Genomic DNA, 69244 nt, shown 5'->3' with positions numbered 1-69244 from the left:
TAATAATAAATAGCAATACTGGTAATAATAATGATAATTATAATGGTGACAATAATGATGATAATGCTGATGATAATGGTAATGATAATAATAGCAATAATAATATGATTATAATTCTGTTACATTCAACTAAAAGGTTCCACATGAGTAATAATAATAATAATAATAATAATAATAATAATGTAATTCTAATGCATTTAAATAAAAGGATCCACGTGAATAAAATCTTAGGCAATCCTCCCTGGTCTCCCTCCTTCGCAGTGGATAAGAGGGAATGACAGCCTGAGACCAAATGGGAACATCAGGTGGAATTTATGGGGTCTCTCACTTCTTCCTGTTTTAACCCAACACCACAGGGGTTGGAAGGAGCTTCTTTACAACTTCATATTTTCTCTGCTTTTCTACTTAGAGATAATTGCTCTACATAGCAATGTAACTTCCATGCCATGGGTTGTTATATTCTTGCTCGTTTTTTTCCCCTCCCATAATATATGATGCAGTTTCTGTTTGTGGACTGTTTTAATAGCAAGGTGGCTGAGACAAAGTTTACTCAATAAACTTGCTTTTCCCCTTGAGCAGCTTTAGCTTAGATAAACGGGCTTTAAAGTCCCGGTCTAGCGTGGGACTCGGACTGTTTACCATTCATCATTGTTAGTTAATTGCTGTTTGCTTAAATATTTAGTTTGGATTAAGCTCTTTTATGCCCTTTTCTTAAAAAATAATAAATAAAGGTGTGTTTAGCCATGGTGGTAAAAGGCTTTTTAGAAGGCTTTTTAAAGACACTGCAGGGGGGAAGCTCCATAAACTTCTTTTCTATATTTTACCTTTAAATTTTCTTATTCGTGGTCTGCTGTGTTGTTATACTTGCAATTAGCCAGGCTGAAGCTGCAAGGACATTTCACTGTTTTCTGTAGTGGCTGCAGACTTGCCTTCATTCTGTTTCATTCCTTATTCCAAAAAGAAAAAAGTCCATAGAATCACAGAACATCCCAAACCGGAAGTGACCAGAGGACCATTAAGTCCCACTCCTGGCTCAATCCCCAAGTTTTCAGCATGATTTAAAGCCACCAAATCCTGCCGGAGGGATTGTGTTCCCTGTAAGAGGACAGAGGGAAAGGCAGTTTGGGAAAGGCACAGAGGAGGGTTTCACAGCCCCGAAGAGGTGTTGATGAGGAGGATGAGGAGCTGAGTGTCAGGTTCAGCCCCAAAGCAGCTCTCAGCTTTCAGGTACCAACTCCTGCTCCCTGCAGAGGTGAATGAGTGGAGGATCTGGTGAGGATCTGGAAGAGGCCTGGCAGAGAGCAGAAGAGCAGTGCCCACTGCAAAGGGCCTTTTTTGGTACAAACTCCCGTGTTCCCCAGCAGCAGCAGTGACCCAGGCGTTACATAAACAAGGGTTTAATTTTGGAACTTTAATATTTAACGGGTTACGTTTCCTTCGCTTGTTCTCACGCAGCGCCCGGCTGACAAAATGCTTCTTCCTCACATCACTGGTCATTAACAACGTGTCCTGTGCTGGATTTGTGGTCCATTTAAATGAGTATTTGGTTTTGGGGTAATTCTCTGTCTTCCCATGGCTCTGTCAGGCTGAGGTTTATAAGGAACCCTGGGTGGCTCCTCTGAGCTCTGCTCTGCCCTGACAGGGAGGATGAGGAACACCAAAGGCTGTTGCCTTTTTTCTGCATCCTGCACAGTGAAGGTACCACAGGTGTCTCCTGGGAGGGGACAGAAGCTCTACCTGTCCCCCACTGCCAAAGCAGAGGTGGTTTCTCACCTGTGGCCCAGCCCTTCAGCCTCGGCTGGTCTGTGCTAAAGCCAGCAGAGAAGTCAGAGGAGCAGAGAGCAAACTGCACTGGAAGTGCTAGGAAGGAAGGAAGGCGTTTCCATGGAGATGGGAAGCAGGGTGGTTTTATTTCAGGTTATTAGGAGGCAGTAGGTCCTTCCCAAACGAACCTGTGTGGTCCTGATAACCACGACTTCTGCCTTCCCTTGTTTCTGAGCTCTGAGGCATCTGCCTGTGGTTTCCTTCCTTCCATGACCGTTCCTTCCTTCCATGACTGTTCTCTCCAGTCATGGAATGTCTGCAGCTCCAGCTTGGAACTATCCCTTGACCACCCTGAGCATCCCCTCCCGATGCCAGTGTGGGATGGATTTCCCTGCCTTGTGTCTGTGAAATGGATTTAGAGTCCCAGAATGGTTTGGGTTGGAAAGGACCTAAAAATTTATTTCATTCCACCCCCTTCCATGGGCAGGAACATTTTCCCCTACCCCAGGTTGCTCCAAGCCCTGTCCAACCTGGCCTAGGACACTTCCATGGATTTACAGAAGGAAGTTCTCTGTCCTGTAGGAATTACTTTGGTATGTAATATTTGCCTTTAAACTACAAAGTAGCATTTCCCTTATGTCCCCAGTATTTGCTTACCTGGGTCCCCAGGGCAGTGCTGCTGCCACAGCATTCCCACCCAGCTGCCATCTCCATAAAGCACTGGGAGGGGGAATAATGCAGACTTTACACCCTTTAAATATGATTTATTGGTGCATTTCTCAGTGCTGGCCACCCTGGGCTGTGCAGTGAGTAGGAGCAGTGTTTGGTACCACCTGAAACTTGTCCTGCTGTGTTTACCTGGCCTCCCACAGGTGCTCTGTGACCATGGCCCGTCACGCTGCCTACCCAGCACACTTTGTCATGTAACTGCACTGATGCAAAAACAGGAATTAGCCCTGCCCTGCCAGGGCTGCACAAATCCATCCTGCCTTTCCCCTGGGCAGCACCCAGGGAGGAGAACCCAGGCATGGCAGGAGGCTGCAATGCTTCCCAAATCCTCACTGGGTACAGGGATACTGCCAAGGCCACCTGGCACATGGAGGGTCTCAGGGACAGAGCAGGGTGTCACTACCAGGGGGTGACAGGTCCCAGTTATCTGGGAGATAACTCAGGTTGCCATGGTTACAGGTGGAAAACTGGGCTATGGGTTAGCTCAGGCCAGTGGCACACGGAGCACAGCATCCCGTGGGATTTGGGGACACCTGAGCAGCCACCAGAACCCCCCAAGCCCCCAAATTACAGCCAACAACTTTCCAAAACTTCCCAGGCAGGAATGGCTGTGGGCAGCAGCCTCAGGGATGGTATCAGGTTGGGGCAGAGCAGCTCCTGTGGGGCTCTGGCATGAGTCAGTCCCAGCCCTGGCACCTTTTGTCACTTCTGGGTAATTTTTGGGCACCCCAGATTTTAGATCTGCAGCCAGGCCCAGTGGAAGGTGACCCTACCCACAGAATGAGATGAGCTTTAAGGTCTCTTCCAACCCAAACCATTCCGTGATAATTTATTCTTATTTTCTCATGGGGTTTTTTTTGGAAGGATTAGTATTATATGCTGGCTTAGAGGCTTAACCCCAGTCCTTGCCATTCCTGAAGTGTGGCCCTTCCTGCAGGATGAACAAGAATCCTCAGCTCTCCTTTCCCCTTTAAAGGAGTAGAACAGGCTGGGAAGGAGCTGGTTTATGTGAGGTTTTTTTAAAGAGGAAAATAATTGGCAGGAACATGAGCAAAGCTGAAAGTATTTTCATCTGTTTTGGTTTGTAATGTTTAATGTTTTGTTTTCTACTTTACGAATTGTATAAAGGAATCACTCAAAACAAAGGTCTCCCATTCTGGTAAGGGGGAAAAAAAAATCTACAGTGGGACTAATGTGACTAATGAGAATTAGCCAAACAAGTAAAAATCCAAAATATCTTGAAAAATGACAATATCTATTTTTTCTTAGGCAAAAAAATTTAAAAGTTCATTCTCTAATTGAGATTTGTTTGCAAAATAATTCCAGGCTGGGGACAGTAATCAACTTGTGCATAAAAATACTGTTTTATGATTAATTCATATTTTATTAATGGCAGCTTGGATTTTAGAAGTTACTGGTGGTTCTCAAAAGATTTTTTGCAACAGAAGTACAAAATACCCATCCTAAATTTGTGGACCTTTGTTTTATGAAAGGCTGTGGAGACAAGTGATCAAGAAAAGACATAAAAAAAAAAAACAACCAAAAAATCTTGGCAGTTTGAGGCCAAAACAGCTGTGAAAGGATCCTCTTCTTGCCCCCTCTTTTTCCCGAGCATTTTAAAAGCTAATAGCTTAGAACTCCTTATTTTTAGAAGCCTCTAGAAGGCTGAGACCCAGAGGCCACCGTGGCTCAGCGCTGTACAAGCAAATTATTTAGGCCAGTTTATCCCCGGCCAAAATAATTTACAATCCCAGTTTCCAGGCTGAGACAAGAGGCAGAGAGAAAGCTCTGCCAGCACCAATCCCAGCAGGAACAGCAGAACGCCCCGGTCAGCGCCGGCGCCGGCACAGCCAGCCAAGCTGATGAATATGATAATCCCAAATATGATAATTTTCGGTAATAAAAAGCACTTCAGGAATTTTTTTTTTAATTTTTTTTTTTTCCCCCAGATAAGAATAAAGCATCGGTGGCAGCGAGGCTCTCGTTGCAGGCGTTCCCCTGGCAGCCAGGGCTGCGTCTGGCAGCTCCCGGGCGCCCGTGGGTGCTGAGCTGGGTGGGAGTGGGGACTGCAGATTTGGATGAATCACGGCACAATTCCTGAGCTCTGCTCTGCTGGGAAAAGCAAAGCAGCCACTCCAGGTGTCACTGAAAATTGGGGACAAAATAAAAGCTCTCTAACACTGTATTTGAAGGGGTAGAGGCGTCAGCCCTAGACACGATCCTGCCTCTCAGCACTGTGTCCTGGCATGCATAAGGGTTTTTATTTTTAAATAAAACATTCCACCGGGCTCAGCTGAACATTTAAATGAACTCCATGCTATTCCCCCTGTACCTGTGGGAGTTGTTGCTCAGGTAAATCCAAAATATTGAAGTTTGATTTCAGCCACAGAAACTAAAAGAAAGCCCAGAGCATTCAGTCCTGCTTTCTGATTAAACAAAACGAAGTTGTTACAGCTGAAACAACACATTTTCTGACTAAACATTTAAATCCAGTAATTAATATACATCCTTTATGGTGGGAAAATACTTGTTTGCCAGTTTCCTAGACCGGATGGGACAAACACACTTCCCAGAGTTTGGAAAACAGAGGCTTAAATCTGTTTATTTCACACTAAACATTTTGTAGGAGCAGTCAGCTCCGGGCGTGAACGTTGTCCAGGAGGAAATCAAAGCAGCAGGGATTTCTGGCACAGCCATGGTGAGGGAGGTGCTGGGGGTTCAATCTTTAACCAGGCACCTCAGCCCTGCTCTGCAGAGGTTTGGCTGACGGGCAGAGCAGATTTGCAGCGGGAGCAGAGCTAAGCCGTGCTGGGCAGCTGGAGCTGGGAGCCAAGGCCGGCAGGGGACACTGCTGGGGACAGCCACCCCTCCGAGCGTCCCTGGGTTATGCAAGAGAGGGCACTGAGTGCCCCCAGCCCTGCTGTGCCCCCCCGGGCACCGACCCCTCTCCATTCACTGCCTCCTGTGCCCACGTGGAACGGGAAACCTGGGAAAAGCAGAAGTGTGGCTGTAATTGGGATTAATCTATTTTTAGCACGCTGTCTGCTGCCCTGTCCACGCTCCAGCTGAGATGTTTAATTCTGTCCAGCTCGACTCTTTCTGCAGTGGCACCCTGGACTGGTTTTTCTTTTATTACAAACCCTGAATTTGTTAATTTTTTTGTTTGTTTTAGTTTGGGGGTTTTTGTTTTGTTTTTATAAAAAACCTTTTTCCCCCCACTTACAATAACTGGAAAATCCAGCACTAAAGTAATACAAAGGTTGCTGTATTAAAAAAAAAAAGAAAAAAAAAAGTTATACAACATTTACTATCATTATTATTCATTTTACTATGGAGTTTGGAAACCTCGTCATAGATCAGGAATGTGTTGTACCCTGCGCTGCACAAACAGCACAGAAGGAAAATTGCCTCTTCCAAGCTATATTGGATAAAACCACGCAGTGATACCAGAAGGACTTTTGTTAAACAGCAGCAGGACAAGACGTTAAAGCCATCTCAGAGCACCTCAGCACTGACTGACCCCGCATTTAAATACCTGCCGACCTTATCTTTAACCTTTTATGAGGTGTTTGCGAAGGGAACTTCGAGATTAGCACTTAGGGAACCACCCTAGAACACAGCTGGACCAACATCAAGAGACTCCTCCGGCTCTGCTGCCCAGCCCGGGAATGTTTGCCTTTTCCAACATCCCTGCCCCGTGCCAGAGTGGCCCTGGGGACTCCTGCCCAGGGCAATGGTACCTTTAGGGTACCTTATGGGGCAGCGTGTGGGGCTGTTTGGAGTTTTCCTCCCGTGGGTGGTCCACAACCAGGGGATTGGGAAGATGCTCTGCAGGCAAACCCACGCTCCCCAGCCAAAGGTCGCTGTGCCCCAAAACCCCATCCCAGGGATGGTTTCACTCAGGGCAGGGCGTGTTTGATCCCCGCACAGCCCACCTGTGCCCCCGCCGGCCGGGGTGACTCACGGAGCTGCGGCTATTTCCGTGCTCCCCCTGCAATCCCTGCTCCTCCGGCTGCGCTGTCAGGCACCTCAGCACCCCCGCCGCCGCTATTCTTAGCAGCTAATAGCTGAAATAATTCCTTTTGTCTCCACGCTGGTGGCTCCTCGGATCAGGAGCTGAGCGAAAGCTGTCCCCACAGCCTCTTCCCGTGCTGGGACAGAGGCTGGGGTCTCTCCCGGGGGTCCCGAGAGGAGGGCAGTGTCCCTGTGCCAGCCGGGAATGCTGGGCATCCCAACTACCCCGACCCTGCAGTCAGCACAGGGCGCTGAGCTCTGCTTTGGAGCAGCTGTCAGATGTTCATGTGGTGCCACCTCTTTGAAAAGGATCCTGGCTCTTCCAGCTGGGAGGTTGTTAGGCTTCACTGGATTAAACCCCGGGTTTTCAGAGGTTTTCACCTGCAGGCTCCCATTTCTGTGCCTGCTCTCGGCGTGGGCTGGGTTTGCAGCAAGAATGCAAACGCTCCATGCAAATGCGGCTCCCCAGTGCCAACACAGCCGTGCCAACACATCCCCGACAGCGCCTGGGAACGAACCCACACCTCTGGCACTGCAGGCTTTTGATCTCAGCGCCAGCTGTTCCACACAATTCCCTTGGAACACCTCCCAAAGAGGACTGTGAACCCCCCACCCCATTCTTTGTGGACTGTCAGCTGTGCACACCCAAACAGACGCACTGAATCAGATTTAAAACTGTTTGAGAAGGGGTTTATGCTCTTTATCTGCCTGCTGCTCTTCCTCCTGCTGCTTGGGACATCAGGGAGAGCAGGACAGTGTTCCAAGTGAGGCTGTGGCTGCCCCTGGATCCCTGGAAGTGTCCAAGGCCAGGCTGGACAGTGCTTGGAGCAGCCTGGGACAGTGGATGCTGTCCTTGCCCATGGCAGGGGGTTGGAATGAGGTGACCTTTAATGTCCCTTCTAACCCAAACCACTCTGGGATTCTAAGATTCTGCTGGGCTGGTAAAGAAAGGACTCACTGGCCATTTCTCTGGAATTCACCAAAGAAGCTTGTCTGGAAAACAATAAACCTTTTGGGAAAAAACTTAACCTAAATGTTTGTTGTGACTCTGTACCTCACTGAGGCTGTGTTTTGTAAAGATGAGTTATCACTGACAAATTCAAAAAGAGCTGCCCCACACCAGCACTTGACAAAACGAACTACTCTGCATTTGAAAGCAGCTTTTAGGACTCGGGGCTGGTAAAGTGATGAAACTTTTCCATTGCCCTGTCCACCTTTGCCCGATTCTCTGCTCCTCCCGTTTGTGCCCAGCCACTCCCGAGGGGATGTGCCAAGACTCCCCTTCTGTGGCTCCCGAGGTCGAGGGGTTACAGATTTACAGCTGCCCAGGCTTGCTCCGTCCCGGGCAGGAATTCATTTGGCATCAACGAGGCCTTTAGATTATTTATCTCAGCCTTTCAGTGAAACAGGAACATGCCCTGATTTTAACAATCGTGCTTCCTGCACTGGAGGAAGGTGTGGCCGATGGCATTTAAACCGAAAGCCGAGCCAAGGCTTCCCCAGCAGGAAGTGCAGGCAGGACCACGAGGGTTTCCTTCGGCATTCAAAGCACCACGGGCCTTCCTCAGGTTATTTTATCACCCCAGCAGCAACAATGATGTGCACGAGGGTGAGATCTGGGCAATGTCAGACTCTGTATGTTATTGCTATTGAGGCCATCGTAGCATAACAGCAGAAAATCTCATGGGAGACGCCAGAGAACTGAGGATGAACCTTCAGGTACAGCCTGGCACAGCAGCAGTGCAAGCCCAAACTTCCTCTGAAAGCTGAGGAATCGCTCCCTGATCCTTTCATGGGGCTGAGGGAACTGTCAGTGACAGCCTGGAGGGTCAATCCCCCCCCTCCCTCCCTCCCTCCTCAAAAAATTGTGTTTTTCCCCAAACATCCAGCCCGAACCATCCCAGCTGTAAGTTGTGAAATCTTGTTACGATGTCCAGCACAATAAAAACTCCTTATTTTATTAATCAGCACTGTAAGCATACAGGGCCCAGCTGTGATCAACAATGGGGTCACCCCTGTTTTGGAAGGGATTCCTACCCTACTCCATTCCCACAGTGACACTGATCTCCCCTGCCTCCCTCTGACCACAGCCACGGATTATTCCCATTTCCCAAGCCTGCTTTCTAGCCCAGGACTTTGCACCCTCATAGGCAGTTCTTACAAAACCAAAGCTCTGCCTCCCCTGAAAGCAGCCAGAAAGAGTAATTTGAAATAAATCAAAGTTGTTTTTACCTTCTTAATGCACCACAGGCCCGACAAAAGCGGTGTGAGCTGAAAGCATCAGCGCACTGCCCCATTTCTGAGGCTCCCAGTGTTTTATCTCTTTCTGGTGTTTCATCTCGCTCTGTCATGTTGGGAGCTCCGTGGATCTCGAGGTGGCCTCTGCCTGCCTGCACAGCGTGCCGCAAACCACCAGGGAAAAGTGGGAATGCGGAAAATCCGCCCTGGCCCTGCGTGTTGGGGCTCCTGAGAGGACTGGGGGTAACCGAGAGCAGCACAGGCAGCTCCACATGGCAGCAAACATCGACCTGCTCGGGCGGGGATGACTCATTTCAGGAGCCTGAGCTCTCCCCAGTCATTAAGGAAGGAGTTAATCCCTGCAGCTTTGGCCACAAAGTGGATGTGCAAGGCTTGAAGTCCCATGGGCTCGATTGCATAAGAAACCATGTATTGTGGCATTTAGTTGATCATGCACTACTTCTTCTGGTCACATGGAGGCTTGATTTCCCCTTGCATCAGCTACTACAGACTTTTTACATTTCTCATGCTGGTATGTTCTGTTCATTGGGGTCATCCCCTTCACCCCACAGCAAAGCCTGTGCTGCTCACCTAGTCCCTGATCCATGGGATCTCATTCTATTTTTTGTAGGATCCTATCAGAGGAACCGGGCCACTTGTAATTTTTCTCATTTGTGTCTGTGCGTAACAGGTGTCATTTTCAGTGTAGTACAGACAAATCCCAAAATAGCTCCGGCTCTTCAGACGCTGCGAGGAGAAAAAATTGTGGTTACTTCAGCTTTGGTTGTAGTGAAAAACCCAACGCTCGCAGCCGGCTCTGAAGTCGGAATTAAAATGGCAGACGGAGGTGTGGAGCAGAGATGTCTCTGCATTCCGTGTTTCCTGACGGACTGCTCCTCGCTGCTCTGTGTGTGCACATGAACTCCTTCACACAGTGCTGCCTCCCCATCAGCTTCCCTGATTCTCAGGAGCTGCACCTACCACGGATCCTCCTCCACACTTCCCGGTGCCGGCAGAGCTCTGCTTCCCCTGCCGGAAGCCAGGGCTGGCCGGAGGCACTGGAGTTCATCGAGGGATTTGGGGGGCAGAGGAGAGGAGAGAGTGCAGCTGCAAAAGGTTCCTTGCCTGGTGATGATGCCTGCTGGGCTGAAATGCAGAGCTGCTTGTGGACTGTCTTTGTCAGGGATTATTGGATTCTGGTGACTCCAGGAATGCAGTTATTAGTTCCCCTGCCTACACCGAGCGTTTTGAATCTGTGTGTGTGATAACACTTATTAATGCTGCTCAGATTAAGAAGGTCCTATGGCTTTGCAGCACTTTCAGCACCTTATCTCACACCACGCATCTGCCCAGCAGCTGAACCATGCTCAGATCAATGTCCTGTGGCCAGCAGAGCAGGGCCTCGTGGGGCCAGCAGTAGCCTCAAGCTCAGAAGCCCTGCTTTTATTCACAGCAGCAGCTCCTCTTAAGCTGCCTAGTGCTTCAGGGGATCTGCCTGCTGAGGATTTGCAGGACGTGGGCCTAAAATATTTTATTTCAGGAAGTCAAGCAGTGGCTCCTGTCACCGAAACAGTTAATCAGAAAGCACCAACTCTCTACTGCAACGTGTGTGTGCGTGCGTGTGTTTTTGTTTTTTAGAGCCAGCAAGATTTGCCTGGGTTTTTTTAAAGCAGAAAACACCAAAAAAGTTGGCTGTGGTTTCAGCTGCTATCGCTCGAGATTTGTACTGCTGACTACCAACCCTAAAAGAGTTAACCTGGCAAGTATGACTCAGAAGCAGAGAAGGAGATGCGAGGCTGAGAGCAGGGGAGGAAGCGCAGAAACAGAGGTGAGGAACAGAATAATTGCCAAAAAAAGGTGCAGAGTCCAGGAGCGACGTTCCCTCCGGTCTGCCTGGCCCTGGCACCGCTGGCACGGGCTCCCTGGAAAGCTGCAGTTCCGCTCTTATAACACAAGGAGCAGGCTGGAGAATTTAGAGCTGCGTCACAGAGCTCAGCGAGAGAGTGAGAGAGCAAGCTCCGTCGATAGGTCTACCAGCAACAGCCCTGCTGCAGCAAGAGGGGAGAGAGGCAGCAAGAGAGGCAGAGAGGGCTCCGGGAGGAGAAGTGGCACCAACACCACGGACTGGGCTCCTGCCACCATCCACTGCCATTTGCACCTCGTCCTCGGGCTCGCTCGGTGTGGGAGGCTTCGCCCATTGACGATGCTGGAGACCCGGCGCGCTTAATCCCGCGGGGAGGGAGAGTGGGCAGACGCCGAAAGGGTTAACGGGAAGGAAATTTCTGGAACCTTCTCTTCTGCGGCGCTCCAGAGCGAGCGGAGGGCTGAGGACTGCGCAGATGGTGCACGGGCACGGCTCTTCGGTCCGGTTCGTCTCCCTCACGTACGTACCCCTTGATCAGGATGGGGCTGGAGCTGCAGCCACGTATTCGGATTGTTTGCAGGGCGTCCCTTTCCCCCGGCGTCCCTAAGTTCGGATCCCAAAGTGCCTTTATTATTATTTTGGCTGGGCAGGATTGCTCTGTTCTGCGTCAGAGCTGTTTTCTCAATGGAGCGACGGCACAGGTTGTACTAATGTCACTCTTGCCGGCATTGCTGTACTGCAGAGGAGGGTAGTAGTCGTGGGGGAGAGATGACAACTTTGCAAAGACTGCTGCTTTCCCGGTTTGCTTGGGCTTTCTGTCCCCCCCTGTGTCCCTGAAGGCTGGCATGTCGGCGAGGGGTCGGTGCAGGGGTTAACAGGCGCCCCGCGACTCGGAGCTCGGAGGTTTGTCACTGCGTAGTTCGCAAAGTGGCAAACGGTGACGCAGTGATCATTGCAGGGCACGTCGTCCAGTTTTTAAAAGCACTGGGGACAGGTAGACGGGTGCCTTCCAGACGCTTCCACACCAGCCGAAAGGGGTTAAAGATGAGTCGAGCCGGGAAGCGAGCATTTAGGGATTAAATGTCATCATTTTGGCGTTGGAAAGTTGTTTACCTTGCTCTCTCGGTGTCTCCATGCTGGCAGGCGGCCAGCTCACATGTGATAGTCTTCCCTGGACTGCTGCATCATTAACGAGAGCCAGCGGCGGCTCCCATTGGCCGGGGAGGGCGCAGCGCCGGGGCCGAGCTGCCATTGGGCGCGCCGGGGATGGCAGGTGGAGCGCCTGAGCCCATTGGCCACCGACGGGTGTCAGAGGCAGGAGCGATCCCGGCGCTGCGAGCAGGGCTACGGCTCCTGCCCTGCTGCCTGCTCCCTTTTCCCTATTCCCTGCCTGTTCCCTGCCCTGCTGCCTGTTCCCCTTTCCCTACTGCCTGTCTGCTCCATGCCTGCCTGCCTGCTCCCTATTCCCTGCCTGCTCCCTATTCCCTGCCTGCTCCCTATTCCCTGCAGGATGGCAGGTGAAGCGCCCGAGCCCACTGGCCGTGAGTGTCCGAGGCAGTGAGCGCTGCTCCGATGCTGTGAGCACCAGGAGCTGCCCCTGCCCTCTGCCCACTGCTCCCTGTTCTCTGCCTGCGGGTGTCCAATGTGAGTGTTAACCCAGCGCTGCAAGCACCACCAGCTGCCCCTGCCCTCTGCCCATTTCTCCCTGCCCGTTTCCTGCCTGCTCTTCCCTGTCTGCTTCCTGCCCAGTCCCTGCCTGCTCCCAGCTCCCTGCCCACCATTCCCTGCCTGCCACTCCCTGCCCTGCCGCTTGCTGCCCACCGCTCGCTCCGTGCCCACCTCGGATCCCGGGATGCCAGGCGTCCCTCGGGCAGCAGGCAGGACAGGAGCTGGTCACTGCTCAGTGCTGGGTGCAGCCCTTCGTCCATGGGTGCTCTGGTGAGGTCTCATTTTGCCATCCAGTTGCAATGATGACGTGTCAGAGCTGCAGCCCACGGTGCAGAGGGAAGCACTGGGGTTCAGGGCTTTTCTCCTTGCTTCGTTCTCCCTTGTGAGGTGCTGGAGTGTTGGCAGCACTGTGAACTGCTTGGGGCAGGGATTGCACCTGGAAATTATGTCGTGGGAATAGTTAAAGAAGTGAAAATTACTCTTGCCCAAAGTCAGCTTTTGTTTGCACAAGTCTGAGTTTGCCACAGGCTTGGTAAGATCACGGAGAAATGGCGACTGCCCTAAGTGATGTGTCTGTAAAGGTTTGCAAAGGAATCTCAGCACTAGAAAGCAAGGATGGAAGGACTGGGAAGGACTGGTAGGGATTAATGGGAGACTGAGGGCAGAGAGCTCCAGAGAAAGGATAAGGAAATGAAGGGGAGAACACTTTTCCCTCTTAACCATTTACTATACTATTTTTTCACCTCTCTTCTTAAAGCGACCAGCAATGAAGATGGCAGCTCTGCCTGGAAGTGCTGAGGACACAACCAGCTTTGAGCTTGGTCCTTCTGGCTGAGGAAGTCTCCCGATTATTCAGTGGAGTGGTAACTTTGCTTTCTCATATGACAGGGACCATTATTCCATAGCCTTTCACCATTCCAAGGCTTACCCAAGTTTCAGGATGTGATGGCAGAGGTGTTTCATCTCCGTTAGTCACAGGTTGACATCTCCAGCATCAGGGTTGGCTGTTTAGCAACAACCATCGGGTTCAGCACCAGCTCAGGCACTGCATGGCCACCATCCCCATCGCCTGGGCTGCAGCCTGGCCTCTGCAGGGTGGTCTGGAGACAGGGAGAGAGGGAAGGGCTGGATTTACACCCTGCACGGAATTTGGGTGGTTTTCTCGCGCAGGCCGCAGGCGCTGCGGATTTTTCGCGACTCCGTCCTTTGCGCAGAGCCGCCATTTGCAGCGGCAGTGCGGTGTAGGAACAGGGAGGGAAGAGCCCAACAGACTGCACGTGCCACTCCCCACTTTCTTCCCCTCTTTCCCATCTCCATCCTTCCTCCTTCCCCTCCTTTTCTGCCAGACTCCGGAGGGAATTTCAGCCTCTTACTGCAGTCGTCACAATCCCTCCTGACTCACTGAGCCTTCGCTGGCTGTAGCTGGCTCCCTCGGAGCATCCTTGCCTCCTGCAGCGCCAGATCCGCAGAGCAGGGGAACAACAGGAACAGCAGCCACCACGGTGGTCCCTGCAGCCAGACAGACAGGCATAAATACACACACACACATGAGAACAGTCCCAGGCAGATGTCGAGGGGTTCTATAGGGCCAGGAGCTGGACTAAGGCTTGGTTGTGTGCATGATGGGTGGGTTGAGTCTGTTTTCCCGAGTGTTGGTTGCATGGACAACCCTTTGCGGTTTTCCCCGTCATGGTTGTGGGGTGGAGAACCCCTTAGTTTGTAAAGGCAGTGTTGTTTCATGGCTGTAAAGGAGGTGCCACTGGCAGCTGGTCTGTGTGCTGAGTGTGTTCAGTGTAACGATGTATTTGGTTTAATTCCTTTCGCCACCGTCTTTTGGCCACAGCGATGGTTTAACTGCGACTAAATGCAGGGAGGGTAAGGGGACGGATAAAAGAGGAGTTATTTCAATGTTAAACTACAGCTGTAAATCTCATTACTCAGGAATTGAGGTTACTGTCAGCAGGTAAATCTGTGGGACTGGCAGGAAACAAGGCTAAGAAGGGGACATGGCATATTTCTGTAGGACAGCAGTGACTGTGTGCACAGGGATGGCACTGTCACCGGGAGCTGTACCTGGCTAACTGCTCCGTAATCATTTTCTGCATAGTGCCGCAAAAGGACTGGGGAAAGCTGTGATTTCTTCCTCCCTCTGACACTTTTGTGTGTGACACTGTGTGAGCTGATTCATTTTCCTGTATCTGGGTTTCCCTGCTCTGGGAAGTGGGGTTTGCTCTGCCTCGGCCTTGGTGCAGCACTGTGACGCAGCGTTCACCACCGCACCGACAAAACACACGCAATTTTCTCGGGCGTTCTGACCGCTCTGGGACCACAGGATTTGGGGAAGGAAGGGTAGGATTTCACATGCCCACGATAGAAATCTAAAAGCATTACCTCTTCTTCTCTGCTAGCAAAGGAAGGCTCTGTGAGGGACGAGACAGCCATGATCTCCTCCTGCACTTGTTTTGCCGATGGTCATGTTACATCTGTGACGCAGACGAATTTTGCTGTTGGTTCTTGTCGGTGCTTTAGGGAGTGGAGCTGATGAGGGCACAAGCTTGAATATGGTTAGAAACATTCATTTCATATTGATGTTAAAGTCTGAACCACACCTGAAGGGTCAGGGGTATGGGATCCACCTATCTGACCCCCCAAATGGTGGAGGAATTCGGCTGAGCCACAGCACCCCTGGCCATTTTGCTGCTCGCAGAGCAGGCTCGGAGCCTGCAGCACTGCTGCTGCTGCTGTTCATTTCCATGTTATACAAATACAGCGTTGGGCTCTGTGTCAGGAGCTTTCTGATGCTGTGAGAAGCTTAAAGTCTACAAGCAAATGTTTTTCTTTTATTTGGGAACATTCATTAAAATGTCTAAGTGCCAAGTGTTCTACCCTCTCTCCTCTGACAAATCTCTCCCAGACCTATCCAGAAAATTCAGTGCTGCTGCGTAGGATTTTTAAAACTTTATCATGGTTTTTCTCACAGTTCAATATGGGTGTGGCTGGGGGGAGAGTAAGATTTAATTTGGTTAAGTATCTATAATGCTGATGTTAATGGACAAGGATGTAGGCAAGAGATAGGAGTTATCCATATTCTCTTCATCTCTGTATATAGACAGTCCCAAGCCCAGGCTGTGAGGAACGAGAAGGGAGTGCTCTAGCCCATTCCCACTCACCCAAACATTTCGGTGCAAAGGCAGCAGTAGGAAAAGCCAAGCTGGAATGTCACAAAATGGTTCCACCAGCACTCAGAGATGCCAGTGCCGTTTATCCTGGCACGGCTCCGAGAGCGGCACCGCGAGCTGCCTGCTGCAAGGTCATTCCCCTGACTCATGGTCAGCAACCAGTTGGTTCAGGAACTCCCAATCCACTTCTCTTGCAATTGTGCCCATGTCTGAACCTGGAGGGGAGGCCTGAAAATTAATGTTACTGCAGCAGTGGGGACACTGAACCCAAAACTGTAGCTCCGAAAAAATCCTGTGTCTCTAATAGATTTTAAAATCTGTATCTATAATTTGTTTCTTTGCTAGTTCCAAAAACTTTGCACTAGGTTCCCTCATCCCCTTCTCCCCCAAGGCTCTTGAAACTTTGCACTGGTTCTCTCATCCCCTTTTCCCCCAAGACTTCCTCTGCACTGCCGGAAATCAGGAACAGTGTGTATTTAAGGACTTACACTCTGTTCCAGGAAAAAAACCTTCATGTATATTTGCATTTCTGTAGTTATCAGGTGGACTCTGCAGGCTCCCCAGAGTCTGTCAAGCCAGTGGTGTCTCTCAGCTGCTTTCAGTTTCAGATCCCTCAGCTCGAGAGCTGTCTTGTCCCCCCTCAGGTTTCCCCCTTTTTGCCTGGTGTTCCTGTTTGTCCATGTCACTCCTATTTTCAGTTGAATCAGGACACCATCAGCCATGAATATGCTTGGGGCTGGCTCTGGTTTTCTCAGCCTCACAGGCAGCAGTGCAGTGGTTAATGCCTCTGAGCAAAATAACTTATTTAGTCCCCAAAGTTCAACTTGGGGGCACATTCTGTGAACAGAGAGGGACAGGGGGAGCAGTGCAGGCCACAAGCAGGGCCACAAGCTGCCAGACACCTCCCCAAACCCCCAGCCCTGACCCTGCCCACCATAAGCTTTCAGCCTCATTATTCCCTGGTTTCCAAAGGGACAGAACCTGGCTGCTAATCCCGATGCCAGTGACGACTCCTCGCCTACAGGGAGGCAGATGTGATGGCTTGTCTGCTAAAAACTGAGCCAACACACTGTGATTCAGCCCTCCAGCTTTCCAAGGAAGAGCTATTTCTGAGCGAAGCACATCTCTTCAGCTCCCCCCACAAACACAGAGCTCAGGAGCCCAACAGCAGCCACTGGGTTTGCAGTTGGATATCAAATGCTTTTCAAACATTGACAATGGCTCTTGCATGCACAGTGGCATTTCAGGGATGGAATGATGGAAATCCCAGGAAAAGGTATAAACCAGAAGCTCACACATTTGAGGTGTTTGGTCAGTGCTTTTCTCCTGTTCTGCCAGGTCCTTCTGCTGCAGATAGTGCTAACCTAAAGGCTTGTTTTCAAAGGTCTGGTTTAAAGGCAGGTTATACTTCAGTGAACATCTGGCAGGGTTTGTTTCCTTATGCTCCTCACTGGCACAGGACATTCTTTTGTCTCTTGAATGACACAAAAGAAAAATATGACTTCCCTTGACATTACCTAGAGGAGCTGGAGCAGTGATGTTGGGGGAACACCATGTTCCTGAACTGACTATACAAATCACAACAATCATCTCCCTGTGAGTGCTTTCAAGCCCTGCAATCAGCACTTTACATTCTAAAGTGATGCTTAGGTACAGAAGTCAGGAATAGAAAATGGCCCTTCTGGTTTCAGCTGCTTAGGTGGATCATTTGTTTGAGTGGAGTTACTTTGGCAATGTGCTGCTCACTCAGGCTGTGTAGGACTAAATTTGATGAGTTTTCATTCCTGCTGCTCTTCCCTGATCTCAGCCATGTGAGTGCAATGCTTTTCTTGCCCTGTGAGTTTAGTTTCACCTCGCTATTCCCTGCAAAATCTGAAATCCTCCATAGGATCCAGTGGTTCTGGAGTTCCTGTGCCCCCCAAACAGGCTGGGGGTTTGCCTGGGAACTCATGAGAGCAAAGCTGGAGGGAAACTGGATGAGCCCAGGCAAGTCAAAGCAATTTCCAATGAGCAGAGGGGGTTAACACAATGAGGAACTGCAGCACTAGGATCTAAACACACCTCTAATGGTCACCATGCTGAAACAGACACTGCTGAGTGCTCTGACAGATTGCTCTTAACAGGAATGCAAATTAGGGACTCCAATCAAGAAGGCCCAACTGTCCCATGGTTCAGGGTTAGAAGGGACACAAAAGGCTCCCCAGGCTTTTAGCCCCATCCTGTCCTAGCCCTGTGCTGAGCCTGTCTTGGGGTTTTGGGGGGTTTCAGACACAGAGTGTCTGGCTTTTAACTCCATTTATACTGCAGCTGCAGGGCTGCAACAGTAGCATTAAAGGAATAGGCTACGTTCAATTCAGGATTGTAATGTGGAGTTTTCACTGTGGTCCTAATAAAGAGAAAAAATAATTCCCTTATGCTTTAAACTCAGGAGGGAAGTACCACTTTTTGCTGCCCCTAACAGCAGAAGCATCTCCAGAGCCATTTTCTAGTCACAAACACCAACTTTCCTGAGCAGTGCAGCACCTACTGTGCCTTTCCCCAGCCCAGGGCAGTGCTGCTGACACACCAAGCGCTCCAGACTGAGGGCTGGCTCCAAATGCAAGTCAGAGCACATTTGTCCACGGCTGACCCACGCAGCACCAGACCTGCACAACAATGAGATGCAGTTTCAGGCTCCCCCACGCCAAGGAGGCTTTTTTGAAACCTTAGAAGTTCACTCATTTCCATTCCCCTTACAGGTCACCACTTGTACTGTCACACCCCTTGTCCTGCACCTGGCCTTGGGCTGATTCATTCCTTCACTGGGAGGATGATGCATCGAGCTCAGATTCTCAGCATGTAAAACAGGGATTATTTTCTCATGGGGAGACCAGAGCCTGGTGAACCACGAGTTTCACCCCGTGATGTGAAAATGGAGGAAAGAATTTATGATGCACACTGAGATCTGTTTTTGCTTTCTGTAAAAGCCCCAGAACTGCCTTTCTATAGAAGGTGTAGGTTGAGAAAAATCAGGTCTGTGACATCCAGGCTTGCCTTGTTCCTGCAGACTAAAGGTCTCAGGGTAGAGAGGAAGTTCCCTTTCACAGGGAAGGCAGGGATTCCCTTTTTGTCTTTGTTTCCCATGGAATGTATAAAGCTGTGTGAAGTCCATGAAAGGCTTTGAGATGTTCCTCTAAAAGAAGCTACAGAATAGCACTACCACTAACATCTGAAAAGGAGGGAAACCACAGAATGATATTGTACTTTTCCTACTATTATTTACTGAGAAGTCCAGACCACTGTGACGAATCCAGGGACAGGTGACAGTATTTATTGGTCTCCACACAGCAAATGTTTGAGACAAGCTCTGGCTCATTTTCATTCCTGTGAGGTTTGAGGCTCTGGCACACAGAAGCTGTGGCTCTCCCTGGATCCCTGAAATGTCCCAGGCCAGGCTGGACAGGGCTTGGAGCAGCCTGGGATAGTGGAAGGTGTCCCTGCCATGGCAGGGGTGGCAGTGGATGAGCTTTAATGTCCCTTCCAACCCAAACCCTCCTGTGATCCTGTTTTTCTGCACATGTGCCCATTCCCACCATCCTGAACTGCTCCTTTTCTCCTGCCCAGACACGCTGTGAGCCTTGGAAAGCAGAGCACACACAGATGTACCCTTCCCAAAACGTGCACCTGCGCCTTGGCAAGAAGGGCTGACACCTTCTGGGAGCTTGTAAAGGCAACAGGACAAACTCCAGGTAGCCTGGAGGAGGGGCAGCAGCATCTTAATTATGCTGAAGTGAAACCTGGTTTCTATCAAAACTATAAATAATAAATGAGCCATTGGTCTTTAACTGCTGCATGATATTTCTGGAAAGGCTGGTCTCCTTTGGAGAGGGGAAGATGTGAAGAGGTGTTCAGTCCTTCTCAGTCTCACTCTTTGACAGAAGTTCCCCTTTTCAGCAGCACAAAATTAAGTGACATTTCCTCCAGCTATTTTTCAAAGGGTTTCTTTTTAATGCTTACTCCTGAGGCAAGAAAAAACCAAAGCAAAGCTCACTCTGAGCCTGTTTCTCAGGGATTGCTGATGTGATTGTGTGATCTGTACTGCACCTGCCTCTCCTCAGCAGCAACTCCTAGTCCAGCTTTTCAGGAGTAAATCTCACCTGATAATAGAGAGTACCTCATAAATAACTGTGCCAGCACGACAGGCACTGGGGAGGGAACCTGCTTTCCACTTGTCTTTCACCCTGTTGCCCCAGATAATGGATTTAGAAATGACAGTAAATATCCAGACACAGTAATCTAGTCCAGTTATTTCCCCTTCCTCCACCCCTCTTCCTTGGAAGGACATGCTCTTCTCTCTGAGCTTTTCCTCTGCTGCTTGGGAGTGTGCATTAGGATGGAGCAGATTTTTGGATGTGGTTACAACACCAATACGCAGAGTTGCCAAAAACCAGGGCATCAATAAGTGAAACTGCCGACTCCAGTTGTGCTTTATTCCATTTCACATCGGCCTCTGCACCAGCACAGGTCAGACACTCATCCAAGGGTTGATAGCTCCTGAATTATGCATGTGTGGAGTGGTTCAGAGGCTTCACAACACCCCCTCTATTCCCTCTGCTCTGAGCCATGGCCACTGCAGGTTAAGTGCACTGCTCAGCCCTGCTGCAGTTCCAGGAACCATCAGCCACTCATTTTCACACTCTCCTTCCTTGACAACTTCCACTGAACCATTTACAGCTCAATTTAGGAATGCTCTCTTTTTGTTCTGACCCACACTCCAAGTACTTTCAATCCCATTTATTTTCATTCTGCCTGCAGAATTTAACAGTTGTCTCCCAAAAATCTGCAAGTCCATCCTTATTCAAAGCACAGGGACTGCTGACAGAGGAAGTTCCATCAGCACAGTCACATTTCCTTTCCCTGTCACAAAAAGCACCTGATCTGTCCTGTACTCTCTGATCAGTGAGTGACAGAAAGCCAGAACACCCCCTGTCTTGGACAGAATGAGGTTTATAGCCTGGTTTCATCTGCAGTGAAATGGAAAAAGTGTTCCTGAACAACACAAACTTCCCACACTCAGCCCATCAGCATCGTGCTCTGCCCTGCCAAGAAATAAAACCTTGATCACCGCTTGCTGGGAAGAACTTCAGTGCATTCCACCTGGCTAGGGAAGGAAACAACACTCACTGCCAGCCTGGCAGCTTTGCTCATCACATACCTAATTTCTCCTACACCAGCCTCAATCATTCACAAGATGCCCCAAAAAATTGTATAGCTAAGCCAAAGGTAACTGTCTTGCTATCTAGTAAAATTAAATAAATGAATTTTTCTCTAGGTACGGTGGAGATGAAGGATTTTCTCCCTCAGCCTGCAGCCGTGCACAAGATGTGTCTTCCTCTGGAAGCTGGTTTCACATGGTGGCTTAGATTTTCCCACTTTGTATCTAGCACCATTTGAAATCAGTGTTCTAGGAGCAAGAATTACAGCGTGGGAGGAGACCAAGCACCTGCTCACCTCACCAACAGCCTCTGCTCCTCAAATCAGCCCTTTTCCCAAAGGTCATTTTTTTGCCAGCCATCCACTTTGTATCATCATCTGATTTCTAGACACTTCTCCAACCACTGTATGCACCCTCCCGAGGCAGGGCCACACCAGAACAGCCTCCTGCTCATGTACTTCTGCTTAATAAACAATGGATATGAGTTCAAGTTGTCCAGAGTAAAGTGATCCGGAAGTTGCATGAAAACCATCGTGGTACTTCTTGCATCTTGACAGGTAGAGACCGTTTAATATCCCAAACACCAGGATCAACATTTCATTTACTGCCTCAGAGCAAAAGGATTTCCACTCTCTGCTTGGGGATTCCATCACCATAGGATTCTCATTCCATAGCTCTGCAAACACAGAATTCCCTCCAACAATCTGACCTCTGCAGTTAAACACTGAAGTGCCTTCAGCAAGCACAGAATCCCAGATGGGTTTGGGTTGGATGGGATCTTAAAATTCATCTTATTCCAAACCTCTGCCACGGACAGCATGATGATGCCACACGGCACACACACAGGACTCACTCCTTTTTCCAGAATTGTTTTCCAGCACACACAGGACCCATTCCTTTCTCTAGAATTATTCTTCCAGCACACAGGACGCATTCCTTTTTCTAGAATTATTTTTCAGCACACGCAGAACCCACTCCTTTTCCCAGAACTATTTTCCAGCACACACAGAACCAACTCCTTTTTCTACAATCATTTTTCAGTTTGGTGCTGGTACCTCCTAGCAGTGTTTCCCTTCTCCAGCCCTGCATCCCAACCACTAAAAGGAAGCTGAACTCTTTTTCTGCCCTCCCTGATGTCCAGCGTGTTCCCAGACACGGAAAAGCCGATCCCTGTGCGGATGAAGGTTTGATCAGAGCACTTGGTAGCCATCTCTAAAGAATGCATAGCTGTCATCTACAAGAGGATCCTTCTCAGAGCCAGGAAAACGTCTCTTACACAGGCTGACCGATTTCTCTTGGTGTTCAGAGTCTCAGTTTTTGTCTAGCACCATTTGAAATCGGTTATGATGTAGGGGGAAAAGCAACAGTAAAGGAAAACTTCCTTCCCCCACCCCCCAAGTCACAAACAAACACCATTCTCTGAGCTGGAGTTCCCCCCCAGGTTGAACATCCTGCACAAAAGGAGGACAGTCAGCATCCCCTCAAGTCAGGATGGGATGCTTCCAGACAGACAGAAGCATCTCTTCCAATATAACTCAGATTCTTCAACTCAACAAGACAGGGCCTGGGTGACAGCACAGCCACCCAACCCTCCGACCACTTTACTCCATGTGCTGTTTGTTTGCCTTAACCTGTTATTTACACAGATTTTTTTTTCCTTTTAAATAAAATTGTGTGCTCTATGCTCCTGGGCTCTGTCTCAGGTAGACAGATCACTGTTTCCCTGCTGGACAACACCTAAATGCTGCAAGTCTCTTCATTTCAGCCCCCAGCTCCATTCTCACCACCCTCAAAAGTATTTAGGTTCAGGGAATCAGAATGGTTTGGCTTGGAAGGGACCTTAAATCATCCAGTTCCAACCCTGCCAGGGTTTAATTTACACCAATCACTGACACTTCACATTATTTAACCCTAATCCAGGTAACCTGGGACCTGTTTTGTTACTGCCCCTGTTACCAGTAGATGGCAACAACACATTTTTATTCCATGCAGCCTTTTCCATGTCTCTTTAATTTTCAGTTCCAGACTCCAAAACGAAATAATTCATGCAGCACTGAGTTTTTACAAAAACAGCACAGGACTCATGACAATTAGGAGAAATTAATTTGTAGTGTTCAAGTCAAACTCATAAAATCATAGAGTGGAATCCCAGAATGCTGTGGGTTGGAAGGGACCTTAAAGATCATCCCATTCTACTAAAAACTTTGCTCATCCCATCAATGCTCACTGCAAACCCAAAACTTCATAGTGTAAAGGTTTGCAGTCTGTCATCACTTCTAGTCCCCACCAACTCACTTTGAGTATCACAACCCCAAACTGGAAAAGAAATGCAGCATATGAAGTTATTTTTTCTATTCCACCCTCTGAAGGGCTTTATTCTATCAGGCTGCTGATTCCACACATGGCTTTGCCACAAAAAGTTGAGTACATTTGAAGTGTGAAACTCATACAATTCCTAAATCTATTCTCCTTCACATGTCACTTAAACCCACCAGAGCTGTGCTCCCCAGAGACTGCATTTGTCACACACTGGACAAAAGTGCCAAAACACCCTCTGGGCTTTGCCTCAAGTGCTCCATCAGAACAGCCACAGGATCTTCCTCTTCTCCATCAACTTTTCACCAACTTTTTCAGGAGTCAACACTGTGAAGTTTTGGAGGTTCTGGGAAATCCTCTGCAATTCCAAAAGAAAACCCCAAAAGGCTGCTCAGCAAATTAAAATACACTCCCTGCACTACCACTGAGTAATTCTGGGCACAAACTGCAAACTTCCATCTCAGCAGTTACCACCTCATGTTTGGGACATGAAAAATCATCTGGATAATAATGGGAAAAGAGCTGCTCAGCACATGATGAATGAAAGACAAACACTTACTGCTACATAATTTAACATTTTTATTTGGAATATTACAAATCATCACTAATCTTTACATCCCAAAAAAAGTGTATAAATAAGGCTAATTTTTACAGTGATTTCACTTGCCAAATAAGTGCATTTCATTGTATTTTAGCACATTGCAGATGCAACAAGAAGCAAGCTGAGCTCCTGAACACCACCACACTCGATCCCAGTCACACATCCCAGTGTTTACAAACAGCTCCCAGACCGAGATACCAGCCAGGCCACGAACAGCAAATCCTTCTGTGGAGCCAAAGCCCCTTTTTAATAACCACAGCCTATTATGAACTGCAACAATACGACTGCTGGGATTGTCCCAAAAAGCCCTATAAAGCCCTAAACAGTTCTGTGCCACTGCAGCAATCTGTTGATGACAGGGAGAGCAGTGCCAAGCAGCCACAGACAAGCCAGAGTAGTTCCAATGCTGCCTCAGGCATCTCAAGTGAGGCAGTTTGGGTTTTCTGTGAAAACTGGTTCTTAGAAGCTGCCTGCATGTTGATAGTGAGATTCATGAAACTAAAACCTGCTCCAGCTGGGGTTTGCTAAGGAATTAGAAGTTGCAGTAAGGCTGAACTAATAGCAAACAGTGTGGTTTAAATTAAAATTCTGGAGTCAGAATCTGGACTAAAACACCTGAGGAACAAGCAGCAAACAAGAGACCACCAAATCTACCAGCAAATCTACTCCCACAACTGAACTGCTTTGGTTTTCCTTTCACGTGAAAAGTGAGTGACAGGGAAAAGCTTCTGTTTCTGAACAGGAATGTGATGCTAAATCCAGCCTTTCAGAGCTTGATCTAACATCACAGTGTGCAGACAGAGGTTTGAAATGAGCAATGCACAACTTGGAGTAAAAAAAGCAAGGAAGGTGGATCAGACAGCACCCATTTCTATCCTTAAAAGTAACAGAAGATCTCCAGAACTAAAATCAAGGTTCACTAAAAATCAAGCAGCCTAAGGAATTTCCACTGTGCTCATGACAGGACATGGCCACCACTGAGCTCTAAGCAGCTCCTTTAATCAGACACCTCCTGTCAACAGGCAGAGAAAGCCTTTGCTACAGAATCCTTCAGTTTTCCATGCCAACAAATCCACTGCAGTCTTTGTGGAATTATAGCAAAGAATCAGAAATGGCTTTTTTCCTTCTTAAAAGCAAAGGAAAAGCTCTAAAACTCTGATTTCAAGGCACACTTTAATTCATCATATATACAGCAACCAACTTTGGCAAACAAGGAGGTAGAGTATGTAAGATTTTAACTGTGATAGTTTCAAACAGACACCGCCTTTAACGGCACCAAACTCTTCAGGGAATGAATAACAACATTTCAGAACACTAAAAAACCAACAAAACCATTTACACCACCTCAACTGCAGAAAAGGAGAGGAAGAACAGTCAGGTTTGAGTGAGCAGAACTCTAAAGGACAGAGGAGAGTACTGGACATCTGTAAGCAAAGAGTGGCACTTGCAGCAGCAGGCAGCAGCAGCTGGCACTGGGACAGTGACATTCCAGCACTCCCACAGACTCTCACATGCTACAGGTATTGCCTTTCCCCCAGCTCACATGCACAGAAAGACAATGAGGGGGCAAAGCAGATCTATCTGTATTATCTATATATACACACACACTTTTTATCCTATTAGGCACCTCCTCCTGCAGTTCATCAGCAGAACAAGACAGCACAAGGGACTTATGGACAGCAACTCACTGCAAGGGCAATCATTTTCCAGCTCTGACAGGGATATTCCACTGCAAATTCCCTCCCACCCCACAAAAAGGTCAGTCATGCTTTACACATCTTATATTCGGCAGAACTGGGAGTGCTGTCACGTTTCCTACAAACAAAAAAACAAGTGAAATCAGAGGGTTTACATTTCAATAGGTTTTACATTTACACTGAAAGCACAGCCTTAGTTTTATCATTAAAGCAGCAGGTAAAGTCACAAACTTTATCCTCTCTTTCCCAAGCAACTGCTGCACTGGGGATTTTAGCTTCACTCAGCTGCTGAACTGTTAGGAATGACCCAAGGAGTAGCAGAGCCTTTGACCCAAAGGGATATTACCAAGAACTAACACCAGAACAGTTACAGGTTCCCATAACTGCACCAGCTTCACCCTTAAATTCATTTTAATCACAGAGTGTTGTTTAGTACATATTTTCTAACCCGAAACAAAATATTAGCCTGTGAGGATTTTGATTCTGTAGTCCACTAACAGCAACTTTAACATACTTAAACATAAAAGAATTAAAATTCACAATGACGTTCTTCTATATGTTCCAAGTTCTTGAATAACTCCTGGTTTGCTTTACCAAAACACCCAAATACCAAAGCTCTGTGCTATTAGTCTAAGTCTCTGAGGAGTTCCACATGCCACAGGAAAAACTCCAGAATTAACAGTGTTTTCACACACTAGACCAGTGATTTCTCTTAATATGTGTAAAGGTAAGATTGGAATGAAGAATTCTATTCTCTCCAAAAATAAGCCAAACTAACCCAGAAAACAAATACTATCTTAATTAGAAACATCTTTCTTCAGAGTGAAGATGATATTCCCTAATCTATACATTATTTTGGAAGAAACTTCAAGCTTAATCTTCATATAAAAACTTACAAAAATACTGAAAATTCACTTGTCCTTTGTAAGTCAATAAAATCAAGACTATGCACACATGAAAAGCCTTTTGCATTAAGTTGGAATAAGAGAACCCACCACCTCCTCAGAATTTGTGCAATGGGAAAAAATCAATGAAAAAGAAAAAAAAAGATCCTGGTTTAAAAAATATTTGTTGTTCCAACTCTGTTAAGGTAGCAACAACAAAATACTAGCAAGGAACAGTCAAACTGAGCTGTCCTGTCTGAAAAGTGTTCTGTTCAAACAAGGTTTGAAGAGTCAGATTTTGGAAGAGCTCATTTGACCTTACACAAATGCACGAGCAACCCCAACTATCATCACATGCATCTCACTGCTGCATTGGGCTAAAATACAAGAGAGGACATCAGCTGCAAACAAGCAACTGGATTTTGATGCTTTTTAGGGCTACAGAACTCTGAATTTGAAGAAGAAATCCCCTTTTCATAAGAAGGTTTCGAAAGATCTTGTTAGAACCTTCGTTTATTCTCTTCTAGAAAGCAAAAATGCAGATGAATCAATAATTGTGAGAGATGTGATCTGGTTTTCTCTGAAGGGATGCACAACTACCTTTAGAGTTTTGGTGTCCAAAGGTGGTTTCCAGCTTCTAATTACAAGGAATTAAGCTATTAGCTAAAAAAAGCAACATACAACTGGAATGGGTGCAAACGTTCTACTGAGTATTGCATGTAATACACTACAAATTCTAAGGTAACACCAAGAAATGTGATTTAAAATCACTTGAAGCTATTACTGACAACCCTAAATTATAATTCTTTATATATTATATCCTGTTCTTCCCAAAATGAACAGAAGGTTATGTATGACATGCCTTCCTCTAGGAAGTCAAGGTTCCCAGCTAGCCAGATTCCACACTCCTGAAACTCCAAGTAAACCACAATAAAAAAAAGACACTTAAGCTTCATTGCAAAAAATTCAAATGAATTGGAAAGTGTATACCTTTCAATTAATTCTTTTGTGCAGTTTCTTCCATCTCAGCTGGGAGATTAGTTTTTAAAATACATGTTTCCTTGCAACTCTCATCAACTGTGTACGAGCTGAACAGCAGAAGGGGAGAAAGGTCTAATTGAATGTCCCATCCAAGTGGCATTTGAAACACACAGAAAGAGAGGCCAAGGAAAGATTTGCTGTCATTTGGAGGCTATGAACCAGCAAGGCTCAGGGGCTGGAAGCACAACAGCTCACAAAGGCTCAGCTGCATCAGGAACTCAGAACACTAAACAGGGAGATGGAGGCCTTAATAAAAGGAGATTAGGTCAGGGTTTTCAGACAAGAAAGAGCTTTAACAGTCAGATGTCCACAGAGAGGAAGATAAAGGGAAGCACTGGGCACAATAAGGCTTTTCATGCTGTCAGATATTCAGGAATGTAACATTCTACCATTTTTGATGCTGCTGCTTTAGATCCCTCCTGCTTTCCACACCATGAGAAGTCTCTCCACGGATGAAGGCAGCAAGTGCTGCCCTGAACTGCCCAGAGCTCTTCTTTGGGCCATCCAGGCTGCAGAATATCCAAGTCCTGGATGAAAAGCAGTGGCTGCAAAGCACCAAATTACTCAGCAGCACACTGTGGCCCTTGGATTGACCCTGCACTGCCTATTTAAAAGACACTAAGGCTAAAACCTCACTGGATATAAACCACCTGCAGGGCTCTCCCAAGTACCCTGGGTGTACTTCATCACAAATCCAAACCATAGGAATATTCCCCCTGGTTTACTTCATTTAAAGCATCCCTTCCTTTGTTTCATGTTCTCCAAAAAAAAACCAACAGATTTTGGTAAAAGACAACACAGTTCTGATGAGATGCCTTTCCTACCATTCCACATGTACAACCTAAGCTGCTCTGGACTGTCAGTGTTTTGCACGTTACAAACTATTCCTCTGACAAAAAGGTTTTTTCCAACAGATAAAAATCAGACATTACAGCCAGAAGCAAAGCATTAAGAGGCATTCTTTAAATCTCCTGCCACCCCCCCATGAAAAACCACACATAAACCCCAGCTGTTTTGAAGAAAAGTTTAAAACACCCTATATATCTTGTTAAAAACAGAACTCTAAAGCTCATGCATGATTTTACAGATAAATTTGCAAGTTTTTAACATAGGGACCCCAAAGCTGCTGCTGCAGGAGCAACAGAAAAACCTGAAAACCTTCGAGCAGCACAAGCCCAACACAACCAATACTCCCCCTGGCTTCGGGAGATAAACTGACATGTTTTAAGCAGATGGACAAAAATACTTCCCTTGGCAAGGGGACACTGCCAAACACAAGCTTAAGAACAGGGTTTTTCCTTCCTTGAAATTAGTGCAAGTGTTAATTAGCAGCTTAGCTGAACAGCAGATCCAAAACCAAAGTCAAATACATGGTTAGGCCTCCACCAGCTGCTGGGAGGAGCTGACATAAAATCAGACTTTTGGAAAAGAAAGGATACACAAAGCTCGAGAAACTTAAACATCAGCACGGCTTTTGCTCAGTCATTTGGAAGTTTGCAGTAACATTAATAAAAAAGGGAAGTTACTCACCCATTCTGTGAAAGGTATTTCTTATAGATCCAGAAGGCTGCCAGGAGCACCACAACTATCACGATCACTTCAAGAAGAATTAAAATTAAAAAAAACCCTGAGAGTGATAAAGATCATCTGCAGCTCACAAAAAAGCATAAAAAATTTTGCAGAAATAGCCTTATTTTCATCTACAGCTCTGTACCAACCCTAGCCCCTCAAAAAACCCCACAAACTCAAATTTTTTACAGCATAAGCCATGTAAATTAAATATTTGATGCTTTACTCAAGAGACTGCAAGATAGTTCAGCTCAAAACCAGTGACCACCAAGATGGCCAAACCCCACCAGCTCAGAAATATTAAAACATTACTTTTTACAAGTTTATACAAATCTGGGTAACACAAGATGGACTGAACACTTCTGCTCACCTGCAGAGTTATTAACTCACACCCCCAGTAAACCTAAGCTCTGAAATTTATTGAAGTGGCCAAGTTGCTGCTGGCTCCCTTTGAAATGTGACTTCACCACATGAAAAAATATACATTTTACACTAAACTATAATTACTAAGCCATCTTTTCTTGAATCATGCACCTTTAACCAAAACTCCAGAATCAACCCACTGCAGTCACAGGTGATTGGAATCAAAAATAGACTTCCACATTAAAAAATATAATTAATATAATGTTTTGATAAGGTTTCAGAAAGTACTTACCACAGATGATGGCTATCACATATCCACCTAAAAACAGAGGGAATCAGAATCACAAGAGGAACACATGTGCTTTTAATTCAAACAGTATTAAAAAATATTCACAAAGCTATTTCAAGTCAAGTACTTCTATCAACACAATCTTTGAAGCAGACAAATTTAAATAATAATAACATTTAACTTAGAATATGAATATTTCAATTGATTTTATCAAATCCTATTTTTGTGTTGAAATAAAGAAGGAAAACATATTAAATTATTTCTCCTGAATACATAAGGACTGTTCTGTGAGCTGTATTTTCATCCCAGCAGAAGTTTTTGCAGTCCATACTTACTCAGCTGGCAGCTTGGCACTGCAGGACTCCACTGGTTGTTCCCAATGTACTGAATTCGAGCTTCCCCATGCAAGGTGTACCCTGTGTAACACTCGATGGTGATGAAATCCCCCACGGAGTAGGAAGGTTTTTCTCCAGCAATTACTCTCCCATAATTTATGACAGGGGTGGAACCTGAACCTTCAGACTCACCTGGAAAGAAAAAGGGGAAGAAAAAAAACAATATTGAAAGATGTATTTCTGCATCAGGCATTTGGAACTTGTCACTCTGGCCCTGATTTCAGCAATTTAGAGTTTCACTCACAGGCACAGTGTTGTAAAGCACCCCATGAACTCTGGCCTTGGCAAGTCACTGTCATCTCTGCAGTGCCATCAGGGAAGGAGCAGCCAGCATTGCACCTGATCTGGACAGACTCTCCTTTTTCATAGGCAGGTTTGGCTGGAATCAGGACTCCATCTGGGATCCTCGGGGCAGGACACACATCTGCAGTAACTGATACAGGAGTTTAAAACCAAGTTTAGTGGGAATAAAGTTTATTGCCTAACTCAGTAACTCTCTCCACATGTACACAATCTGCTATAAGCAGAACAGCTCAGTAGTTTAACTTCACCCCTTTTTAAGTACAAATATTTCCCTTAGAAGACTCAAAGAAACATCACTGTAGGTATTCATTAAAGCATCTTGTAATGTGGCAGCTCAGAAATCCATATTGGTTCATTATTTTTCTAAGCTCTAGAATCATTTCCAGGTGCATTACCAGACTCATTCATTATGGAACACCCAAACACACTCATTTCAAAGTGCCTCTCACTCTTGGGAACTCATTATTAAACCATGCACATGAAAAATTCTCTTTCTGTCATCCCTAACAACATTCCCTGTTCTTCTAACACAGGGAGAGAGGAGAAAGGTTCAGAAATACTCCTGTCATGTCCCCAGCCCTGCAAATTAGGCCTGACTTTATCATTTCTGCACTCAAAATCTAATGCTGCACACCCACAGGATGCCTGGAAAGTAGGAGCTGAAGAGCTGCATGAAAAAACCACACACAAAGATTTTAATTGCTCCAGAAGGACACTACAGGTTTCCTCCCAGTGCATACCCCTAATTCTTTTTATCACAATCAGAAACACATCTTTTCTCTTGTATTTCACATCTTTTCTGCTGTCTTTACCCATGAAATCCCTAGAACACCATGATGCCCTATTTCAGCTAAAACACACTTTCACACACAAGGGGAGTCAGAATCTTACAGAAAGTCTTACTTTTCTCACAAGTTGGTTTTGGAGGATCCCAGGCACTGTTTTCTTTACAGGTAATTGCATCTTCTCCAACCATGTAATAACCTTGATTACACCTAAACACAACTGTATCCTTGTAACTGTAGGAAGGGCCATGTCCAGATACTTTTCTCCCATTTTCAACTGTGGGGTTTCCACATTTGACCACTGAAAGAAGCAAAACATTTGTTAACATAAGCATTTGTAACCAAATGAAAACAAAGCTCGGAAACATTAACACAAACATTGCAAAAAAACAACATCCTTTCCCTACTTGGAAATTTCCCCAAGTTGGTTTGGAGAGACTTCGTAAAAACATTGATTTCTGCACTTCCATAGAAGATGTGTTTTAGGAAAAGGATTTTCCTAAAATTTTTAGGCTTTTTACAATTCCTAATCCAGCTCCCATCCTTGCTCTTCACACAATTTTTCTGCAGCTACCCAGGATTTGAGGCCTCTAGGTTCCTTCACTTCAGCCTTGTCACTTCTCACAGGTATTTTTCAAGCTTTACCTTAAATTTTAGTCACATTCTGTGTCATAATCTATCAACACCCACCACACAGACGTAATCTCCACTTAAACTGTACCAAACTTTGTAGCAGAAGATTTGTTCCTTCTTTCCTAGGAAGTCCATTCTCCCCACCCCACTTCCAAAAGAGGGACAGACACTGTAAAAAAGAATTAAAAATGCCAACAACCTCTACATTCTGGAGGTGGTCCACTCCAAACTCCGTTTGAGTGTGCATCAGACATGCAGTAAATTGTGTCTGTGCCAATGAGGGAGAAGGGATCCTGGCCCCCGGGAACACTGTCACAGCTGTAGGTCACCGAGCTCTGGTACACATAGTTGGCCCTTTCCAGGTAGTTCCCGTTGGCTATTTTGGGAGGCGGCTCACAAGGAATTACTGTAAACGAAGCATAAAAATTGATCAAACAGGGTTCTGCTGTGTTAGGTGGTTCATCTCAAAGAGGAAGCATTGGTCTTTCAAGTAATTTCATTGGAAATCTGACACAGCTACTCTAAGTCACACTACAGAATCTCAATTTCAACAAGAGGCTGATTTTGATATAATAAGCACAAAAAGTGGTATTTTTCATTCCTATTTTACCACCATTTTTTGTACAGGAAAAGCTGATGGCACAGCTGTTTTTAAATTAATTACCAACCTCTGAATAGAAAATTAAACACAATTTACTTACTTTCACAATAAGGCAGATTTCCACTCCAGTCAACACCTTCGTTCCTGATAACACAGGTAGTCTCTTCACTACCCCGCAGTCTGTATCTAGAATGGTAAAAATTTTGAAAAAGGTGGAACTTCTATCTTTCATTTCTCCACCAAGCACCTAAAAATTGGTCCTTATAATTGTTCTGTGATTATGGGGAGACAACACCCCAAGGTTATGTACATTAACTTCACCAAAATACTTACCCTTCATTACAAGAAAATGTCAATTTTGAACCAAATGTAAGATCTGTCCCACTAATATAACCATTTTCCAAGTCTCCTGGGTGTTTACAACTTCTTGCTGGGGGAACAAGAAAAAAAGAAGAAAGAAAAAAAACTCTACATTTTCGTAGCTACATACAAAGTCTTTGGCATCTATTGCTCTTACCACCACCACCGTTTTCCACGCTTTGTTTAAAATACCAACTGAAACTGTTAAATATCAGTGGGAAAAAGCAAAGGGGTACAAAAAAATTACCTTTACAGAACACGTCCGTGGGTGACCACTGCAAGTCAGCACCACAGGTCCGGGTCAGTGATTTCCCTGGGATTCTCATGTATCCCGGCCGGCAGGTGAAGGAGACTTTGCTCCCAACAGGAAAACTCTGCATTTCCCTGGAGCTCTCGCTGAGCTCTGCGTACTGCAGCCGCTCTGGGGTGGGACATGAGCCTGGGAGAGGAGGTAAAAAACAACACACAGCCTTAGCAACGAGAAGAGAAACACACCCAGGTGGAACAGCACAGCAGCCAGGACAATTAAAGAGCTTTTAAGGATATAATAAACTCTTTTCCGAATTTTTAATTTAGATTTTAAGTGCATACAATGCTAAGCTCTGCATGTGTGCAAGACACGTTACTTATTGTTTTCCCAAGCTCTTTAGTCATTCTACCCACACAATGCACTTCCTTCCAGGTCCTAATACTTGTCTGTTTGCCTTTATTTTGTAGGTAAATACACGACTTAACTCACTGTACACCCATTCAGTTTGCCGCATGAAAAACAAACAAGTCGCCCCACTGACAGAGCTCATTGTCCTTTCTGAAGGAAAAAGGAAAGCGAATCTAAGGGACATAAAGCGGAGTTTAAAATCAGCTCCAAGGCCAAGCTGGACGGGGCTTGCAGCATCCTGGCTCAGTGGCAGGTGTCCCTGCCCACGGTACGGCAGAACGAGATTGGCTTTAAGGTTCCTCCCAACCCAAACAGTCCCATTATTCTACGATTCGCACCCGCCCCAAACCGCGTGGTTCCACCACCGCCCTGAAACCATTTCCTTCCTGCCTCCCCTCTCCCCCCGAGCAGGCCCCGAGGCCCCCGAGCCCGGCGGGGAGCAGCGCAGGGCACGGTGCACGATGCACGATGCCCATCCCGATCCCGATCCCGATCCTCTGCCTCCTCCCGGCCGCGGCCCCGCGGAGCTCCGCGCCCGCCGCCCCTCCGCGCCCCTTCCCAGCGGCACCCCGCTCACCCTGAGCCCGCGCTCCGCCCAGCCAGCACAGCACCAGCGCGGGCAGCAGCACGGGGAGAAGCACCGGGAGCGGCCCCATGCCCGCGGCGGCACCGGGAACGGCGCCGGGCACAGCAGCGGGCCCGCGGCTGCGGCCGCTCCGCTCCCTCCCGCGGCACAGGAGACGCAGAGCCGCCCCGAGTGCGCATGCCCGGCCCGCCCCGCGCGGCCCGCCCTGCCCTCAGTGCTGTGCCGCCATGGCCGAGCCCCGCTGCCCCTCAGAGCGGGGAGCGCTGACAGCCTGGGGACTGCTCCGGCGTCTCTTTCACCCTCTGCTCGGCGACATTCCCCGGCCGCGCTCCCCGCGCCGCTGTCACACACAGGGACGCGGGCTAAGTTCCTTTCCAAGCCCAGCCGCTCTGTTGTGCTAATTTCCTCCCCAATGACGCAGTCGCAGCTCACTGAGCGCATGCTCGGGGAGGCTCCGCTTGACCCCAAAGTGCGATTTTAGTAGATAATAAACATTGTTAGGACACACGGACCTTGAGGATTGTGCCAAATTAGTGATGTACACATCAGCGCCTTGATTTACTTCATCCTTAAGGCTTCTTCATTCCGGGCTGTCCTTGGCTAAGGGATGCGCTTGCCTGTTCCGCTCATTAGTTATCCTTTTTTATGGAACAGGATTGAAACTACACAAAGATCTTCCACCAAAGAACGCCCTGATTTAAAGCAATCGTGACATCATCCAAATTTTGCAGCACTCTCAGTGCATTACAGCCCTGGGTGTGAGGAGATGGAGTTCTTTCCTGGGCAGCTTGAGGGAAGACGAAAAACTTCCAAGTGTGTTCAGCTGCCATGCTTTGAACAACAAGAAGGATTAATTAAAATAACAGCCAGTTCAGGATGGACAGCCCTGTCCAAGGCTGCTCACCTCAGAGTTAAATCCCGTGTGTTGCGGAGCAGCATTAAAGTAAAACAGCCACAAAAAATTTTTAATAACCAACAGAAAATACTTGGAGTTCTAGGCAGACCTAAAAGATGACACAGAATTGTTATCATTAGCTTTTTTATTAGATTAAGCATTCGTAAAGAAACATTGCACATAAGCATTGCTGGAAGGAAATAAAGACGTAGATTTGTTTTATGGTCAGTGCATTACACATTGTTTCTCCCTACTAAAGCTTGGGCTTATCCAGATTTTTGGGTATAAAGGAAGTATTCTTCATCAGGAGCAGTGCACAGAATTCCCTCCGAGGCAGCATCTGCACCATATGCAGTCTGAGCCTCATTAGAGCCTTCCAGTAACTAATGGGAGCAGAAGTACATTAAAGATTTACAGCAAAATGTCCTTTTCTTCCCCCAGAATTCCAGTCTCAACGTGAGCAGCACTTCCTCCTGCAGGGAAGGAGCCCAATGCCTGCTCAGCAGCAGCACGGATGCCCAGCCTAGGAAAAAATTAATAGCCTGATGTTAGGTTAGAGTTTTCCTGTTTTCACACTGATGTGTAGAGATTCCATCACCACCCACAGAGCGAGGAGGGAATTTCTGGGAAATGCTTTGTTTCAAAGAAATCAACCAAAACAATTGAAAAGAGCTATTGTTTACACTTCCCACTTTGTAGTCAAAGCTCATTAAACTCAAAGCGCTGCTAACAGTGAAAATTGACTGTTGGCTGCATAGAAAGTAGATCCACCTCTAAGTAAAAATAACATTGTAGGAAATGTGAAAGTAATAAAAAACCCAGAAACCAAGGTCAGTGTCCTCTTCAGACTCCATTACTGCTAACGCAGTTTTTCAGAGGCCAAGTTCTCCCATAATTCATACAAATTATAGACAATTTTATCTCAGAAGCAAGGACTGGTGTGGAAGCCTGACCTGTGCTCACCATCAATCCAGATTATGGAAAAGGAAAGACACGCATTGAGGGTGGTGTCAGAAAGAAAATAGGATGTTTTAAAACCCCGATATATTTGAAACATCTTTTATTCAGCAGAAGAAAACATTCTGCCAGAAGATGAAGGGGAAAGAGGTTTCTGCTTGAATTATTATATTATGAAAATAGTCATTCAAGGAGACAATGCAGTCAGCAATATAAACAAATGACAATATAATTATTGCAGCTAAAAGTAATTTTTTATATTAAGGAATGTAAATCCATACCTCATTTGGAAGACATGAGCCTTTCTGTTCAGTTGCTGGGTTCAGGGGCGTTCTGGAATTATAGTTTTCATATGTACGATAATAGCTAGGTGAAAAAGATGAAAACAATGAATTGCTTTGTAAAAGAACACTCAGGTTGGTTTCCTTTAGGGAAGAGAGGCTTGAAATAAAACAACACAACCATACCATGGATTTTGGGTTGTATCATTTGCACACCCTAGCTGAAGGTACAAATTTACAAAGCCCAGGCACACTGAGGCAAATATTTCAAGTGTATCAAGTGTTTAATATTGGGATTTGGCGACAAAGCACATGAGCAAACAGCCAGAAGCTGCCTTACCCTTGCTTCTGCTTGGAAATGATTTTCCAGACAACGCCTGCCCCCAGGAGCAGCAGAACTCCTGCAGCCATGATTCCTGAGGGAGAAGAGCCTGGGTTATTCTCACTGTGCTTTGTAAAGCACACAAAATGCACAACAAGGTGCATCTGCCAAGTAAGCAGAGGAGGCTGTGCTGCTGAGGCCACTGGCCCCAAATGCAAAATGTTTGTAAGCTGCTTACCTAGGCCTACTGACCCAGACTTGGGGGACTTGGGGGACTCTGGAGAGAATGGAAAAAAAAGAAAAATCAGCAATTTACAACCAAAATACAGCGTCCTCAACTCCCCTTAATCACTTTACCAATAAACCTTTTATAATCATGGAATAGTTTGGGTTGAAAGGAGCTTAATTGCCATCCTGTTCCACCTTCCACTATCCCAGGTTGCTCCAAGCCCTGTCCAACCTGGCCTTGGACACTTCCATGGATCCAGGGGCAGCCACAGTTTCTCTGTGCCAGTGTCTCACTGCTAAGACCTACACCACCAGATTTCTTAAAACCACACCCTGACATACTTTTTAAAATACAGAATGAAATTTGCATATTTAAAATGCATTTATGTGTTTCTGTTTGATCTGTGCTTCGTTCCCATTCCACTCACTCAGTTTGCAGGCTGGCACAGGAGGGTCCCAGCTGAAATCCTCTTGGCACTGAGTGTGACTGATGCCTTCCAGCATGTAACCATCATCACATTCAAGAGTGATGTTAGTCCCAGAGCGATAAGTATTTCCTTTAATGGCTTTTTTAACACCTTGGACATCCGGGAATTCACATCTGATCTCTGTAATGGAAGCAGTAAAAAGGGGACATTTAGAGGGAACACAAAATATGAGAAACACAGCTGTGGGTTATTTGGGACATTGCTCTTGAATTCCTTCTGAATGCAGCCAGGAATTAATTCTTATTCCACAGGGTAGTTCCTTTGTTTCTGGCTGCAGAAGTGGGGAAGTGTCTTGAGTCCCAAGTCTCTGAGTTTTGGGATTCCAGACCCACCTTTGCACTGAGGGAGGGGCTGGCTCCAGCTTCCTGACGCTGTGCAGTTGATGAAAGCATTCCCAACAAGGGAATAACCAGGATTGCAGCTGTAGGATACAGCAGCTCCATAGGGAAAAGGGTCAGAGGTGTTGCTTTTGAGCCTCCCGTTGGTGATGTTTGGAGGCTGCAGACACTTCACAACTGGAAAGTCAGGGAGAGACAAACACCAGAGTGGCTTAGGCACTGTCCCTTTGCAGCCTGGACTGTTCCCTTTGAATTTCTTCCCCTGTACTAAACAACCCAGCCCCCTGCAACTCCACCAGGCTTTGGAAAGGCTATGAATTTGAGCTTGTTCTTATCACACATTCTGTACACAGATTTAGACCTTCTACAGACCTTCCCCTAAGGCAAGACTTGTTAAATGTTCTTTGTTCTTAGCTCTCTACGGCCCAAACACACCTTGACAGACGGGAGGAGGATGGCTCCAGGCTCCAGATGGTGTGCAATAAATGGATGCTGTCCCCAGGAGAGAGAAGCCAGGCTCACAGATGTAGTTTACAGATGTTCCGGGAGTAAAAACTGCTTTTGCTGGGCCATGGAAAGACCCGTGGGTGATATCTGCAGGCTTGGAGCAGTGCAGCACTGAAAACAGAGATGTGCAGATCAAAACAGAGCTCAGAGAGGCAAGAGGGAAAACTTTTGAGCAGCTGAAGGCTGAACAGTGTCCCACAGCACTGACTCCAACACACAGAGCCAGCCCTGCCCAACCCTCTGTGAAGTTGCCTCAAAAAAGCAGGACAGGTTGGGAGAAGGAGTTAGTGATTAGTAAATAAAATTTTTCCTCTTCAGATAAGAGACCTACCTGGCTTTGTTCTGGTATCAGGATGGTGATAACGTTCTGCCACTCCATCTAGATGCAGCATTAAGAGTTTAGAAATGTGGTTGAACAAATAAAATGCACAAATTTACCTTCATTTCCCATCATCCTGCTATTACATTTGCAGCAAAAAATTCAATACTTGGAGCAAAGGGGAAAAACAAAGCCAGCTTTGGCTTTGGTGGGTGGGCAGGAAAATCAGAGAAAGCAGAAGGAATTTGCAATCCTGACAAGCCCAAGTGCTGATCCTTACCCTGCTCACACACAGGTACAGGTGGGTGCCACTTTCTGTCACCTCGGCACTGGGATGTGGAGTTGCCTCGCAGGGTGAAGCCTCTGTGACACCTGAAGGTGACAGAGTCCCTGTAGGTGTAGCGGTGCTTAGGGACAGTCACCCTGCCATTCCGGATCTGTGGGACTGGGCACACCACCCCTGCAAGAGAAATTCATCTTTAGGGATACAAAGCCATGTGTGCTGTAGTTAACACAGCCTTGAAGTCCATTCTCAGTGTGCTCCAAGGAGTTTCACTTAGAGACTCAGAAAGGAATAATTTCAAGAACAGAGGGATTTTAGTTCATTTATAGTGTGAATATATTTTAATAAATATGTGAGATGGGGTGGAAACCGGTCATTACTGTCACTCTGATGAATGCTTTACTATCCCAACCTTATGCCTTCCAAAGCAATTCCATGTGAAGGAAAGACTAATTGCAATGATCAACCCCTGCAAAACACCCTTGTGATTTGGATAACAGTATAGGATTTGGAAGATTCCACTTTAATCTTACTCAATATCCTGCTCTTCTACTGCAAAACACATTTATTGCTTGATTTCTTAGTTATCTTTGTGATACAAAAGGGACAAGTCCCTGCAGGCATCTCACAACTCTTCAGTCTGCATTGCTGTGACAGATCAAAAGCTTACATCTGGAAGATTTTTAAAAGAAACCAAATATGCAAGCTTTAAAAAAATTATCCCAGAGGAATATGATGCTTTTAATAGTCTTATTTCTCTAATTCTATTTATTTAAAGGAAATACTTTTTAATTTTAAGGACTTAATTTGCCAGATCTGGCCTGGGTCTAGTGGTGACCTACTTACTCTGACAGATGGGAGGCAGACCAGTCCATGCAACAGCTCGTCCCAAAACCTCACACCTCCTGTGGGACTGTCCAACCAGTCTGTACCTGGAGGTACAGAGAGAGAAACATCAGCTCCTCCCAAGTCCTTCAGTTTGGATTTTGCACTCTCCCCAGAGGTTTCCCTCTGCAGCCTCCTGATTCCAGCTGGTCCTTCTGCTGGTTTGACACATAGGAATGAAGGACACCAAATTCCTTCTTCCTACATCCAAGAAGAGCAACACTGATCCCAAAAACTCTGGGTTTTTTGGGTCAGGTGCTAAACCAGGAGCCAAGTGACTTCCAAAGGGCTGGAGCCTTCTTGCAGCACAGGCTTGCTCCCACTCTCATGGCCATCTGAGAAGGCAAACTGAAACTGAGGTTTGCAAATTAATCTCTTGAGAACAGGAGGAGAAAAATGAAACCCTTCTCCCTTCCTGGAGTAGGCAACCACAGTGAAATTGGAACCAAAATTCGAGTTCTGGCCTGCTGTAAGAGAATGGCAGTGCAGAGGACTGGGCTCTGATCCTTTACCCAACACCAAACCCAGACACAGAGGCAGCAGAGGCAGCGTGGGACTCACCCTTCATCACACGAGTGGTTCACAGTTGACCCAAAAAGGAGATCTGTCAGAACAACAACTCTGCCATTCTTGGGGCTTTCTGGGGTTTTACATTGCTTCCCTGGGAAAGAACAAGGCTGGGTTTAAACTCCTCTCTTTCAGTTGTGTAATACACTATGAGCAGGTATTCTAAGGCTCTGTCCACATTCTGACACCAATAAAGATGGGATTTCTAAAAGGCCCAAAGCGGCCCAGACCATGTGACTAGTAAAGCCATGTACAAATCTTTTTTTTCAATAATTGCTCTAAGAAACCCACAAAACAGACAATTTCCAACAAGCAACACCAAACTGATGGAGCTATTCACTTTTGCAGAACTCTAGGGCTTCAGACCACGTGTTGTTTTGGAGGCAAGTCAGAGTTTGGGACACTCCTGGGCGTCTCGAGTATCCTGGCCGGCAGCTGTAGCGCACAGTGTCCCCAACAGCAAATTCCAGCTGATTTTTGGATTCCTTGGTTAGCTCAGCAAAGCCGAGGTTTGGAGGTGCACCACAGCCACCTATCAGGGAAGAAAACATTCGGAGAAACAGGGATGTCAACTACAAAAGTTGTTACGAAATGCATTTTGAGTATGTACAGATAAAAATTTACGTGCAAAGAGGGTAAAAAAGGGGAAAGGTGAAGGATTCAAAATTTTGGGAAGGGTGAGGATGAGTCCTACAGGCAGAAACTCCCAGACTATCCACAACTTGCAGCTCAGAACCACAGTGTACCTGCACACTGAGGGAGAGGGAGGCTCCAGTTGCCAGAGTCAGTGCAGAAGATGGATGCTTCTCCCAGGAGGCTGTAACCAGGGTCACAGCTGTAGTTCACAACCATCCCGGTGGGGAAAACTTCCAGGTCCTGGATGTTGGGCTTTCCTTTGTCAATGTTTGGAGGTGAAGGGCACTGCAGCACTGAAGAGAGAGAACAAAACAAAACTGAGAAGAGGGCAAGGACACAATGGGGGAACAGGCTGGGGAAGTTGGGGTTGTTCAGCCTGAAGAAGACAAGGGGGGTTGAGATGAGCTGATTTTAAGCTTCTTTAACTCAGCATCATAGAAACAGGATCAGAGGGAGTGGTAAAGGAGAGATTACAAGGCTTCATCACACAACAATTTAAACAAATTAGAAGCATCTGCAAAACTTACATTTGCAAAACTCCTGGGCTTCAGACCAGGTTTGATTTTCTAGACATGTAATAGTTGGTGATATCTGTGGCTGTTCCACATATCCAGGCCGACAAGTGTAGTTCACAGACATCCCAACAGGAAACTCTGTCTGATTTTTATACTCCTCACTCAGCTCAGCAAATAACAATGGTGTTGGTGTGCCACAGCCCACTGCCAAGAAACAAAACAACCATGAGAAATATGTTCCTGCCTGTGAAATGCAGTTAAAGAGAAACAGGTGCACTGATAGGCACTGTTAAACCCCAAGTTATTAATGTATCTTCTACGTGTTCTGACATTTATCTACATAAATGAACACTCAGCATGTATGGGCACAGGCACCTAATTTATATGCTTAAACAAAAAAAACCCAAAATTATAATGACCCAAAAAGTAATTTGGCCAGTGTGGTGCCCTCACACGACTTTGGGCCATAGAGTATGTAAATCTTTAATTTCAATGTATAGAACACCCAAGCCTCTCTCTCCCCACACAACGCAATCCTGCAGGTTTTACCCAGAGGTGGAGAACTTGTACCCCAGCAAAGCCTGGCTCACCTGGTTCTCGTGACTGGCAGGTGGGGACTGCAGGCACCCAGCGGCCATCAGGCTGGCACTTGGCCCCATGGCTGCCCCTCAGCACAAAGCCTGGGTGGCACTGGAAGGTGACATTGTCCCCAGGGTGATACACATCCCTCCGGCCCTCAGCCACCTCGCCGTCCCTGATGCTGGGGCTGCTGCAGATGATCGCTGGGAGGGAAAAGCAGCAGAGGTCGGGCTGGGAAGGAGCTGCCAGAGCTGAGGGGTGCCCATGTGGTTTTGGAGGGCACAGTTCAGGGGGGAGGCCCCTTTTCACTGTGGGTAACAGCATTCCCAGCTCACCTTCACAGAGCGGGTAAGGGATGCTCCAGGATCCTGATGGCAAACAGGAAACTGTGGTTTTCCCAGTGAGGGCATAGCCTGGGTCACAGTGGTACTTCACTGACATTCCAGGGATGAACTCTGTCACACCCTTGCTGTCATGCTGGCCATTTCTGATCTTTGGAGGGGAAGGACACGGCGGCACTACAAGGAGGGGAAAAAGTCCTAACTAGTCAAGAGCTGGCAGCACAAACACCCCTGTAGGATAAGGCAGCCTTTTACCTTTGTTCTCTCCCATTTTTGCCCAACAGCAACAAGGGCTATAAGTGAATGATATTTCCATTCTACCCTCACTTACCTTCCATGCTTTGTGTTTTTCAAGCTTATTGACATTAAAAAAAAGGTCAATTTATCACTGTTTAGGCAACTGCAGTGATTAGTTTCCAAATATCATCTGTGGCCCTAACAGCTTGCTTCTGTGGTTGTGAGTGATATCAGACAGGTAATCCAACCAGCCTGGCTCATTGGATTTTGTGGATTCATTTACTGAGCTGAAAGCCCTACACAAAACAAGTGTCTGAATCAAGGAATCATTTAGGCTGGAAAAGTCCACTAACCACTAACCCCTGGCCCCAAGCGCCACGTCCACATGTATTTTAAATCCCTCCAGGGACCATTCCAGATGATGCCCACACTTCCCTGGGCAGCCATTCAAACATTCCAGGTTTTGAATGGGGATTCTGAGGATGGGAGAACAGATATGTGCATGTTTTTCCTTTCCAGTGCTTGAGAGCAGCCCCTTCACCTCCACACAGTGGTTCAAAAGAAATCAGCCACCACCCTGCCCCTCATTTGAACTTACACTTCTCACAGGTGGGGACAGGAGGGTCCCACTTGCCCCCAAACTGGCACTGAGACTGTTGAGAGCCCTTCAAGGCATAACCCAAATTGCATTCAAAGACAAGGATGGCCTCCAGTCTGTAGGTGGTCTCCAACCCAGACACTTTTCCATTCTCAATCTCTGGCCTGGTGCAACCAATTGCTGGAAGGGAAAAGCACAAGGATGTGAAGAGCTGGGGATGTAAAACCCATCCTGGGTGTGGAGGGACACAGAGCAGGGACAGAACCTGCTGCTGAACCTTGTCACCACTGTCAGGGGCATGTCAACATTCTTGACTCTTATTCTTACACAAAACATCATTATTCAGCTGTTCCTCAGAGTTGTAGGAACAGAAAGGGAAATCCCCAGAGGCAGTTGGAGCTCCTCCTGCCTGTGGCACCTTTGATCTGTGCCTTTTGCTGGAGATTTGGTCTGCAGTGATCAAAGCAAGAGCCAAGAAAGAAGAAAGAGCCTGGGGCCGGGCAGAGCTAGCCAACACAAACCTTCACAGCGGGGCTGGGGCCGGCTCCAGGTTCCCCTGGCAGTGCAGCGGATGGAGGCGTTCCCGACCAGGGAATATCCCTCTTTGCAGGTGTACAGCACTGCCGAGCCTGGGCTGAGCCTGGCCCCGGGGCTGGCATTGTGCTGCCCGTTGGCGATGCTCGGTGGGGAAGGACACCTCACCTCTGCCAGGGGCAAGGAAAGGCAGGTGAGAAATGGGGACAGGGCAAGGAAAACAGCAAAAATCCAACCTTCTAAAAGCAAAGGAGGGAGACACCTCCATTAACTCCTGTGAATGAATGAGCTATCCCCCCACCGGCCCCACCACAGACGGGGTTGTCCCTTCTGCCAGTGCCCAGCAGAGCTCTCTGGAGGGGACACAGCAGAGCTGTACCTTGGCACCGCGGCGCTGCCCCGCTCCAAGTGCCGTGCTGCCCATCTGCAGAGCCGCAGGACAGGGAGGCATTTCCAGCCAGGGAGTGCCCCGAGTCACAGGTGTAGGTGACCACATCCCCGTAGGAGAAGGTGTCCCTGGAGCTGCCGCTGTGTGTCCCGTGGGGGATGGCTGGGGGTGGATCACAGAGGATACCTGTGGGCAGTACCAGGGGGCTTTCAGCGCTGCCCAGGGGCTGCAGGACACTCACACTGCCCAGGAATGGTGACAAAACCACCTCAGCAGTGAGACAATGACCCATATTATCCAGGAACAAACTTTGCATGGAAAAAAATCACATGTTGGAAGGAAAACTTGTGCCCTCCTGTGAGTCACTTCCTTGCTGCCCATGTCTGGGACAATTCTTACCTCCCTTTCCATAACCGTTGGTGACACAGAGAGAGGGACTGGCCACACCATTCCCACACACACCCAGTGAAAAATACTTACCCACGAACAGGGAGTTTAACATACTAATGTTTTTTCCCAATTTGGACCAGAATAAATAAAAGACCTTGCAAAACATTTTCAGAAGCATCCACAACAAAATGAAAAGGGAAAATAAAGATTTTACACATTCAGTGGCTTGAGAAATCCTTTGCAATAAAACCTTTGGCTTGAAAGAAGTTCCACTTTATCTTGCAAACCATCTCCAAGGGCCTGTTGTCTTGGCCTACTTACGCTGGCAGGCAGGAGGATCTCCACTCCACGAGACATGTGTGCCAGAGATCTCACAAGTTCTCTGGGAGCCTCCAACCAACTTGTACCTGGACCACACAGAAGGATTAATTAATTTAACAGTGAGAGACTTGAGGTTTCATTACAATCCTTGCAAGTGGCAGCCAAGAGTTCTGACTTGGGAGGTGGGTTGTGCAAAGCTGAAAATCCACTTAGCTCTCACCTGGCAGCTGAATTCAACTGGGGCAAGACTCACCCTTTGTCACAAGTGTAATTAATTTTGGACTCGAAGAGGAGGTCTGTCAGAACAACAGCTCTGCCATTCACTGGGTTCCCTGGGTTAGGACACTGCATCCCTGGAAGGGAATGGCAGCCTCTGTTAGCCCTCAGCTGTTGCTTACATCCTAGCCAGGGATGTCACCCCAGAGAGCAGGCAGAGAAACCCACAGAGCTGGGAAAACAGGGAAAACAGCCAAGCCTGACACTTCAGGTTTTTCAGTACTTGTAGAACATACTTTTACAGAACTCCAGGGCTGCAGACCATGTCTGGTTCCTGAGGCAGGTGATGGCTGGTGACATCCCCAGGAGCTGGGTGTAGCCAGGCCGGCACACAAATTCCACCCTGCTCCCCTCAGCAAACAGTGTCTGGTTCCTGTAGGGCTCCTTCAGCTCAGCAAACACCAGCCTGGCAGGGGCTCTGCAGCCAGCTGCAGGAGAGAGAACCAACCCAGCTGTTAAAGAGCCAAGAAAATGTGGGTTTCAGAGAGCAGGGGAAGGTTGACACCCTGTTGGGATACTTGCCCTGCTCGCACACTGGCACAGGTGGCTCCCAGGCGTTGCTTGGTTGGCACTGGACCTCTCTGTGGCCACGCAGGGCATAGCCTGGGTCACACTCAAAGGTCACGGTGTCCTTGTGTGCGTAGGCAGACCTGAGACCCACAATCCTCCCATTCTGGATCTGTGGGATGGGACAACTCGCCACTGAAAAAAAGAGGTGCAGGTGCTCAGGCAGAGCTGTGCAGCTGAGAAGCCACCATGGGCTGCAATTTAAAGACACAGGCCTGAAAATAATTTTCCTATACATTATGTTGTGCCTGCACCCAGCAATATCAAACATCTCCAAGGGGAAAGGAGAGGGGATACTGGGGCAGCAGGGTGACCCTCCTGCCTCCCCCACTCTGCCTGCATGTCAGCCCTTGAAAATCCTGGAGCAAGAATTCCAGCTGTCTGGAGTTTCCCAATCTTCCCCAGCACGAAGCAGCAGCGGCAGGAGGGTGGGACACCATCAGCCCCAGCCAGCCCCACCTCCACAGGCCGGCAGGGGCTCGCTCCACACGCCGTTCTTGCCATCCCAGCTGGTGCAGTGGATGGAGGGCTCCCCGTGCAGCGGGAAGCCAGGGTTGCAGGTGTATGTCACAGATGTGCCATAGAGGAATTCAGTCAGCAGCCTTCCCGTGTGCTTCCCGTTGGGAATGTCCGGAGGTGGCTCACAAGGGATACCTGCAGAGGTGCAGAACAAGGCTGCTCAATTCCAAGCCTGATAATTTCCTGCCCACAGAGCAGAGAAATTGCCCGTGAAAGCTTTGATTGGAATGATGTGGCTATCTCTGCTGGGAAATATTTCCCAGATCCATGCAAAGACCCAGAGCTGTGAGCTACTTACGCTGACAGACGGGAACGTCACCACTCCATGCAACACGTCCTCCAGAGAGCTCACAGCGTCTGCTGGATTGTCCAATTAACCTGTACCTGGTGTCAAAAGGATTGGTCATTCGTCCCAAGCCATTGCAGCTGCCTCCTCCCCAACACCTGGGATGTGGGATCAGCCCTGGAGGGGAAGTTCCTCCCTCCATTTCACAGGATTTGTACATATAGACACAACAGAGAGCACCTTACGTGCTCTATAGCTACAGAGCCATTTACTGGGAGTGAAGGAACAGGAGGGAAAAAAAGGGAACATTTACCTAATCCACTTCTAAGCCAGGACTTACCCTTCCTCACAGCTGTAGACCACTGTAGACCCAATCAGGAGATCTGTGATGGAAATAATCTTCCCATTCGTAGGCTCGTTAGGATGACTGCACTGTTTCCCTGAGGGAGAAAAACACTGTTTTAGGCTCCTGTCTCTCTACACAATGGTACAACAAATACAATTCCTCCTCCAGTCACCACCCACATTCCCAGTTACCCCCGACACAGGTTTCCAATTGCAAAGAGTTACATGGCTTTACTAGTCACATATTCAGAATAACATCAAGGTTTTGGCAGCGTGGACAGAACCTAGGACCTATTCCTTCTGCAACAGACACCAAATCAAGGAGCTATTCACTTTTACAGAACTCTAGTGCTTCTGACCACACTCCGCTCTCAAGGCATGTAATAGTAGGTGACATTCCTGGGACTTTAGCATATCCAGGGTGGCAAGTGTACTGCACAGTCTTCCCAACAGAATAATCAATGGCATTTCTATGCTCCTCATTTAGCTCAGCAAAGGGTAACCTTGTGGGCTCATGACAAGCACCTATTGAGAGAGAAAAGAGACATGAGAAGCAGGCAGGACATGGATGTCAGGGGCAAGCACATGCAGAGCACTGTTGGGGTTTGGTTTGCCTAGCAAAAATGTTTATTTTGATTAATACAGCCATTAATAAACAAACACATTTTCCCAAAGGATTGCAGAGAATTAGGTTCTTATTCCCAGGGTAGACTTAGATCTTCTACTCACCAGGTTTAACAACATTTTTTAAGCAGAGTTAAGGACATAAAATAGCAGTGTACCTGAGGCAGTTCTGTCATGATTTACCTGGGGATCTCGTTAAGGATTTCTGGTGAGGCTGTGGTCTGTCACAGACAGGAAGAGCAGGCTGCCAGCTGCCATCCTCCTGGCAGGACACCCTGGCACTGCCCTGCAGGCTGTAGCCATCGTGGCACTGAAATGTCACCGTTTGCCCAGGTGCAGAGAGAAGCCCATGACCACCAACTATCCTTGCATTGGGTATGGCTGGATTGATGCAGACAGTCACTGGAAATGAGGGTGTGAAGCAGGAAGTGGAACAAAGGAAAACAAAAAACCACAGGCTGTTAATGTTGCAGCAACAAAGTCATCATGATGGCCACACAAACTTCCCCAGCCCCTTCACTGTAGAAGGGCTTCACATTAATTCATGCCATGCAACACTTTCCATGGGATTGACCCTCTTGGAGGATCTGATTGCATTGGTGAGAGTATCCCTGTGTTAAAAGCCACACCAAGAGCTTGTTCCCTGAAGGGACAGAGCACAGACTCACCTTCACAGCGAGGGTGGGGCTGGCTCCAGTTCCCTGATGCTCTGCAGAACACAGCAGTTTTTCCAACCAGGTAATAGCCAGGATTGCAGGTGTACCTTACAGACATTCCAGCAGTAAAAAACGCTTTGCCGTGGCCATTGTGATTCCCATTAGGCACCTCCGGAGGCATCGGGCACGGTCGGACTGTGAGAGAGAAATGGGAAATGTAAACTCAGTGAGAGAGCAGCAGCCTGGGGAAGCAGCAGCACCACACTCACCTCTCTGGCAGATGAGCACCGGTGGGTCCCAGGTGCCCCCAGGCTGGCACCGAGCCTCGGCCCTGTCCTCTGCTGCATAACCAGCATTACAGAAAAAGCGAAGAGTCTCTCCAGCCTTGAAGGTGCTCTGCAGGTTGTAGACCTTCCCGTTCTGCACCTCAGGGGTGCTACAGCCGATTGCTGTGGGAACAGTGACAGCATCCTTTGCATTTCCCTTCCTGGACCACACCCTACACACACAGACCTCTCCCCTCTCCTTACTGCCATAAGCTCTGATCCTACAGGACACCCAGCACCCTTCCTGCCACCCCACACACCTTCACAGCGGGGCAGGGACCTGCTCCACACGCCGCTCTCCGTGCAGGTGATGGACACATTCCCAAGCAGCTCATAGCCCTCCCTGCAGCTGTAGGACACGGTCACTCCGATGGAAAACTTGTGTGAGGACTGTCCACTGTGCAATCCATTGGCGATGTTTGGTGGCCGAGGACATGTCACCTCTAAAGAGGGAGGGGAAAAGCTCGTGAGAGTTTGGGAGAGGTGATTTCGGAGAGCCAGCTCAGCCCAAACCTCCTGCATGTCAGACATGGGGAGGGCAGAAGCCTCGACCCCCAGGTACTGCTGGCTCCATCCTGACAGCAGCCTTTGGCTGTCCTGCCTCTCCTCTGATTTTTCTGGACAAAGAGTCTTGAAATGCTTCATATAAACCAAGCTGGTCTCCCCCTAAAAGCTCTGTCCCACCCCATGCCCATGCCTAGTCCCAACACTGTCACCATCCAGCTCCCCATGGAGGTGCTGGAGTGACGCTGTGACCAGTACACAGCAAGGATGGTCCTGGCTCTGGATTGATGGATCTTAGCTTATTCTTTACATATTATAAACCCATATATTTCATTAAAATGGGATTTAGTCCCTCACTGAAGGTCACAGTGGCAATGGTGAGGGTGTCCCCTGTGCTCAAAGCCACACTGTGCGTTTGACCTCTGAAGGGTCAGAGCACAGACTCACCTTCACAGCGAGGGTGGGGCTGGCTCCAGTTCCCTGATGCTCTGCAGAACACAGAAGCTTTTCCAACCAGGTAATAGCCAGGATTGCAGGTGTACCTTACAGACATTCCCATGGTGAAACCTGCTTTGCCCTGGCCATTGTGATTCCCATTAGGCACCTCCGGAGGCATCGGGCATGGTCGGACTGTGAGAGAGAAATGGGAAATGTAAACTCAGTGAGAGAGCAGCAGCCTGGGGAAGCAGCAGCACCACACTCACCTCTCTGGCAGATGAGCACCGGTGGGTCCCAGGTGCCCCCAGGCTGGCACCGAGCCTCGGCGCTGTCCTCTGCTGCATAACCAGCATTACAGTCGAAGTGGAGAGTCTCTCCAGCCTTGTAGGTGCTCTGCAGGTTGTAGATCTTCCCATTCTGCACCTCAGGGGTGCTACAGCCGATTGCTGTGGGAACAGTGACAGCATCCTTTGCACTTCCCTTCCTGGACGACACCCTACACACACAGACCTCTCCCCTCTCCTTACTGCCATAAGCTCTGATCCTACAGGACACCCAGCACCCTTCCTGCCACCCCACACACCTTCACAGCGGGGCAGGGACCTGCTCCACACGCCTCTGTCCGTGCAGGTGATGGACACATTGCCAAGCAGCTCATAGCCCTCCCTGCAGCTGTAGGACACGGTCACTCCGATGGAAAACTTGTGTGAGGACTGTCCACTGTGCAATCCATTGGCGATGTTTGGTGGCCGAGGACATGTCACCTCTGGAGAAGGAAAGAAATTGTCCTATGGATCAGCTGTTTGCTGGTTTTTGTGCTGGTAGGACAGCTTGGGCAATGTCAGGGTGATACCCTGAATTCTGCTCTCTGTTCTGTTTGCTGGACCAAAGCTTTAGCTCGCTAAAGGTGCAGCTGCACCTGGAAGAAATTACTGGCAGTAAGGACAGTCCCGACAGGACAACAGGCACAGCACAGGATTTGGCAGGGATCCACACAGACATGGGAGCAGAAAGAGCAGTGAGAAGTTGTGATTACTTCCCATTCCAGGATCTGCCCAGGAGCAGAGTGACAGAAACCCCCCTGGGATTCAGATTCTGCCATCCCACACAACTGACTTCTCTCATGCCTCTCAGAGCCCCAAATGGGGCACTGCCACCCCCTTGCCCCACCCCAGCATGTTCCTGTCTCACTGCCAGCCAAGTTGGCAGCACTTTCCTTGAAGAGCAGCCAGGACAGGTCCATCCCAGCTTTGCTTTGCCACTGAATTAGAGAGGACACAAGAGGGAGCTTTCCCCGCGGCCATCCCTGCTCACACTCACCCTTTTTGCACTCTGGCAGAGGAGGCTTCCACCTGGAGTCAGCTCCACAGGTGCTGCTGCGGGAGCCCTGCAGGGTGTAGCCCGGGTTGCAGGTGAAGGTCACGGTGTCCCCTGTCCTGTACAAATAGCGACTGGAGGACACTCTCCCATGCTGGACACGTGGGGTTGGGCACTGGGCAGCTGGCAAAGGGAGAGAAAGGAAATGTTTGCCCACACTGCTCCCAGGGGGTGCTCCCAAGGGATGGGGTGTCCATGGGATGGGTGAGCAGTGGGATCCTGTGGAAGCTGCAGGTGGTGTGGGACTCCCTGGGGCTGCAGAATCCTCCTTGTGCTCCTGGGGGACCTCACTGCTGCCTCAGCTGGCAAAAACTGGGTGTCCAGGATCTCATGGCAATCACCCAGCAAGGTCAAGTGCCTTTCCTGTGCTTTCTGCAGGCTCTGAAGCCCACCCTATGGGTCCGTTCAACCCAGGAAAATGCTGGCAGGGTGGTCCAGGACTGACCCAACAGCACTGCAGGGATCTGGGCTGCCAGGAGCCTGTGCCAGAGGGTGCCTGGAATGGGCTGGGGGTGCCATTCCCTGGCCACTCTGTGTGGTTCCAGTGCTGTCCCCAAGGGTCCCTCAGCAGCAGAGGAGCTCGCAGTCTCTGATGCCAAGGTCCACCTGGGACCAGCACAGGGCTCCTATTTTCCTCCCCAGGGAAAAGCCCAGGGATCAAAAAGGAGAGGAGCAGTGACAAGGAAGATGAGGGAGGAAGGCCCCAGAGGAGCAGAGCTGCTGGTCTGCCTTACCTTGAGCCTCGGGTGTGACAGTGAGGAGCAGAGTGGAGCTGCCCAGCAGGCAGAGGGTGAAGGTGGACACCATCCCTGGCACAGCTGGCAGCTCCTGGAGCACGGGCCAGATATGGACAGCCCAGTTCCCCCCACAGCCCCCGTGGGAGGAAGGAGACACTGCTGGGGGACTTCCCAGGACTGTGGGACAGGAACCTGGGGGCTTCCCAGCACCCCGGGGAGGCTGCAGGTGCCTCACACTGCTGCTTGTGCTGCTGGTTTGGGCAGGGGAGGGTGTGGAAAGAGAGCAAAGGGCTGGGTGCAGGCAGAAAGACTGGAGCTGAATTCTGCCCATGGGGCAGAGTGTCCTCCCCTGGGGGAAGTGGCCCAGGCTCTGTCCCTGATCCCCAGGTCGTGGTGGCACCTAAAGGGACACAGCACAGCTCACCTGCCCAGCTGTGGGATGGGCAAGGCAGAGCATTTCCTCCTCCCACGAAAAAAGGACCATTTGTGGATCCAAATGCTCCTGCCCTGACCCTGCCTGCTCGAGTGCTTATCCCTCGCTGCTGGAAGAACAAAACCCTCAGACAGGACTTTGTGCTGGAGCAGCCCCTGCAGCTCCAGTTCTCCACCTCGCTGAGATGACACTTTCTGAGCCTAAAACAAGCAGCGAGACGTGAACTGCTCAAGTCCTTTTATCCCTTTTATTGACAGAGAGCTTCCAGTGTTTACAAAACCAAACATTCACACTTCCGAATTGCACTTGGTTGTTTGCACTCAGATTATAAAGTAAAATTAGGTACAATTCCATTACAAACACAATAAATACACCCTGTCCAATGGTAAATTTTGGCTACCACACCTGTAAAACTTTGTCACAGTGTTCACAGTTCCTTTCATTGAGTTGTGGGGAAATCATACAAAGCTGATCCCCAAATCACATGTTAAAACCATTTGAAAAAAGAAAACCCTTTTGGACTATACAGTAGGACTGAATGTGCTGGGATTAAAATAAAACCAAACACAACTCAAAGCTAGGAGGCTTTAGGCTGTATTTTGTCCATTTAGTGACTCACATGGCTTATGGTAAGAGAAATAAAAATAACCAGCAATGGACAAGTGCTTGTTCTGCAAAGCTGAAAAAAACCAGAATCTGCAGTGCCCCTGTGACAGCTGAACAGGACAGCACTTTCTGGGAAGGGAGAACTTTTGGGTCTCTTTGCAACAAGAGTGACATGTGGATGGAAATGGTTATTTGGGGGTTTCCTTCTTAGTAAAGGCATGTTCCTGTTAGCAGGAACGCACTGGGGAGAAGGGAGAAACAAAAGGGCTGTAGTAGACACATTTTGGATGCTTCCTGTTCCCAAGTGCACATCATGAGAAGCTCACGGATTGGTGATTTACCTCTGCAGGACACAAAACCCCAAACCTCAACAATCTGCTTTATCAGCAGCTAAAAGTCTGAGTGTCTCAGGCTTAAGCAGTCAAAATTCTGACACAGTGCTGTTTCCCTTCTAAACAAGAAACCTTCCAATCATAACTCCATTTTATGGGATGACACCTCTTTAGCTTATTCAGAGATCCTTTAGCCAGGATGAGTTAAAACCAGGAAAAGACACCAAGGCCTCAGTGTGGCCTTGCCATCAGCACACAAATCCAGGGCATTTCTGCCCACATGGTTCCTCCCTCACCTCTCTCCATCTTCACACCCTCAGCACAACAATAACTGGGTCAGGTCAGCCAGGATGAAAACAAAATGCCCAGAAGTTGTGGGGTTGGTGTCCTGGTCCCCACGGAGGAGTTCCTCAGGGATTTGGCTTGCTGTCCATTTGCACCTACTTCAGATCAGAGCAAGAGTTGCCTCCCAGCCCTGCCGTGAGCAGAGCAAGCGCCCAAAATCCTGCTGGACAAGGTGGTGTTTGGTCCAAGGCTGCACCTTGGAGGTCCTTCCCAGCCTTGAGGTGTGTGTGGTTGGTCAATGTTGTCAGTAGTCACAGAAAATACCAGACTCACACCTCCTCTTTGTATCAAACCATGAAAGCACAGATTACTCTCAGCAAGACAATCCCTCCTCATCCTCTCATCAGGGGCTGCACTTTCCACCTCAGGACACTTCAGAGACACCCAAATGCTGACCAGGCCCAGGCCCAGCATGACCTTAGTGGTGCTGGAGAACCCAACCCATGGGGATACCCCACAGCACAAGAATTTCTGGAGCTTCCTCAATTGCAGCATGAAGGTCTTTGGCATCTTTGTGACTTCCCACAGGGATAACTGCCCTTTATTTCTGAGCAGCATTCCAAACAGGGGGCTGGGAGCTTCCCAGGCTGCTCCAGTCCCTCTGTGTCCCACACTACAGTGCAAGGGTTTTCCAGACAAGGGCTGGTGGTTGCTGCTCCAAGGCCACTTTGACAGGAGGGAAAAGCAGAGCTCTGGGATCAAGTCCAAGGTGTCTCCAGGTACTTCTCACTGCACCCATTCCCGAAGTTAGATGTTCATAACCAGCAGTGCCAGGAGGAGGGGGAAGATTCCTACAAGATACAAATAAGGAGTTTCAGTCTTTAAACACAGTTAAATCAGCTGTCTTTTTGCTCCCTGGTCCCTTTTAGCTCCCCCTTCCCTTTCACAGCCTGATTTAAAGCACCAACAGTACCAATATGAGCACAGACTGTAGCTTTCAAGCCTAATTCAAGCAGAACACCCAGGACACAATAACAAAGGCAGACAGGAGCTGGGTAAAGGGCTCAGGAACCCAGAATCTCAGGGTATGTTGAGCTGGAAGGCCCCACAAGGTCAAGTTCCCCTCCTGGCCCTGCATATACATTGTACTCACCAACAATGATCGTGTTCGCTCCACCTGGAAAGGAAGTGAGACAAACATGAAGCTGCACCCATCCAGCACAGCAATTCCTGAACTACACAACGTGCAGGGTCTCAAACTGGAGCCAATGCACGTGGAAAACAATCAGCAACATACAGAACAGGACTCCTGCACAGCCCAGCCCCACAGGTGTTCATCTGTTAGAACCCAGATGGATTTATTGCAGGATCTCACCCCATGGAGTAAGTCACTGAGGTGCCCAGTCAGGGCAGAAGAAATGTTTCACCATACATTGATTTTGTAACACCCAATTTCAGCACTATACCAAACTGAGTGAACAGTTTTAACATCTGATTATCTCTCGCTGGTATCGCAGACAGAACACTTTCCTCTTGTGAAAGGTTTTTCCCCCTAATTTCTGCTCTTCCCTTGCTCCTTTCATTTTGTCAGTATAATTCCTGAATTCTACAAGAATTTTGCAGCTGAAGCTTCACAGAGCGAGTTAGGATTGAAATCCCGATTTTTAAGCTGATTGATTAAGAAGTCCAAGTAGGAGCAGGCCAAGCCCACCAGCAAGGCAGCTCCACCAGAGCATTCCCAGCTGCTATTTAATGACTCTGTGCAGGGTTTTTCCCTCTTACAGTAAGGAGGTGCTGGATCCCAATCGACTCCATCTCCTGCTACCACACATGTCGCAGAAGACTTCTTCAATTTATACCTGAGGAAAGAGAACAACTTTAGTACTTCACAGAAGACAGCCCAGGAGAGTTTTTCCCTGCACTCCCGACCACTGCACACAGGCAAGGGATTAACCAGAATTGTCCCACAATCAAATGGCATCTGGCAACAGCACAGCCATTAAATAAGGGCACTGATGGGAGGCAGGCTGGGGCAGTTCACTGCATCACCCAGCACACACTGGTGCCACACTGAAGATGAAATACAGGGGTTCACTGGACCCTTGCACTGGGAAACCCAGGAGGGATGGTGCTGCTGGTGATCCCAGTCCCCTGACCCCCAAGCTGGTCCCTACTGAGCAGTGATCCACTCACGGAGCATCACAGGTGAATGACACAACTGTTTCATATGGGAAATCCTTGACATCTCCAACCACTTTCCCATGCTCAACTTTGGGAGGAGAGCACTGCTGGCCTAGAGGAAAAGAAAGCAACACGGGAATTACTTTGAGCCTGGAGATGGACATGACCCAAATTTCAGAAGAACATCCCAAGCCTGTCCAGATCCCTCCCACTGTCAGGCAAGGCAAGATGAAGAGGAGATACTCACGGACACAGAATTCTGGGTCTGCAGCAGACCAGGTCTCATCACTCTGACAGGTGATAACAGAGGACTTCCCAGGTGCTTCCTTATAGCCTGGGTTGCAGCGATACCTCACCTCAGTCCCTAATTCAGAGGTGTCATCCACAGCCGTTGTCGGGGTGGCAAAAGGGAATTGTGGGGGATGACCACAGCGGACTAAAGGGAGACAGACACAGGGCTGGTTACCCAAAAGTCTGGATAAACAGTGAACTGCAGCTTTGGAGCATGGAAATAAATGTGTCTGTACTCACTTTGAGCACAGGTTGGAGGAGGTGGGGTCCAGTTGCTGTTTGCATCACACATAATGTCACTGCTCCCTTTCATGGAATAGCCAGGATTGCACTCAAAAGTCACTTTATCTCCATACGTGTGCTCCGTGCCAAAGCCAGATAACCTTCTCCCATTTGGCACTTGTGGAGTTTTACATTTGACCTCTGCAAGTGAGGATAATAAAAATATTTATTACAAGACAAAGCCCTGCGGTGACACCAGAGCTGTGACATGAGAAGCTTGCTAAGACAATCCAGAATAATTTGGGTTGGAAGGAACCTTACGGATCTTCTGGTTCCAACCCCCTGCCATGGGCAGGATGACACCTACTGGATCAGAACTAGCACTGTGAGACAGGCAGGTCCCCAGTGGAGTGAGGGAACAGAGAGACATCATTAAGAAACTGTGAGCACTTCATTTCTCATTTGCAGGGATCCCAGGGCATGGGCAGGAGCTTTCTGTGGGCTGAAGAATCCATCAAACCAAGTCCTGCCTCTGAGCATAACCTGGCAGCCCACTGCTGGGAATTCTTTCAGGGTCACATCCACCTTCTCCTATTTGGCACCAATCAGTAAAGCACATTTAACATTTATTTACCTTTGCATTCAGGGGCCGGACCGCTCCAGACTCCCTGGAAGTCAGGACCCGTGGTACAGATAACTGTGGCCTCTCCAATAAGAGATAAACCTTTGTCACATCTGTAACTTGCAGTCATGCCGAAGGTGAACACTTCATTCTCACTGAGAAGCTGCCCATTCTCAATTGCAGGAGGTGGTGGGCACAGAATAACTGCAGGGGAAGGAAACAGCAAAGAAAAGAAAGAATGTTTCTATCAAATGTGAAATGGAAGTGTGGCTTTGAGAAAGGAATGTACATAAAGCAGTTAAGGTCTGCTTACTCTCACAGGACGGAACAGAATTCCAAGAAACTTCACCATTTCTCAATGTACACTCTGCAGAGGGTGACCCAATGAGTCGATATCTGAGAGAAAGGAAAGTGGAATCTCTTTGAGAAAAGTGAAAAAACCCTGGGGAGATTGAGAAAGTTGAAGAGTTTCTAATTGTATTCTGTGGAGGAGCTGAACGCTGGGGCATAATCAGCTGCCTCTCCTATAAAAAATTATTTTCTCTATACCTAAAGAAATGTAATATATAATGAAATTGAAAGAAAATGAATATTTGAAGTAGGTGGACACAAATGCACAGGACCACCAGCAGGACATCCTCTCACCCTGAGTCTGTTCTGTCTGGTCTGTGCAGCAGTAAATCCAAACAAAAACTTATTTTTTTGAGCAGATTCAGGTGTCACTGCTGTTCCTGAAGGCTCTCCTTCCCTCTCACCCTGCTCCCCGCATTCCCACAGCCCTTTTTTCCCCAAGCCCTTGACTACCACACAGGCAGCGTGACTCACCCCAGACACATCTCTCAATTCCTAATAAGCAGTCACAGGAAATGAGCACAATTATTTGCAAAGCAGATAAAAAACCACCTGCAAAGTCCACACTGAACAGGTGAGCTTTGATGAGAAAATTATTTGGTTGGACAGCAATTCAGGGGAACAGCCCAACACCCATGGTCCCTGATCTGAACACCTGAGTGCCAAGGACCAGCCCCAGCTGTTCAAAGCCTCTGAGTGTCACCTGGCTGCTGTCACCCAGCCTCGACTGAGCAGAGCCCAGGTTGGGACTTACCCAGTGTGACAGCTGAAGGTCACAGTGGCCCCAAAGCGCAGGTCAGTCGTGGTGTGAAAGTTGCCATTCTCAATTTCCGGCTGCCCACACGACTTTCCTGAAAGGACATGTGCTTGTGAGCTTTGTTTTATAGGATCAGAATGCAGATGGCAGCAACTCTTCAGTGTCATTACAGACTAATTGACCTCATTATTAGAGTGCCCTCTGAGCAAATGGCAGCATTTGCAGGAGAGATACAAGATCCACGTTAACTTATGAAGAACTGAAATAAAAACTGGGAAAAAAGATCATAAAATAATAGCTGAGCATCAGCTTCAGCTCCAGAGTCTCTCCAGGGTGTCACATCCACAGCACCAATAAATCTTGGGGTTTTTTGCATCTCTGCCCTTCAGCCTTCCCAGGGCACACAGGGAGTGTTCTCCAGGCTCTCCCCATCCAACAGCACAGATCAAGCTAAGGACAAGTTAAAAAAAGCTGGGGTTTATGTGCTTACACAAGAAAGGAAACAGATAAAGAACACATGGGCTCAGGAATAAGCTCTTGGTCTGTAGGGAAGCAGCAAGAAGGGAATGGGGAGAGGGAGGGACCCACAAATGCATCACCACAAGGACAAGAGACAGCCAACAGGTTCCTCCACACTGTCCCTGGTTTCTGGGGATACATCACAGCACTGACGCTGTAGCACCACACAGAGAAGCAGGAAGGGCAGAGATCATCTCGGTGATTAACGTTTCTAAGGAAAGCGCAACCCCACGCAGGCGCCCAGCAGGGCACTTGTTTTCAGCTGCTCCAAACAGCTCCCAGGGACATAATTCTGAGCCGTGCAGGGATTTGCAGTGCTGCCGGGGGTGTGCCCTCCCCAGTCCCAGAACCCACCAATGCAGAAGGCAGACTTCTCCGACCAGCTGGAGTTGGCGAGACAGGTGACCTCGGGGGAGTCAGCCCCGTGCCTCACGTATCCCGGGCGGCACTTGTAGCTCACCACAGCCCCCTCGGGGTAGGACTGCTGGGGGGGATCGACCGGCTCTGCAAAGGTGAACCGGGGCGGCTGCGAGCACACACCTGCGGGCAGAAGGGTGATGATGGCGGGGCCATGCAGCCACTGCCCCATCCCAATTTCCCCATCCCCGTGCAGCCCCTGTCCCCCCGTGTCCCCGCTCACCCACAGCTCCGGGCAGCGCCAGCAGCAGCACACAGAGGCAGCGCAGGGCCATGGCCGGGGTTGCTCCCGGGGCCAGTCAGATCCGAAGGATGCAGAGTGCGGCTCTTTACTGGACCGCGGCAGGTAAGCTACGCAATTCTCCCACGGCTGCTGCACAGAGGCATTTTTTTCTTCGGCTATTGAAGGAACACAGGGTTTTTGGGTCTGCTGAGCCCCCCCGGGACTGCAGGCACTGTCCCTGGGATAGTCAGAGGGCGCAGCAGCTCCTCCGCCGGCTCCCGCGGCCGTCCCCGCAGCGACTCCGGCAGTTCCCACGGCGCTGCCGCTTTCTGTTTTTCCGGGTAGGGAGTAACACCTCTTAAGAGAGGAACAGCCAACCAGAGGCGGCTGGCACTGGGGTCAGGAGTCCTTCTCCCGGCCCCTCCTGCCACGCCCAGTTCCAGGGAAGGAATTTACCTGGGTGAGTAAGCCAGGAAGTGTGTCAGTTACCGTAAAAAGGGCTGTAAACACGTGGGAGTGCCTGCCCAGGGAACAGTGCCCGTTTGTCATTCTGACCTTTGAAATTCAAGGCAAGGACTGCATGATGGCACCCCAGGTTTCCTTGGAAGAGCAGTTGACCTCCTGCTACAACCAAGAGGGGACAGCGATGGGTGGCAGCCAGGACATGGGGCAGCTCAGGTGGCCCTTGCCTCTCCCTCTCCTCACAGCAGGATCGCACCAGCCACATAATCCCATGGCAATGTGCTGTGCCCCAGTAAAATAACAAATAGAACAGCAGAGTCAGCTAAGTGTTTGGCACTTTTGTTTCCCTCTGGCACTGCTCCTCTTTCCCCAGAAAACCAAAACCCCAACCCAATTTCCCGCAAAAACTGATAAAGCAGAAGAGCAAATGTTTCAGCTTCTGCTTTATCAATATATTTTCCCTGCAGCAAACCAAAGAGGGGAGAACAAGCTGAGAACAGAGCGTGGACTTGAATATTCAAGGTGCAGCCTGGTTTTTTAGGTAGAGAATATGAAACCAGGGCAGAAATATTCAGGTTCAACCCAGGGAAGGTTCTACCTGGGGGAAGCTCACACCTTCCCTGGCACTGCCCAGGTGCTACCCAGGGTGGACACAGGCTCCAATCCAGCAGCGCTGCCCCACCTCCATCATCACAATTCCCAGGAAAGGGCAGGCACTGGACACCAGTGCAACAGAAGCAATTAACTGAATAGAAGCAATTAGTAAACTTGATTACATACAGCAAAGAATAAGACTGCAAAGTCATTTAAGGCACTCTAAGGGAAGGCTCAATTAGTAAATACAAAAAAACCACCAGAGACAGGCTACCAGTATTCCTTATTTCACATTCCTTTTATTTCCAAACCAGTTTTACTGTACGTACTGTAAATATTGCATCTCTATCTGCAACCTAGGAAAAAAACATCAGAATAAAAAAAAAAAAAATTGAAAAATACAAATAAATCTTGGAAGATTGCGCAAAGGGGAAATTACTTTCCCAGCAGAAACATTTACTGACTTTTTGCCATCTCGCTTTAAGAGCTGCAGAAATTGTTTGTTCATAAAAAAAAAACAAAAAGTAGGTATTAAATCAACAAAAAGCCGGTTTTGGAGCAAGCTTAGTTTTTCTGGTTCTTAAACAAGTCATGTGGTGAACTCAGAAACCAGACTTCAGGTCGCTTCATTGCACCAAGAACTCAATCCCAGATGGTACCAGGGATGAGCATGAGAATTCCCTTTGGCTCCGCAGCCACTGGATTTATCCTGAAACAGGAAGAAAATAGTAATCAGGAGAACATTGAACTGGGTAGTTTCTGAAGCACAGCTCGCTCTTGCCTCGCCGCTGCAGCTCTCACCATGCTGACTCTTGAGCTCGCCGTTCTACTCTTGAGCTCGCCGCTGCAGCTCTCGCCTCGCTGGCTCCTACCGACAGACGACGAGACACTCAGCACCAAAAGGCTCCGGCTCCCACACCTGAGGGGAACGGCCACCCAGCAGCCCCACGGGGAGACCCTCCAGCCACCACCCACAGGCCCCAGCCACCACCCACAGGCCCCAGGCCCCAGCCCCCCGCCCCAGCTCCACAAAAGCCCCCGACTGCAGCTTGGCTCACCGTCCCGACGTCCGGCGCAGTCCCATCCGACGCTGGGAGCGAGACCCTCTGGGCAAATGAAGCTGGGCACACACACAGCAGCGGCCAAAGAGGTTGCTAGCCCTGCTTACAGGAGCCTCTGGCCGCTGGCCTGGTCTGTAAAGGGCCTGGGACTCCTGAGCACCGGCTCTGGGCCCCGAGGCCTGCGGAGGGGGCTCCTTCTCCTCTCCGGTTGCAGGGGGCTAACCCCCACCTAGGCTGCCGGCTGAGGGAGCACCGAGGCTCCCAGACACGCAAGCCTGCTTACAGGCCGGTCGACACCCGGGGGGCCACGGAGCTCGGCCTTCCCCCACGGTGACAGGAACGGATACTCGACACTCGACAGTTAAGCCAGTCCAAGAACACGGCCTAAGGCCCAGGGGCCGGGAGCCCAGCCCCGAGGACAGGGAGGGCACACGCCCGGCCCCTTGTCTCCTGGCCCCAGGCCCCTGAAAGGCCGGGGCCAGGGATACCCGCCTGATTACAGGGGGTCCCTCCAACCGCCCGCCGAGGCCCGGGGACGCACGCCACCCCACTTACGGGGCCGTCCCCCGTGGCCCGGCACTCCCAACAAAGCGCCACGGAGCGCTCTCGTTCCCATCGCCTGGCTAAAGCGGCCTCTCCAGCCCTGAGTTACAGGGACCCGGGGCCGCTCCTGGGGGACAAGGGGCTCCACAAAATCGTGACACGTGCCCCGACTACGGGGCCGTGGCGCGCTAGCAGGTCGGTAGCACCTGCAGGACGGGCGGCCTCGCAGCACAGGCAGAGACCCGGGCCCTGGCTACAGGCGGGTCACCGTGCCCACGCTGCCATTAAGCGGCTTGGCACCGTCAGGACTGGCAGCCGCGCAGCGCAGGCAGAGACCCAGGCCCTGGCTACAGGCGGGTCAGCGTGCCCACGCTGCCATTAAGCGGCTCGGTGCCGCCCTCGGCAAGCAGGGCCAAGACACGAGACTTCCTCCCCCCGCCCGGCCGTGGCGACGGTTCCCTCAGCCCAGTGCCTGCACACAGCTCCTCTTTCCCTCCTAGGACGTCTAAGCTGCACTGGCCTATTTCTAAAGGGGGTCTAAAGCACAACCACACTCGCTCACGCACGCCACCTATGCACAGGGGGACACAGGGGAGGGAGGGGAAGGCAGTCCCGGAAGGGGGAGCAAGCTCTGCACAGCCACCAGACCAAAGGAACCGTCCCCACCGCCGACCGGAAGGCGAAAGCCCCGGGCCTCGCCCCTGCTCTTCGGGGACGACACGCAGTGGCCTCGCCACCCCGAGGCTACTCAGGGGTGGCACGGGGACAGAGGCCGTGACGTGCCCCGACTACGGGCCGGTCACGCTGGCCAGGGGCCAGCAGACTAGGCAGAAAGCTGCCGGGCTCGGGGAGAAGCCCTGCGCCCTGCTTACAGGGTGGGCTGGGGGGCCGGGAGAGCTCCGTGTCCCCGACTCGGGTGCGGAGAGAGGGGCTCTGACCCTGCTTACAAGGTGGCCCCTCTCTCCGGGCAGCCAAAGGAGCACAACGTTGGCAAAACACCAACAACAGCAAAGACCTTACCCCTCTCACTTACAGGGGAGGTCACCCAGCACAGAGCTATGGCCTTTGCCCAGAGGGCCTCTCATGCCCCCGTCTTCACCTCCAGGCCGCCGCTACTCTTGACCTCGCCGCTCTAACTCTTGACCTCGCCGCTGCAGCTCTCACCATGCTGACTCTTGAGCTCGCCGTTCTACTCTTGAGCTCGCCGTTCTACTCTTGAGCTCGCCGTTCTACTCTTGAGCTCGCCGCTGCAGCTCTCGCCTCGCTGGCTCCTACCGACAGACGACGAGACACTCAGCACCAAAAGGCTCCGGCTCCCACACCTGAGGGGAACGGCCACCCAGCACCCCCACGGGGAGACCCTCCAGCCACCACCCACAGGCCCCAGCCACCACCCACAGGCCCCAGCCCCCCGCCCCAGCTCCACAAAAGTCCCCGACTGCAGCTTGGCTCACCGTCCCGACGTCCGGCGCAGTCCCATCCGACGCTGGGAGCGAGACCCTCTGGGCAAATGAAGCTGGGCACACACAGCAGCGGCCAAAGAGGCTGCTAGCCCTGCTTACAGGAGCCTCTGGCCGCTGGCCTGGTCTGTAAAGGGCCTGGGACTCCTGAGCACCGGCTCTGGGCCCCGAGGCCTGCGGAGGGGGCTCCTTCTCCTCTCCGGTTGCAGGGGGCTAATCCCCACCTAGGCTGCCGGCTGAGGGAGCACGAGGCTCCCAGACACGCAAGCCTGCTTACAGGCCGGTCGACACCCGGGGGGCCACGGAGCTCGGCCTTCCCCCACGGCGACAGGAACGACACTCAACACTTAACACTTGATACTCGTCACGCCAGTCCAAGCTCACGGCCTAAGGCCCAGGGGCCGGGAGCCCAGCCCCGAGGACAGGGAGGGCACACGCCCGGCCCCTTGTCTCCTGGCCCCAGGCCCCTAAAAGGCCGGGGCCAGGGATACCCGCCTGATTACAGGGGGTCCCTCCAACCGCCCGCCGAGGCCCGGGGACGCACGCCACCCCACTTACGGGGCCGTCCCCCGTGGCCCGGCACTCCCAACAAAGCGCCACGGAGCGCTCTCGTTCCCATCGCCTGGCTAAAGCAGCCTCTCCAGCCCTGAGTTACAGGGACCCGGGGCCGCTCCTGGGGGACAAGGGGCTCCACAAAATCGTGACACGTGCCCCGACTACGGGGCCGTGGCGCGCTAGCAGGTCGGTAGCACCTGCAGGACGGGCGGCCTCGCAGCACAGGCAGAGACCCGGGCCCTGGCTACAGGCGGGTCACCGTGCCCACGCTGCCATTAAGCGGCTTGGCACCGTCAGGACTGGCAGCCGCGCAGCGCAGGCAGAGACCCAGGCCCTGGCTACAGGCGGGTCAGCGTGCCCACGCTGCCATTAAGCGGCTTGGTGCCGCCCTCGGCAAGCAGGGCCAAGACACGAGACTTCCTCCCCCCGCCCGGCCGTGGCGACGGTTCCCTCAGCCCAGTGCCTGCACACAGCTCCTCTTTCCCTCCTAGGACGTCTAAGCTGCACTGGCCTATTTCTAAAGGGGGTCTAAAGCACAACCACACTCGCTCACGCACGCCACCTATGCACAGGGGGACACAGGGGAGGGAGGGGAAGGCAGTCCCGGAAGGGGGAGCAAGCTCTGCACAGCCACCAGACCAAAGGAACCGTCCCCACCGCCGACCGGAAGGCGAAAGCCCCGGGCCTCGCCCCTGCTCTTCGGGGACGACACGCAGTGGCCTCGCCACCCCGAGGCTACTCAGGGGTGGCACGGGGACAGAGGCCGTGACGCGCCCCGACTACGGGCCGGTCACGCTGGCCAGGGGCCAGCAGACTAGGCAGAAAGCTGCCGGGCTCGGGGAGAAGCCCTGCGCCCTGCTTACAGGGTGGGCTGGGGGGCCGGGAGAGCTCCGTGTCCCCGACTCGGGTGCGGAGAGAGGGGCTCTGACCCTGCTTACAAGGTGGCCCCTCTCTCCGGGCAGCCAAAGGAGCACAACGTTGGCAAAACACCAACAACAGCAAAGACCTTACCCCTCTCACTTACAGGGGAGGTCACCCAGCACAGAGCTATGGCCTTTGCCCAGAGGGCCTCTCATGCTCCCGTCTTCACCTCCAGGCCGTCGCTACTCTTGACCTCGCCGCTCTAACTCTTGACCTCGCCGCTGCAGCTCTCACCATGCTGACTCTTGACCTCGCCGTTCTACTCTTGAGCTCGCCGCTGCAGCTCTCGCCTCGCTGGCTCCTACCGACAGACGACGAGACACTCAGCACCAAAAGGCTCCGGCTCCCACACCTGAGGGGAACGGCCACCCAGCAGCCCCACGGGGAGACCCCCCAGCCACCACCCACAGGCCCCAGCCACCACCCACAGGCCCCAGCCCCCCGCCCCAGCTCCACAAAAGCCCCCGACTGCAGCTTGGCTCACCGTCCCGACGTCCGGCGCAGTCCCATCCGACGCTGGGAGCGAGACCCTCTGGGCAAATGAAGCTGGGCACACACAGCAGCGGCCAAAGAGGCTGCTAGCCCTGCTTACAGGAGCCTCTGGCCGCTGGCCTGGTCTGTAAAGGGCCTGGGACTCCTGAGCACCGGCTCTGGGCCCCGAGGCCTGCGGAGGGGGCTCCTTCTCCTCTCCGGTTGCAGGGGGCTAATCCCCACCTAGGCTGCCAGCTGAGGGAGCACGAGGCTCCCAGACACGCAAGCCTGCTTACAGGCCGGTCGACACCCGGGGGGCCACGGAGCTCGGCCTTCCCCCACGGCGACAGGAACGACACTCAACACTTAACACTTGATACTCGTCACGCCAGTCCAAGCTCACGGCCTAAGGCCCAGGGGCCGGGAGCCCAGCCCCGAGGACAGGGAGGGCACACGCCCGGCCCCTTGTCTCCTGGCCCCAGGCCCCTAAAAGGCCGGGGCCAGGGATACCCGCCTGATTACAGGGGGTCCCTCCAACCGCCCGCCGAGGCCCGGGGACGCACGCCACCCCACTTACGGGGCCGTCCCCCGTGGCCCGGCACTCCCAACAAAGCGCCACGGAGCGCTCTCGTTCCCATCGCCTGGCTAAAGCAGCCTCTCCAGCCCTGAGTTACAGGGACCCGGGGCCGCTCCTGGGGGACAAGGGGCTCCACAAAATCGTGACACGTGCCCCGACTACGGGGCCGTGGCGCGCTAGCAGGTCGGTAGCACCTGCAGGACGGGCGGCCTCGCAGCACAGGCAGAGACCCGGGCCCTGGCTACAGGCGGGTCACCGTGCCCACGCTGCCATTAAGCGGCTTGGCACCGTCAGGACTGGCAGCCGCGCAGCGCAGGCAGAGACCCAGGCCCTGGCTACAGGCGGGTCAGCGTGCCCACGCTGCCATTAAGCGGCTTGGTGCCGCCCTCGGCAAGCAGGGCCAAGACACGAGACTTCCTCCCCCCGCCCGGCCGTGGCGACGGTTCCCTCAGCCCAGTGCCTGCACACAGCTCCTCTTTCCCTCCTAGGACGTCTAAGCTGCACTGGCCTATTTCTAAAGGGGGTCTAAAGCACAACCACACTCGCTCACGCACGCCACCTATGCACAGGGGGACACAGGGGAGGGAGGGGAAGGCAGTCCCGGAAGGGGGAGCAAGCTCTGCACAGCCACCAGACCAAAGGAACCGTCCCCACCGCCGACCGGAAGGCGAAAGCCCCGGGCCTCGCCCCTGCTCTTCGGGGACGACACGCAGTGGCCTCGCCACCCCGAGGCTACTCAGGGGTGGCACGGGGACAGAGGCCGTGACGCGCCCCGACTACGGGCCGGTCACGCTGGCCAGGGGCCAGCAGACTAGGCAGAAAGCTGCCGGGCTCAGGGAGAAGCCCTGCGCCCTGCTTACAGGGTGGGCTGGGGGGCCGGGAGAGCTCCGTGTCCCCGACGCGGGTGCGGAGAGAGGGGCTCTGACCCTGCTTACAAGGTGGCCCCTCTCTCCGGGCAGCCAAAGGAGCACAACGTTGGCAAAACACCAACAACAGCAAAGACCTTGCCCCTCTCACTTACAGGGGAGGTCACCCAGCACGGAGCTATGGCCTTTGCCCAGAGGGCCTCTCGTGCCCCCTTCTTCACCTCCAGGCCGCTGCTGCGCTCGCCTTGCCTCGCCGTTCTACTCTTGACCTCGCCGTTCTACTCTTGACCTCGCCGTTCTAACTCTTGAGCTCGCCGCTGCAGCTCTCGCCGTGCTCGCTCTTGACCTCGCCGTTCTACTCTTGAGCTCGACGCTGCAGCTCTCGCCTCGTCGTCCCACACCGACAGACGACGAGACCTCAGCACCAAAGGCTCCGGCTCCCACACCTGAGGCAGCCTTGCTTAACCCCACGGGAGACCCCAGCCACCACCCCTACAGGCCCCAGCCACCACCCACAGGCCCCCAGCCACCACCCACAGGCCCCAGCCCCCGCCCCAGCTCCACAAGCCCCCACGACTGCAGCTTGGCTCACCGTCCGACGTCCGGCGCAGTCCCATCCGAGCTGGGAGCGAGACCCTCCTGAGCAAATGAAGCTGGGCACACACACAGCAGCGGCCAAAGAGGTTGCTAGCCCTGCTTACAGGGGCCTCCGGCCGCTGCCTGGACTGTAAAGTGCCCGGGACTCCAGAGCACCGGCTCTGGGCCCCGAGGCCTGCGGAGGGGGCTCCTGCTCCTCTCCGCTTCCGGGGGGCTAACCCCCCCCTAGGCTGCCGGCTGAGGGAGCACCGAGGCTCCCAGACACGCAAGCCTGCTTACAGGCCGGTCGACACCCGGGGGCCACGGAGCTCGGCCTTCCCCCACGGCGACAGGAACTGATACTCGACACTCCACACTTGACAGTTAAGCCAGTCCATGAACACGGCCTAAGGCCCAGGGGCCGGGAGCCCAGCCCCGAGGACAGGGAGGGCACACGCCTGGCCCCTGTGACTCCTGGCCCCAGGCCCCTAAAAGGCCGGGGCCAGGGATACCCGCCTGATTACAGGGGGTCCCTCCGACCGCCCGCCGAGGCCCGGGGACGCACACAACCCCACTTACGGGGCCGTCCTCCGTGGCCCGGCACTCCCCACAAAGCGCCACGGAGCGCTCTCGTTCCTGTCACCTGCCTAAAGCAGCCTCTCCAGCCCTGAGTTACAGGGACCCGGGGCCGCTCCTGGGGACAAGGGGCTCCACAAAATCGTGACACGTGCCCCGACTACGGGGCCGTGGCCAGCTAGCAGGTGGTGGCACCTGCAGGACGGGCGGCCTGCTGGCACAGGCCAGAGACCCGGGCTGGCTGGCGGGTCACCGTGCCACGCTGCCATTGGCGGCTTGGCACCGTCAGGACTCAGCAGCCGCGCAGGGCCCGAGACCCGGGCCCTGGCTACACGCGGGTCACCATGCCCACGCTAGCACTTAATGGCTTGATGCCACCCTCAGAAAGCAAGGCCAAGGCCTGAAGCTTTCCCCTCCCGCTCGGCGGTGGCGAGGGTTCCTTCAGCTCAGTGCCTGCACACAGCTCCTCTTTCCCTCCTGGGAAGTCTAAGCTACACTGGCCTATTTTTAAGGGGGTCTAAAGCATAGCCACACTCGCTTATGCACACCAACTACACACAGGGGGACACAGGGGAGGGGGGAACGCAGTCCCAGAAGGGGGAGCAAGCTCTGTGCAGCCACCGGACCAAAGGAACCGTCCCCACAGCCGACCGGAAGGCGACAGCCTCGGGTCTCGCCCCTGCTCTTCGGGGACGACACGCAGGGGCCTCGCCACCCTGAGCCTACTCAGGGGTGGCACGGGGTCAGAGGCCGTGACGCGCCCCGAGTACGGGGGGGTCACGCTGGCCAGGGGCCAGCAGACTAGGCAGAAAGCTACCGGGCTCGGGGAGAAGCCCTGCGCCCTGCTTACAGGGTGGGCTGGGGGGCCGGGAGAGCTCCGTGTCCCCGACGCGGGTGCGGAGAGAGGGGCTCTGACCCTGCTTACAAGGCGGCCCCTCTCTCCAGGCGCCAAAAAGACACAACGTTGGCAAAACACCAACAACAGCAAGAGACCTTACCCCTCTCACTTACTGCAGGGGAGGTCACCCAGCACCTGAGCTGGCCTTTGCCCAGAGGGCCTCTCATGCTCCGTCTTCACCTCCAGGCCGTCGCTACTGCCCGACTCCTTGCTCTAGCTCAGACCTCGCCACTGCAGCTCACCATGCTGACTCTTGGCCTCGCCGTTCTACTCTTGAGCTCGCCGCCTCGCCGCTGCAGCTCTCACCATGCTGACTCTTGAGCTCGCCGTTCTACTCTTGAGCTCGCCGCTGCAGCTCTCGCCTCGCTGGCTCCTACCGACAGACGACGAGACACTCAGCACCAAAAGGCTCCGGCTCCCACACCTGAGGGGAACGGCCACCCAGCAGCCCCACGGGGAGACCCTCCAGCCACCACCCACAGGCCCCAGCCACCACCCACAGGCCCCAGGCCCCAGCCCCCCGCCCCAGCTCCACAAAAGCCCCCGACTGCAGCTTGGCTCACCGTCGCGACGTCCGGCGCAGTCCCATCCGACGCTGGGAGCGAGACCCTCTGGGCAAATGAAGCTGGGCACACACAGCAGCGGCCAAAGAGGCTGCTAGCCCTGCTTACAGGAGCCTCTGGCCGCTGGCCTGGTCTGTAAAGGGCCTGGGACTCCTGAGCACCGGCTCTGGGCCCCGAGGCCTGCGGAGGGGGCTCCTTCTCCTCTCCGGTTGCAGGGGGCTAATCCCCACCTAGGCTGCCGGCTGAGGGAGCACGAGGCTCCCAGACACGCAAGCCTGCTTACAGGCCGGTCGACACCCGGGGGGCCACGGAGCTCGGCCTTCCCCCACGGCGACAGGAACGACACTCAACACTTAACAGTCACGCCAGTCCAAGCTCACGGCCTAAGGCCCAGGGGCCGGGAGCCCAGCCCCGAGGACAGGGAGGGCACACGCCCGGCCCCTTGTCTCCTGGCCCCAGGCCCCTAAAAGGCCGGGGCCAGGGATACCCGCCTGATTACAGGGGGTCCCTCCAACCGCCCGCCGAGGCCCGGGGACGCACGCCACCCCACTTACGGGGCCGTCCCCCGTGGCCCGGCACTCCCAACAAAGCGCCACGGAGCGCTCTCGTTCCCATCGCCTGGCTAAAGCGGCCTCTCCAGCCCTGAGTTACAGGGACCCGGGGCCGCTCCTGGGGGACAAGGGGCTCCACAAAATCGTGACACGTGCCCCGACTACGGGGCCGTGGCGCGCTAGCAGGTCGGTAGCACCTGCAGGACGGGCGGCCTCGCAGCACAGGCAGAGACCCGGGCCCTGGCTACAGGCGGGTCACCGTGCCCACGCTGCCATTAAGCGGCTTGGCACCGTCAGGACTGGCAGCCGCGCAGCGCAGGCAGAGACCCAGGCCCT

General features: G+C 50.8%; 2 protein-coding genes and 2 long non-coding RNA genes across 10 annotated transcripts in view; all 4 read right to left on the bottom strand.

The window, feature by feature from the left end:
* Positions 1 to 8439: 8439 nt before the first annotated feature.
* Positions 8440 to 15582, bottom strand: LOC146423888 (uncharacterized). Of its 3 annotated transcripts, none has more exons than XR_014847259.1 (4): positions 15448 to 15582; positions 13680 to 14815; positions 13206 to 13377; positions 8440 to 12713 (listed from the first exon to the last, which is right to left on the bottom strand). It is a non-coding gene; the product is annotated as an uncharacterized LOC146423888 (long non-coding RNA). The 3 variants fall into 3 exon arrangements; XR_014847258.1 differs by having other exon boundaries at positions 13680 to 14831; positions 15448 to 15570; XR_014847257.1 differs by lacking the exon at positions 15448 to 15582 and having other exon boundaries at positions 13680 to 13786; positions 14669 to 14804.
* Positions 15583 to 23528: 7946 nt separating this feature from the next.
* On the bottom strand, positions 23529 to 33893 carry CD46 (CD46 molecule). Of its 5 annotated transcripts, none has more exons than XM_085044330.1 (12): positions 33723 to 33893; positions 32735 to 32926; positions 32461 to 32557; positions 32228 to 32313; positions 31726 to 31932; positions 31012 to 31194; positions 30050 to 30238; positions 29746 to 29937; positions 29414 to 29440; positions 28720 to 28786; positions 27139 to 27236; positions 23529 to 25382 (listed from the first exon to the last, which is right to left on the bottom strand). In XM_085044330.1, exons 1-11 carry the CDS (start codon positions 33799 to 33801, stop codon positions 27146 to 27148), a joined length of 1410 nt encoding a protein of 469 aa, XP_084900456.1. In that variant the 5' UTR covers positions 33802 to 33893; the 3' UTR covers positions 23529 to 25382; positions 27139 to 27145. The 5 variants fall into 5 exon arrangements, with proteins under 5 accessions (XP_084900456.1, XP_084900453.1, XP_084900454.1 ...); XM_085044327.1 differs by lacking the exon at positions 33723 to 33893 and adding an exon at positions 33227 to 33528 and having other exon boundaries at positions 28720 to 28816; XM_085044328.1 differs by lacking the exon at positions 33723 to 33893 and adding an exon at positions 33227 to 33525.
* A 1160-nt stretch (positions 33894 to 35053) lies between these two features.
* LOC146423886 (complement receptor type 1-like) lies at positions 35054 to 58576 on the bottom strand. The gene is made up of 47 exons (XM_085044250.1): positions 58235 to 58576; positions 57949 to 58134; positions 57073 to 57169; positions 56281 to 56363; positions 55980 to 56171; positions 55364 to 55546; positions 55080 to 55268; positions 54845 to 54944; positions 54434 to 54510; positions 53805 to 53828; positions 53471 to 53502; positions 50993 to 51395; positions 50202 to 50381; positions 49465 to 49647; positions 49148 to 49327; positions 48891 to 49073; positions 48200 to 48382; positions 47883 to 48062; positions 47626 to 47808; positions 47141 to 47359; positions 46667 to 46858; positions 46329 to 46428; positions 46001 to 46086; positions 45643 to 45837; positions 45139 to 45318; positions 44853 to 45044; positions 44594 to 44693; positions 44341 to 44426; positions 43621 to 43815; positions 43229 to 43411; positions 42708 to 42887; positions 41867 to 42049; positions 41543 to 41734; positions 40965 to 41156; positions 40548 to 40730; positions 40142 to 40333; positions 39796 to 39895; positions 39196 to 39281; positions 38347 to 38526; positions 38079 to 38126; positions 37676 to 37858; positions 37235 to 37417; positions 36843 to 37022; positions 36425 to 36463; positions 36205 to 36280; positions 35865 to 35949; positions 35054 to 35149 (listed from the first exon to the last, which is right to left on the bottom strand). The coding sequence occupies exons 1-47, from the start codon at positions 58284 to 58286 to the stop codon at positions 35126 to 35128; spliced, it is 6924 nt and encodes a 2307-aa protein (XP_084900376.1). The 5' UTR covers positions 58287 to 58576; the 3' UTR covers positions 35054 to 35125.
* A 3786-nt stretch (positions 58577 to 62362) lies between these two features.
* The window catches only part of LOC146423885 (uncharacterized), a 12341-nt gene continuing 5459 nt past the window's right edge, over positions 62363 to 69244 (bottom strand). Inside the window, exons 3-4 of the long non-coding RNA XR_014847260.1 lie at positions 64315 to 66104; positions 62363 to 64131 (exon numbers count right to left, since the gene is read on the bottom strand). This is a non-coding gene — a long non-coding RNA (uncharacterized LOC146423885). The remainder of the gene's footprint in view (positions 64132 to 64314; positions 66105 to 69244) is intronic.

The sequence above is a fragment of the Lichenostomus cassidix genome, unplaced genomic scaffold (assembly GCF_008360975.1).
Source record: "Lichenostomus cassidix isolate B80296 unplaced genomic scaffold, HeHo_3.0 unassigened_scaffold_chr26, whole genome shotgun sequence".
NCBI classification, from domain to species: Eukaryota; Metazoa; Chordata; class Aves; order Passeriformes; family Meliphagidae; genus Lichenostomus; species Lichenostomus cassidix.
The sequence above is the reverse complement of the archived record's forward strand: the minus strand, read 5'-3'. Positions and strand labels throughout refer to the sequence as shown.

Excerpts from the sequence above, each read along its gene's own strand:
- LOC146423886 (XM_085044250.1), bottom strand. The coding sequence starts at position 58,286 with ATGGCCCTGCGCTGCCTCTGTGTGCTGCTGCTGGCGCTGCCCGGAGCT. Across the intron at positions 53,503-53,804 it reads AGCGAACACGATCATTGTTG|GAATCTTCCCCCTCCTCCTG; the intron begins GTGAGTACAATG and ends TGTATCTTGTAG. Across the intron at positions 44,694-44,852 it reads AGCCCTGGAGTTCTGTAAAA|GGATGCAGTGTCCTAACCCA; the intron begins GTATGTTCTACA and ends ATTCCCTTCCAG.
- CD46 (XM_085044327.1), bottom strand. The coding sequence starts at position 33,329 with ATGTCCCTTAGATTCGCTTTCCTTTTTCCTTCAGAAAGGACAATGAGC. Across the intron at positions 31,933-32,227 it reads AAATCTGCCTTATTGTGAAA|TAATTCCTTGTGAGCCGCCT; the intron begins GTAAGTAAATTG and ends CTTCGTTTACAG. Across the intron at positions 29,441-29,745 it reads AGTGCCAAGCTGCCAGCTGA|GTGGATATGTGATAGCCATC; the intron begins GTAAGTATGGAC and ends CTCTGTTTTTAG.